The sequence below is a fragment of the Pteronotus mesoamericanus genome, unplaced genomic scaffold (assembly GCF_021234165.1).
Source record: "Pteronotus mesoamericanus isolate MK-2021 breed Mesoamerican mustached bat unplaced genomic scaffold, CSHL_Meso_final contig_41, whole genome shotgun sequence".
In the NCBI taxonomy this organism is placed as follows: domain Eukaryota; kingdom Metazoa; phylum Chordata; class Mammalia; order Chiroptera; family Mormoopidae; genus Pteronotus; species Pteronotus mesoamericanus.
Window position 1 is genome coordinate 1335051 of NW_026555152.1, and position 72089 is coordinate 1407139.

The 72089-nt window shown below is 41.0% G+C and overlaps 1 protein-coding gene and 1 pseudogene across 1 annotated transcript; both read left to right on the top strand.

The window, feature by feature from the left end:
• Positions 1-23580: 23580 nt before the first annotated feature.
• On the top strand, positions 23581-48030 carry HSPH1 (heat shock protein family H (Hsp110) member 1). The gene is made up of 18 exons (XM_054577107.1): positions 23581-23980; positions 26502-26559; positions 28394-28534; positions 29261-29383; positions 31098-31197; positions 32441-32574; positions 33000-33244; positions 33817-34045; positions 36534-36640; positions 36896-37029; positions 39041-39249; positions 40707-40838; positions 43294-43431; positions 44203-44328; positions 45673-45780; positions 45894-46013; positions 46232-46393; positions 47186-48030. Exons 1-18 carry the CDS (start codon positions 23874-23876, stop codon positions 47393-47395), a joined length of 2583 nt encoding a protein of 860 aa, XP_054433082.1. The 5' UTR covers positions 23581-23873; the 3' UTR covers positions 47396-48030.
• Positions 48031-66287: 18257 nt separating this feature from the next.
• Positions 66288-72089, top strand: part of LOC129073453 (hypoxia-inducible factor 1-alpha inhibitor-like) — a 7581-nt pseudogene continuing 1779 nt past the window's right edge.

Sequence of the window (72089 nt, forward strand, 5' to 3'; positions counted from 1 at the left end):
TAAACCCATAGTGAACGCCCTGTAGCTGGTATGCCCATTGCCAGGCCCTGGGGCAGATACCAAGCATAAAGGTGCAGTCCCATTAAGGAGGCAACAATGTTCATAAGTAATTTTACTGCTGACTGATAAATGCTATGCACAGGTAGATGGAAACACTTTGGAACCTACAGAGGAAAAGACAAAATCTGTCAGGGTTGCAGGAAACAGTCAGAAAGGGGAAAGTGACTTGTGTAGGGTCTTAAAGAAGAAATAGGAGGGTCCTCGTTCTGAAAAAAAAAAGGAAAGAAAGAGGCACAGCAGGCAGGAAGCAAATCAGCCCCAAGGAGTGGGGGAGACAAGGAAGTGGGATGAGGCAGCACTGGTGTCACCCAGCCCCTTCCAGCAGGGTGCCTCTCCTGGTGACTGGAAAGAGGCCTCCTGGACATCCTGTTCCTCTACCAGCAACGACAAAGGGACACATTCCAACTCCCCACTCCCTCAGTGGCCCTCACACAGCTTCAGAGAGCCTTCGCTCCGCACACAGAGGAGTGGCCTTGTGAATTGTGAGTGGCCTTAGGGATTACCTTCCAAATGTATTATCAGGCCAATGGACTGACAGGGGACTTGAAAGTCTAATGCAGGATGTTGAACACATAGGTCATTTTGATCATGAGACTCACGATTTAACCAGTTGCTAACCATGTCCCACACCCCGAGAATCAGTGCACAGCTAGTGATAGGAGATCAGTCAGTCACTGTCCCTGATGCTCTGACCTTTGGGGTTTAGGGAAACAAGAGAATCTTTACCCCTGTGGAAGAAGAGTGACAGGAAGAAAAGAGGCCTGGCAAAAACCTTCATCAGAGTAGATCCAGTGGAGCAGGCTCCCCTGCAGCAGGAGGAGCTCAGGAAGAAGCCTCTAATGCATAAATAAGGTGCTCTCTTCAATGCCCTGGAGGGATGCCAGAGCTATTCACAAATTATAGGCAAAACCCATTTTGTCACATCAGACTTTCAACCAAGATTTTGCCCAAAGAGGCTTAACCACCGGATTCTTACAGACTCACAGCCCTGAACCAAGATCCAGGAAATAAATACAACAGAGTTGTCATCTTGGCAGACCCCTCTGGATAGCCCAGAAATACAGAGCTATTGCCATTCAATTTTCTGTTCTTTGGAAGACACAGAGTCAAAAAGACTTCTGCACAAAAACAAAAACCTATCTCCTAGAAACTTCTGATCAGAAATAGAGTATCCCCTTGGCTATTTAGTTCTCACCTGGTGATGAGAGCACAACCCGTCACTGTTCTCAGTAAAGATTCCTCTGGAATCTAACAGGCATACTCACAGGAACAAGAGGGAGTGTCTGCACTGGACTTTTACTAAGAGCAGATGGCATGGCCATGACTGTTCTGCAGCCCACACGAAATGTGTTGGTGTTTTTGCTAATAAGTAGTTGTTCTTTTTACAACAGCTGCTTTCATATGTAGGATCCTGGTGCACAAGCTCAGCAAAATAAATAAACTTTTTCATTTATCCATCAACAAATATGTCCCAGAGTCACATGAGGAGTGAGGTCCTCATGTGACCTACTGAGGTTTGGAAGAGAAGTGTGTTTTTCTGGGTTGATCGGAGTCTAGTAAACAGAAGCAAGATATACCTAAAGAGCCAATGATCCCACGTAGAACACAGTGAGTCCCCTAAGAAGCACCTGAAGGAAGTGAGGCAGAAACTCAACACCCCATCCTTGGGGACTCGGGAAGGCCTCTCTCTCTCTCCCCCTCTCCCCCCGCCCCCCCCCACACACACACACGGCAGTTAAAAGGGGTCGGGGGAGGTCCAGGGACAGATAGGCAGTCAGCAGATGATAAGAGGAGGAGGGCACCAGCAGAGGAAACAGGGTGAGCAGTGAATGACCTAGAAGTCAGGGTAGCTGTAAGCTTAGAGGCTGATGATTTCCATTTGGCATGGTCCAGGCCACTTTAAGAACCTTGAAAGTCAGACTAAGAAGATGACCTTCTGAGTGTGGCAGTGAGAGCAGTGAAGAGATGGGATAACTGTGTCAGCCAGTGATGACAACATCCTCCACTGCAAGACCAAGTCTGCAGCCCTATCAGAGAACCCCATGCTAATGAATACCCCGTTCGTGGGTGCTGGTACTGCTTAAATGAATGAGCTATGCTGTGAGAAAATTAATTCAGTGGTAATGTTCTGGATAGATTGGAGAGGGGAAGGAAAAGCAGAAAGACTGTTTTCAAAACAAAACCATGAGAAAAGGAGAAATAAAACAAGCTGAAGAAATGCTACAGTTGGGCGTTCTGACAGTTACTTTCAAGCATTGTATATTATTTTGTATAACCCTCACAAAAAAGAGAGAAACTATTCTTATTCCCACTTCACATATTAGTAAACTGAGTCTCAGGCAAGTCAGATACCAACAGCCAGAGCTGCCCTTAACAGCAGTGTCTCCACAAAGTCACGCTCTTTAACGGTGGGTGGGAGCAGCAGGAGTGGAGGGAGGGGGTGCAGCAGGCTCCACAGAGACCCCATCAGTGATGCTGGTGAGGGAGCCAGCAGATAGGCCGCAGGGAAGAGGAGGGCTGCAGAGAGCCAGATGGGGCAGCTAACTAAATGGAGATCTGCCAGAGGAAGGAGTTCACAGACAAAAATGACAGATTATTATCATTACTACAATTATAAATGGTAGCGGTACATGCACAATATCAGCAGATGAGGAGCAACAGCTACCATTTAATAAACACTTGTTATATACCAAGCACTCTACTACATGCTGTGCACACATTATCTCTTGTTAAATAATACTTTAATTCTCAGAACTGCTTCACTCCTACTTTAGAGAGCTTAAAGAGCATGCCTGAGGACAGCACTTCTCATAGTGGGGCCCACCATCCTTTTAGGGATCCCCAAGACTTTCAGATGCTAAGGTTCTCAAGGTCAAAATCCTTTATGAAAATACTAAACATCATTTGCTTTATTTTCTGTGTTGGTACAAAAGTAGCAGTGGGTAAGAGTGCCTGCTGCCTTAGTTAATCAAGGCAGTGGCAGCAGACTGGACCTATGGTGGCACAAAAGGCCAAGTCCACTTAAGAATATCCTTGGTGAAGTATACAAATTACTCATTTATTAAATTACATCCTTGAGCACACATCTTTTTAAAATTGTGTGTGGCAAACTCATGTGTAGCATAAAAGACCTTATGTTGTATACGAAAGATATATATCAAGAAAAAGCATAAGTGCTTGAGTTGCAACCTGAACTAGCTGATTTGTTTTTTTTGTATTTTCTCATAGGACACCATTTTTAGTTGGTAGAAACACCAACTATGGTTATTCAGCATTAAGAACTGGGCAGATATTTTCTCAAAAATAAACCAAGTCATCCTGTCACTTCAAGATTATTAAGTGTTGCTAACAATAATATTCAAGCCTTTACAAGAAATTTGAATTTTGAAAAACTTGTGTTAGCTACTGTGAGCTTAATAGCTTCCCAACCCTTAAAGACTTTTCAATGATATCAGTGGTAATGTTCACAAATGTGATTTTTTGATCTCGTATAAGGGAATGAATCCACATTTGGAAGACACACATACTTTTGTGATCTATGTATGATGTTACAAAAGCATGAATGGGTTAAAAACAAGTTCAATTCAAAGTAAAAGAAAGACTAATATAACATGGTACGAAAGTTCACTGTGTGACTTCAGATTAGACGTTACAACTAACCCAACAGAAATTCCCAGTTGGCTCTTTCTCTTCAAGGAGGCAGGGAGGAGCCTCCCCAACAGTTGCACAGATGCAGATATCTGTGAGGCCCTGATTGGCAAGACGATCACCCTGGAGGCTGAGCCCAGTGACACCATGGAGAATGTGAAGCTAAAATCTAAGATAAAGAGGGTATCCCACCCAACCAGCAGCATCTGAGTTTTGTGGGCAAACAGCTGGAGGATGGCTGCACTCTCTCAGAGGACAACATTCTAAAAGAACCCACCCTGCACTTGGTGCCATCAAGCCCTCCCTCTACCAGCTCACCCAGAAGTACAACTGCAACAGGGTGATCTGCTGCTAATGCACACCAAAACAGCAACCCCCATACCATTAACTGTTGCAAGAAGTGCAGCCACACCAACAACTAAGAAGAGCGTTAATTAAGGCCCCTTCACCATGAGGCCCACAGGGCACCCTTCTGCCTTGAACCCCATGACCCTGGGGCCTCAATAAAATTTCCTTTTTGTTGAGCAGTAAGAAAGAAAGAGAGGAAGGAGGTAAAGAAGGGAAGGAAAGAAGGAAGGAAGGAAGGAAGGGAGGGAGGGAGGGAGGGAGGGAAAGGAAGAAAAGAAGGAAGAAAGAAAGACAAGAAAAAAAGAAACTTCCAATTGTGTCAAACTTTGGTGTGGTATCAACGAATGTCCAAAATTATATGAAAAGATTATTCCAACATCCCTCCACTTTCCAGTGGTATGCCTGTGTGGAGCTAGATTTTCTTCATTTACTCCACCTAAAACAATATATCCCAACAAATCAATGAAGAAGTACATGTAAGAATCAACCCATCTTCTATTATACCAGGTCAAAAATTTACTAAAATGTAAAATAATGATACTTTTCTCACTATTTTTTTCTTCTAAAAAATAAAGTTATTTTTCATAAAAATATAGTGCAGGGGTTGGCCGAAGTCGGTTTACAGTCGTTCATATGGAAAGTAATACAATAATTAATAAATAATAATACAAGAATGAACTGTTTTGTGTACTCATACCTGTAAAGCAACTTTTGCCCCATCCTGTATATTAACATGTGATAGGTTCATTATTGTTATTTTTAATTAATTAATAAATGAATATGTTTAAATATCTTGGCCTCATCTATAATACAGCAAATATTTGTAGATTTGATCCACATAAACAAAAGTTCTTAGGGGGGAAAGTTCTCTGGGCCCTGGCTGGGTGGCCAGGTTGGTTGGAGCATCGTCCTATTTCTGGTGTGATCCCCAGTCAGGGCACATACTAAAGGCAATCAGATAACCCCCCTACCCCCCTACTTCTCTTCCTCTCTCTCTAAAATCAATAAAAACATATCCTCAGGTAAGGATTTTTAAAAAAAAGTTCTTTGGAGTCCTCAAAGACTTGAAAATTGCCTTCTAAGACCTAGAACTTAAGTTGTGGTAGCCAGTGCTCAAACCTCAATCAGCCTGACTCCAAAGCCCTTGCTCTTACCCTGAGCTGCTCTGTTTCATTTTATATTTGTTGTTTTTGAGGTGCTAAATTTCTATGAACCTGTTTAAAATAATAAGTATCAGTGAGACAGGCGAAGTTATGCTGTAGTAACAAACAGCCTGAAATTTCAGTGGCTTTAAACTACAAAGGCTTTACCAGATGGGCCACATCTGTTACTGGCCCTGGCAAAACTCCAGACCAGCTGTTGTGCATTGTCAATTACCTCCAGGCCCACTGCCATCTCAAAGTCAGTTCTCCTCCACAGTTCTTGTTGCAGGGGAGAGGCACACTAAAGGGTCAAGCACCGGCAACAGTGACACTCTCACCTCTGCTGGGGTTTCATGGCAGGGTGGGAAAGTTGCAATCCTCTATAGCACAGAAGAGAGATCAAATATCCCCAACCATCTACTGAGTAGGTGTCCAACCTGTGGCCCCCAGGCTGCATGCGGCCAAGGATGGCTATGAATACAGTCCAACACAAAATCGCAAATTTACTTAAAACTTCCATTAAGTAAATTTTTGTTAGTGTTTGTGTACTTCATGTGTGGCCCAAGACAACGCTTCTTTTTCCAGTGTGGCCCAGAGATGCCAAAAGGTTGGACACGCCTGATATTCTGTTAACATCCCATCTTCTGCTCTGAAAAGATGCTTGACACTGGGAGGTATGGACAAGGTTGAGAACTTAGCCTCTGCCCTTCAAGGACTCACAGCTACAGGTAACGTCACCTTATTTTCATATGGCTCTAAACTATTTTCCAAGTTTCCATGTGAATAATTCTAGAACAAGGTAGTTAGAGAAGTCCAGACAATCAAGCAGCTTTGAGTGTTCTTGGGAGAAAGAAAACCCTAGCTTGGATAATCAAGGATGGTTTCAGGGAGAAGGTGGAATACGAATGGAGGTCATGGAATGAGGGAAGGACCCAAGCTGGTAGAAATGGAAAAATATGAAGACATAAAGTCAGTGAGGTAGGAAAGGCATTTGCAGAAAGATGATAGACCAATGTAGCTACAGTTCATTGTGTCATAAAATATATTCTAGCACACGAAGGTGACATTGGGGTGAGAAGACAGGAAAGCTGTCTGAAGAGGACAGTAGCCATCCCAAGAGTGGGGCACTGGCCCTGGTGAGGGCTTGGGTCCCTGGGAAGAGAGGGCAATTAACCAGGCCTGGGAAAGGAGGTCACAGGTGCTGAGGACTTCTCTCATTCATTGGCAAGAGAAATGTTAAGCTTATTTTAATTGAACAAGCTAAAACCAAAATATAACTTGTGCCTCTTTTTTCTAAGAATGTATTTCCTTTATATTTCCCTACCTTTGACAACAATAAAATGGCTGCGGTATAATATTTTACACAAATGAAAATACAATTTCCAGAAATAGCATTTTAAGAGTCAAGCAGATGTTAGTTATCTTGCTTGCATTCAGTTGTCATGTTCTTTGGCTTTCAAGAGTAGGTAAGTCCTGTTTTTATGTTTCCCTGCCTTATAGACTATCATCTACTTTTTGAGGTACATGAGATAAAAGAGACAAAAGAAGAAACCCCTAACCTTGAGATGTACTTTATGCTTGTGGTCAGGGGAGCTGCCATGACCCATGGAAGCACCCAGGGGTTGGCTGTGAAAAGGGAGAAATCAAAGTGGACAATGGTAGTAATGGGAGAGAGGAACACTGCAGGCATAGCATTTGAAGGACCTCTGGGTAAATAGAGTCAGTATATTCTTTCCGTGATCTCTACAAGGTTATGTCCCTCAGTTTGCTTAAATGTTTGAGATTAAAATACTGATTAGACTAATAACACTAGAACAGAGCAAGGAAGGTGGGGCAACACATCTAAGGCCTTCGATGGCAGGTGCACCAAGTCGCACTTCCCTTGAAAATCAGTGAGGACCCACGGTGTGATTGAGAAGCTGACACTCATCTAAGCAGCCCAAGAAGAAGATACTGGGGACAGAGTCCAGGATGCACCAGCTGGAGTGGACCAACAGCAGGGAATCGGCTTAAAGACTGTCACAGTAGTCCAGACAGAGTCATTACATAACTGAACTGGAGCCAGGGTTAGGAAAGAAAAAGTGAACGCCAGAGTTATGTTGAAGGCATGACAGACAAGTCAAGCAGATTTAGGATTAATCAAAAGTAGTTAAACATGATTCTGAAGTCTACAGTCTAAGTGGCTAAGAAGCATGGTTAGAGAAGTGAGGGAAACAGACAATCTTAAAAGATTTTGGTGTTCTAAATTAGACAAATTACATTTGAGGCGAGGGTGAGTCATCTAAATAGACAGACACAATGACTGGAACTTAGAGAAGGTTGTATGACTGAAAGACAGATTTGAAGTGATCCACAAAAGAAATTGGAAAAAGAGTTCATGGGAGTCATGAAGAGCAGAGAGAGGCACCAGGTTTGGGACCCCATATGGGGGCTGTTAGGTTTTCTACTCTTGATCCCAAAAACTTTTCCAACATCTCTTCTTTAGCTCTCTAACAACAGCATGACTTGGGGATTTACTCTTGGCTTCCTGACCTTGAGGCCTGGTTCCCTGCCCTTCCCCATGTCCATTCCCCACCCCCCAACCAGATTATTGGAGCTACCCAATGCCATTCTGTTCTTCTCTCCTGACATCAGCCAGAGTGATTTCTGTTGCTTGCAACTATGACACATGATGAATACAAACAGGCTGCCCATGATGTCAAGTCCTGCAGATCAATTAAGAGGGCATTTGATTTCATGATTTGGTTATTTGTGATTTTAGGCAGATAGCTAGTAGTAATGGGGATAAAATGTTATTAAGAGTGGAAAAGAGAAAATTCAAAGACAATGCTACTCTAACCACATGACTGGGATTGATATTGTGCTAACAGCAACAGGGACGTGGTTGTGGACTGCTGGAGAACACATTTCAGTCCAGTCCGTGAAAATCTTAGGCCCTTTCTTGCTCAGGGCTACATTTACATGTGAAGTGAGATAGGAGAGTCTTTGATTCTCATTTCTTTTTCCTCCAACAAGAGTAGGGTATTCCTCTACTCTTAGTATCTTAACTAGGAAGAGAACCCCATGGATTGGCCAAAGGTCTGATTGTCCAGAAAACTGTTGAGTCTTCTTCCCTCCCCTCCTCTCCTTTATATGGGATAAAACACAGGCTTATGAACTTGGCACCCTATGTTCCATTGATTCCCTCCTTTTCCTCACATGTCCCACATGGATGCAGGGTTCTCTCGGGCCATACCCCATTGTGTGAAAGTGCCATGTTCTTCTGCACTAGCATGCCTCCCCACCCCCCTGCTTTTTTATCTGGCAGTCAGGCTTCCTGTACGACTCAGGCTGAATATTGCTTATTTGGGCAAGTTGCCCTGAGTCCTCCACAGCTCAGATCCCATGATTCCTGTGTCTGTCCTTTAACTGTACTCTCTAAATGATTGGTTATGCACCATAGCTACTTATATCTATTTATAAATCATATGTGTGTCACTGTACCGATTATGTGTATCTAAAAACACACAGAAATAGGAAAATGTAAAGTATGAGATTAAAAACATAAAGACAAGTTCTAATGTTTTCTGGTCTCTATCCCCATCCCAGCCCAGGATGCACAGCCTTTGTACAGAATTCTATTGTTTTCATAGCATGTATTTACAATCTGTTATAATCCTGTTTCTATACCTAGTCTAATTTCTCTTTGTGTCCACACAGTGCCTGACACAAAGTAGGTCCATATAAATAAATGTTGAATTAACTTATATAACATTGTAAATAATTTTTTATAAGTAGGTAATTTCAAGTTCCCATAATTTCTTGATAATGACAAATTATAGTAATTGATGTATTAACTGACTTATCTGAACAAGGCAGTTTAAAAGTTAAGTAAATTGCTTTTTCATTTAAGCTGTCTTGACACTTGTCTCAGGTTTTCTCTGCTGTCAGCCTTGGATTTCTGCCTTAAGGCACAAATGAATGACAATCCAATTCTAGGTCTGGGGCTGATAAAAATTCCAGCTCTGGGCTGGTTTTTGAAACTAAGTATTTGGATATCACCATCTCAGCTAGGACTGGATCGTTTATTTGCTAATACAAAATTCTTCCCAAAGAAGCCAAAAGCCCAGTTATTTGAGCAAGTCTTGAATCAGAGATTAAAACAAAAAAAAAGGAATATACTTTAAATAGCCACAATTCCTATTTCTGAAATTCTATTCAGTTTGGGTATTCAGGGGTCAGTGCTTTTTCTGATGGGCATTGTCTGACTGTGAAATACTTCTTTTAAAAAAATATGGTCTTTAAAATGTATGATTACATTGTGGTCCTTTACACTGTTCACTCTAGTCACTTAAATTATACTGCTGACAGCCGAGCTACGTAGCCAACACATATTAATGTGTTACTAATTAAGAGTGGAGTGATATGAAGGGAGTCCTTGGCACCTGCGTAATGGGGCAGCGGCCTGTGAATGCATGTTGACTCTACATGATACTCTTTAGCTTCATTCCCAACATCCTTCCAATAAACCCCAAAGCAAACACTTGTTTTTAAAGGTCAATTTGAAACAGATATCTAGTCTTGACTGTGCACTAATTCTTTATTTTGTTGTGTTTACCTCTCCCTCAAGACAACATTGCATTTCCACTAAGGGCCATTTGGACACAAAAATACAGGTAAGCTGTTAGACTGATGCTCTAGTTTGGGAAATCCTATCCATGAGGAAACTGAGGATAGATGGAATGCTGTCAGAGGAGTTGTTTAGGGATTGAGTTGGTGTTTGAAGAGGCCACTCATTCATCCTTCCCTCTGGGGATTTATTCCTAAATGTCCCACGTCCAAGGAACCTAGCCTAAGTACTGCCTAAATAATCACCCCCATGGCTGGGGAGAGTTTCACTGGGTACATATGGCTCAGGCCACATTAAGGGTGAATATGACTGAATATGAATCCGTCTCTTTCAGTGTGGTTGTTATATCTCAGCTGTTCCCAGAAGGGTTTTGCCTTTTCCTACAGGGAGCAGGGTTGAGTCAGTCAGCAAGTTCTATACCCTGTCTTATGGAGAAGTTGTTATTCCTTTGGATTGCTAGTTCTTGATGTGCTTTGGAGCTTTGTTTCATCTTTCCCCACCATTATCTCTCATTGGCACCATCACAAGAATGTCCCTACTGGTGACCCCGTTTCTCCGTGCTCCCCATGGCGTAGACCTTTGCTACACACTGTGATAACCACAAGCCACATGAGGCTATTAAGCACTTGAAATGTGACTATTCCGAATTAAGAGGAGCTTTAAGAATAAAATATACACAGATTTCAAAGATTTAATATAAAAAATGTGTAATAATTTTTATATTGATTATGTGTTATACTATTAATACTTCAGCTGTATTAGGTTAAATTAAACACATTAAAATTATTTTCATCTGTTTCTTTTTACTTCTTAATGTGGCTGCTAGAAAAGTTTTTTTAGATTGCATATATGGCTCATAGTGGACAGTGCTTATGTGGACCCCACACAACACCTACAATGAATGTTTGAAAATCGTGAATACCATGTCACTCTGTACTCAAAATTCCCAAGTGGCTTTACACCCCATGCAGAGGCAAATAAAAGATCTTATTGTGGCCAGTGAGGCCTAAGATAATCACAGATGATCCCAACCATCTCTATAACCAACTCCCTATCACTACTGCCTTTGCCACTACATTCAGGGCTTCCTGGCCTCCTTGCTGCTTGCTGAATAGGCAACCAAGCTCCTACCCTAGGGCCTTTGCATGTGTCTTTCCCTCTGCTGAGAATCTGTCCCCCAGATATTTGTGTCATCTCTCAGTTCGTTCAGGTCTCTGATCATTTGTTACCATCCTATTTAAAGTAGGAGTCACATGTTCACACAATCCCCTGCATCACCTGGTCCCTCCTTACTCTGCTTTAGTTTTCTTCACTGTTATTACCACAAGCCTCTTTTTTCTTTTAGTTATCTCCCTCTATTAAAATATAAACTCCATATGGGCAAGGACTTTTGTGTGTTGTTTATGGCATGTCAGGAGACACTCAATGAATGTTTGTTGAATGAATGAATGCCAACATGGTGAATGTCTGTGGGTCCAAGAGGAAAAAGCCCAGGGGCCCCTCAGGTTGGCCACTAGCCTAAGTAAAAGGATCTCCTCTTCCACCAACGGGCTTCTCACTGGCATTTGAAGAAAAGCCTCATAGTAATGGGGGTGTCTTAGCCAACATTTTTCTCTGTAGATTCTCAAGGAGGTGACTGTGGCAAGGCAGGACCTGGGGATGCAGGTGCCATCCAGATACTGTCAACCCTAATCCAGCTCACAAAAATCTCTTTTTTGTGTATCCTTTTTCGTCCTCCCTCCCTCCTTCTCTTCCTTCCTTTATCTCTAGCATAACTAAAACAGAGCACAGTATTTTTAAATTCTTAGGTAAAATCAAAAGAGAGCTATGAAATGCAAATAGCATAAAATCCATCACTGCTGTCTTTGGGCTGTGGTCCCACAAGTACTAGTGACGTCACAGGTTGATTTAATTTTCAAGAGAAAGGCCTGGCTTTCTCCCACTTCAGCTTATATCTGTCTGTCGTATGTGTTCTGGATGTTACCTCACCTCTTGTTACCCAGTGTAACATTGAACATCCTCTTCAATTCGGCGAGAAACTAGACCCTCAACTTTTGTTACAAGCCCTTGCTTTTTGGAGATGTCTAGCTCACAGTTTACAGTCACTCTAAATGCAGATGACCCACAGTCCTTCCAGGCAGCCCATCCTCTGCCCCATGGTCTTCCAGATTCATCTCTACGAACTGTTCCCATCCCTGCTGGACTCATGGCAGCTCCTTTCAAAAGATCTAACAGCTTTGGCTCACCTAACTAACAGAGAAATATAGTATAGGAAGGCTGAAGGCCCCCAGACATAGGGGAGCCTCTTAGAACTGCCTCACCCCAAGAGCAGCGTACAGACCTTCTGTGCCCCTTCCCTCAGCGAGGATTAGGATTTGCTGTGTGTGAGATCAGACAGGACTGTCCCTGCCTATGCTCATGAGACCTTTCCAGACACTAATCTGTGCCTCTTAAAGGAACAAAAATCCTGTTCTGTTCTTTGAGATTTACTGATTAGGGATCTGTGGCTTAGGCTGTGCTTGAAGACAGGAAAGGAGCTAGTTAAAAGCACTTTATCTGTCTCCTCACGTTGCCTGCGCCCACACCCACTATCTCTCTCACTCCCAGCCTGCAGGCCAGTGCCCATGCCTGTCATGCCCTTCCCTTCCACAGACTCTCCCTTTTGATCAAGTGAGGACTTCAGTATTTAATGCCTGGCTGACCACTTACCAGTGTCCTTTAGGAAATTACCTAATCCAGCCAAGCCTCACTCTCATTTGTAAAGTGAAAATGAAATAGAAGGTACCTATCCCAGAGGGACCTTGAGAGGTTTTCTGGAACATGTGTCATGACCAGTGGCTCACCTCTTCCCAATGGTAAATGCTGTGTCCCTCAGCAGATGCAGGGCTTAACATCATTCTCTCTTCAACCCCCCAGCCCCTGTCAGGAAGGCCCATGACAGAAGGAAAGCAAACACAGAGCAGAGCCTAGATGAGAGGTGGACAGAGAAAGACAGCAAGACCTGATGGGCCCAAAGAGCCCCTAGGTGGGGCTAAGCTTGCACCAGAGACAATCCAGAGCCTCTAAGTTCTGTAAATCAATAAAGTCCAGGTTTTTGTTTTTATTGGTTGGTTGTTTTGTTGTTGTTGTTGTTGCCTGCAAATGCAAAAGCCCAGACTAAAATACTACTTTGCTGTGACCCAGTTCCTCACTTTGGCAGCTTTGTATAAGATTTTCATGAGTCTCTGGCTCCCCTGGGTGGCAAAGAAAATAAATTCAAGTTTCTAGGATTCCTGCTTTCTGTATAAGCATTCTCATCTACAATTTATTGACACTTTGACGACTGCACTGTCTGACACACTTGGCTTTATTTACTCTTAGCCCACAAATTCTTCGGCAGAGATCTCTTTTTCATAGTCCACCTGCTCTCCTGGCTATGGTGATGGTGTCTGCAGTAAGCCAGCCAAATCCCCACACTGGTCTTGTTTGGGGTGGCCTTTGGCTTTAGGTCAGTGGTATAGTGAATGGCCTGAACGAGGGGGTCAGCAGGCCACCCTCCTCTAGAAGCAATCAGGACATAAAGCACCATTTTAGAATTATTAGATTTTGCCAACCAACTGTGTGAACTAGCCCAGAGTCCATCATGCTTTTAAAATCCCTGGCCACTAGCCCCATGAACTGGCCTCATTTGTATTACTCTGAATGAGGCACAAAACTGAAAAAAAAAGTCAGGCCAAGAGGCATTTTAATAGTGACATTTGTAAGGACGCGTTTGAAAACACATAATTTGGCTGTATTGATTTTACCATGATCAGTTTCCTGGCAAGCCGTTGCTATTGCCAAGTCAACAAGGTCCCCAAAACCCTTACCAACCTTTTAGTTTTCAGAGACAATCTGGAAACACATCCTTAGTAAGTGCCACTCTGTTGTTCTTATGTTTTTACTAACTGTTGCTTATTCCTTACTGTGACCCTTATTCTTCAGAAACACTAAGCTCCTCACCCTCACAGGCACAGTTGGTCTCCTCTGGCAGGGAAGTGAAGTCCCCATCCTCCAGCCTCCACACCTCAGCTCAGGTGTCAATTACCTTGTCCCCAATCCCACAACCCTGGCCTAGGCTACACTATGTGTCCTTCTTCTGTTTCCAGTAATGTTTTATGCACAGCATTGTATCTTACGATGATTACACTGGGATCATTATGTATTTATCGATGTCCCCAATTAGATTGCAAAGCATGAGGTGTGGTCTTCAACTATTTCTTTTTCTTTTCTTTTTTTACTGTTGGGGATTTACTCTTTTGTTTTTAATAAATCATGTTTATTCCATTTCAGTTGTCTCAATTTTAACCCCTTTACCCCAACTCCACCCATCCCACCACCACCCCCAACTCCCACAGTCAATTCCCACCCTGTTGTCCATGTCCATAGGCCATTCATACACGTTCTTTGTCTAGTCCCTTCTCCTTCTTTCCACCATTGTCCTCTTTCCCCATCCCCTCTGGTCACTTTCACTCTGCTCCATGTTTCCGTGCCTGTGGTTTATTTTGTTCATTAGTTTATTTTGTTGAATAGAGTCCATTTATACGTGAGATCATATGGTATTTGTCTTTCACCAACTGGCTTATTTCACTTAGCTTAATATTCTCCAGTTCCATTCATGTTGTCGCAAAAGGTAGGAGTTTCATCTCTCTCTTTCTTTCTTAAATACAGATTGATTTTATTTATTTTTTAGATGTCAACATTAATTATAAAATATTTAAAAAATTTAAAACCATTATAAAGTCTCAGCAATTAAACCAACATGACATCAGCACAGAAATAATCAAGTAGATCAATGAAATATAATAAACATTCTAGAGACAAATGTATATATCTGTCTAACAATATAATATATGATTAAGTTGATATTTCAAATCAATGGGTAAGATAAGGCTTATTCAACAAATAAGGTGCATGGACCACTATTACTTGAAATAAAACAAATATAGAGCCCTATTTCACACATTATACAAGAAATATTCAGGTGAGTTAAAAATCAGTATGTAGAATCTAAGGAGTTTTAGAAGAAAATAGAACTAATATTTTTCATGACCTGAAGTAAACTATTCAAACCCAGAAGTTATAAATATTGACAATATGACTATATTAAACATTTAACTATATAGTAATATACATATAAAAAAGTTAAAGGACAAAGAATAGAATAGAAAAGTATTTGCAGCACATCTAAAACATGGTTAATAGGTTTTTGTTTTTTGTTTTTTCTTTTAGGGAAAAAAGTTCTACAAACCTTTAATCAATAAATGGATAAAGAATACCAAAAAGTCATTTAAAGCTTTCTTTTTAAATAATAGAAATAGGCAAGAAATATACTAAAACAGGTTTAGTTTCAACAAATAGTAAAGGAACAATTAAAATAACATCATTGTCACAATCAGATTAATGAGTATTGAAAATATGGGTAATATCAAGTATTGGCAACTCTGAAAGGAACTGGGTATTCATAGAAACTTTTTCTTCATCTTAAAGCAGTCCCTTTAGCATATTTTGCAGTGCTGGTTTGTTGGAGGTGTATTCTTTCAGCCTTCTTTTGTCTGGGAAACTCCTTATTTCGCGTTCTATTTTAATTGAGAGCCTTGCTGGATAGAGCAGTCTTGGTTGCAGGCCTTTGCTTTTCATGACTTGGAATATTTCTTGCCATTCCCTTCTGGCTTTCAGGGTTTCTGTTGAGAAGTCAGTTGCTACCTGTATTGGGGCTCCCTTATATGTTACTACCTCTTTCTCCCTTGCTTGCTTTAGGATTCTCTGTTTGTTTTTGCTATTTGCCATTTCAATGATGATGTGTCTTGGAGTGGGCCTCATTGGGGTCCTCTTGAATGGGACCCTCTGTATTTCCTGGACTTGTGTGACTTTTTCTCTCTTCCACTTAGGGAAGTTTTCCATCATTACTTTCTCAAACAGGTTCTCTATCCCTTCCTCATCCTCTTCTCCTTCTGGTATCCCTATTATACAGATATTATTATGTTTCAGGTTGTACTGAATTTCCCTCAATGCCTCTTCATTCTTTTTGAGTCTTTTTTCATTTTCTTGCTCTTTCTGGGAGTTTTTTTCCTACCTTGTCCTCCAGCTTGCTGATTCGGACCTCAGCTTCATCTAGCCTACTTTGGATTCCTTCTACTGTGTTCAATTCAGAAATTGTATTCTTCATTTCCTCTTGTCTCTTATTGATAGTTTCTATGTCCTTTTTCATGTTCATATAGTTTGCAGTAAGTTCTTCATAGTTTCCCTTTAGTTTTTGGTAATTCTCTCTGAGCTCACTGAGCTCATTGAGCTTCCTTAGAACTGTTGTTTGGAAATCAATACCTGACAGTTTACTTGCCTCTATATCATTTAGTTCTCTTTCTGGGTACTCCTCCTTTCCCTTCAAATGGCAGGGGGTATTTCTTTGTCTTCCCATTATTTGTGAGACTCTTCTCTTTTGCTTCTGCTTCTTAAATTGATCTGTCTTGATTTCCTGACTTTGTGGTGTGAACTTCTCTGGTTGGAGACCACTGTTTTTACTTTCTGGACCTGCCTCTGATGATGTCAGATGTTGACCATGTCTGAACTTAGGCAGTCTGTTCGAGACTTCCAGTAATCTACTCTTTGTGGCTGTCTCCTTCAGCTGTTAATCTATTCACTCTGCACTCAGCAGTTCACCTTAGACAGCTCAGGGTGGGGCAGAGTCCCTCCTGGGGGCAAGGTTATTGGGTCCTTTCACGCTGCTGTGTATGGGGGCGGAGTCCACACTGGGATCCCGCCAGCTACTCTCTCCATTCTCTCCCCATAGCCTCCATCCCCAGTCTCTCCTCAAGTGTTGCCAGACATTTCTGTGCCCCCTTTAGCCAGGGATCTACTGTCTGTGGCTGCCACTCTGCACTCAGCAGGCAGCTTAGACAGCACAGGGTGGGGCTATTGGGTCCTTTGACACTGGTGCCGCTCAGGGGAAGTGGTCTCCGCCTGAGCAAGATGGCTGCTGCCATGGGGGATGAGTCAGCGCCTAGATCTCACCGGCTACTTTCTGTGTTCTCTCCCCAAAGCCTCCTTCCCGTCTCTCCTCAGGCATCACTAGCCCACTCTCCCTCACCTTTCCGGAGACCAGGGTAAGTGGTTACAAATAAAAATTTATGCGTTGGCCCCTTTAACAATTCTTTGCATCTCCAGCTGCCTGTCTCTGGCAGAGAGCAACCCTGCCACTTTTCACAGCTGGTTGTTTTCTGTGTACATTTTGGGCTCTGGTGCTGTGGGCTAGAAATCCCCACTTTTGATTTAGACCCCGCTCTTATTGGGGGATCCAACTGGCTGTTTCAATATCCTTCTGGTGCTGCCGCCCGTGGGCACCCCGCCCCTCTTCTCAAGTCTGTAGCGCACTCCTTACCAGTTAGATTGTGCTAAAGCCGATTCTTCTGTCTCCGAGGTTACAAGGCTCCTCTCTCGCCATTGTTCAGTTGTTTGCTCCAGGTGATTTCTCCACAATTTAGTTGTAATTCCAGGTTGGTCCTGGGAGGAGGTCAGTGTGACTTCTACTCACTCCTCTGCCATCTTGATTCTCTTCAACTATTTCTTTAAACCAAGTGCTTTCTAGCACAGGGCATGGCCAAAAGTTTATTAAATGAATATATAAATTAGGACAGGAGGAGAGAAAATAGCATTTGTTGCCCAGATGTCTTACAGTACTGTGGTGAGGATTTCGTAAGACAGCATTAGTAAATAGCCTGGAGATGTACATAGCATAAAGTGGCCATGTCTGTTGGCTGAATGATGGTGGGTTCACATTCTGAAGGTGAAATTGCTGCAGCTTAGAGAATATAAGCAACTTCCCGGAGTCACACTGTTGCAGTGAGAGCTTAGATGTGAGAACAGCTCTCTCTGACCCCTAAGCTCTTGGCTTCACCTGTACCTCTCTGTGCACGTACATCTCCCTGTATCCCTCATCCCAGCACGTAGGCATACATTTTTTTTGTTAATAATAACCTTTGAATCACCTGTAATACTTTTACAGAATGGCCCTCCATGGGAGGAATTCCACAAATACTTGTGGGATGAATGGATGAATGCCTGGACTTGGGAAACTTCCACTGCTGAACAAAGGTGGCTGACGTGGTACTATATTATTTCTTTAGAAAATGTACTGATACGACTGTAGTGATACACTGAGCAGAAACAATGTTATAAAATCACCTTGTGTGAAGGTAGAGAAAATAAAGTCAAGTCAATCTTCCCAGGACAGTGACAATGTAAAATCTGTGGAATATTTTTAAGCCTCTCACAAGAGAAGGAAGGTATTTTAACCTCCCTGCTAAAATTGGATTCTCTGGTTTTGAATTATCTGTAAAGATATTAACACATATCAGTCTAATTTTTTGAAATCTGTTAACGCTTGATTAAGCAGTCATGCATTATGTGCAGCACACTGAAAGGTGAGGACAAGTAAACAAGGGTTGTGTTGTCTTACTGGGAGAGGATTACAAGGGAATGAAGGTGACTGGTGGTGTCTTTGGTAACTAGCTCAATCAAGGCCGTAATAACCACAACTGCCATTTACCACACTGCCTTTCTGTGGCAGGCACTTTGTTATCCTATTTAATTCATTGGCCTCCACACCACCACAGTGTGGTAGGATTTCTATTCACATTCCACAGGTAAGGTTCCAGAGAGGTTAGGTCATTGCCTGAGAAATTGCAATGCCAGGAGTCACACCCAGGTCCATCTGATGCAGGACACAGAGTCCAGCATATTGTCTGTAATTCTGACTAGTTCAGAACCTGCAGCCTGCTGGCTGGCCCTGAACCTTGCCAGGTCCATCACCATAGCCCCAGGGCAGACTGCTGTTCTCATCCACCATAGGTGAAGGCAGGGCTACTCTGAGCAAAGTGCACAATAGACTAGTTAGAAAAATATTTCAAGCTGAACATGAATAGGCCATTTTCATTATGAAGTCTGAAAGGGCGTATTTAAAAGCACAAAGATTTGGCCATATTGACTTTATTTTAGCATGATGGATGTACCAGAAACCCACTGCTATTGAAGAATGTCACCCGAGTCCTTGGAGCCCTCCTTGTAAACAGTCCAAACTCAATCCTGCAGTTCCCTTCTCCATCCCTGCCAAGCACCCCACATCCCCTTACAGACACACTTTACTCTGACCCAGAAAGAATTGTGATTCCATTAAAGGACAAAGATCACCATCAAGGACATGTCATAGGTCACAATAGTAAGAGTGAGGTTTCGTGTACTCTCAAGAAACATAAAAGGTCTTTCTTCAATGCTCCCAAGGGTAGTAAGCCTAGGCTATACTCCCTCCTCCATAGGAAGTGTCCTCATCATTTTGGAAGAACAGGCCAGACCAGTACAGGACCACAGGGAAAACAGTCTGTCATGGTTTGTTCTAGGTGGGATAGGCACTTTTTCACAGCCTTGCAGATGCTGTAAGATAGCTGGGCTCTCACTGGCTGATTTAGGCCACTCAGCCCTGGGAAGGCCAAAGAGAAGTCAGGTAGGGACAGAACATGTATATACTGCTTAAGCACCTTGGCACAGGGAGCAATGGATTTGCATTCTGGGACATTTAGGAGACACACTTGATAGTGAATGAGGCTGGAGACAGCCATAGAAAGACAGGGTCAGGAGCTCAAGACAGGCTTTCCTGACTTTTTCTCTTGGGCTGACCCTGTTCCCTCTCTTTAGAGATCAAGGACAAAAATTTATACTGTTGTGAAACCATAGCAAGGGTTGATAAATGGTGAAATCCTCAGAAGAGAGTCTTTGCAAGCCTAACATAGAGTACAATAATATATTTGTGGAATGTTCCCTTTTTTTAATGAAAGATACCCATTTACAAACTTCCTCAGGAAAAACAGACTTGACATTTTACAGTTTGAAGAGTTGGTTTCAAGGTTATTAGTCAGCAACATCAGCTTCTTCACAGTCACTGTGCTTTTTCCTCTCTGAGGTTGGAGGGCATGTCTTCTCCAATGCTAACATAACACACCTATATCTGTGGATGCACAAAGCAGTTGAAAGGCATGAGCAATGATTGTGGAGTGAGTCATCATTCAGAATCAGCAAGAAATACCCTGTTTGCTTTTTCTCCCTTATGTTGGAGAATTAAATAAAGCAACTTTAATTTGCATGACTCTTAGTTCTCATGTCTACTTCTCTTCCACATCACTCTAGTTGTCTGTTAATGGACAACTGACCTTTGTGATTATATCCATCCTTGCCAAGAGTTGACCTTGCAAGCAAGTAGCCAGTTCCCCTCAACTTTCTAGAAGGAGGAATTCATCCCACTTGGCACATCTAAGGTAAGGTCAGTGTCACTTGCCCACTCCCCTCTGAGAATCATTAACTCATTTGGGTTCCAAGAACTGAATGTGTCACCCAAGGATGGCATCCATAATGATGCTAACATCTCTGGAACTCAGACGTAGCCTGGTTTCGGAACCTGACATAATAAATAAACTAACACTTTGCTGGTTGTTCCCACCTCTCCCTCACCCCCCAATAAAGTGACAGCACCTCCTTTCAACAGGGCAAATTCAAATATGTAGTCTGTACTGAAATGACTCGTCTTTATGTATAAGGACTTCAATTTACCTCATTATATTTCTAAATAGAGATAACACAGGACACTAACTTTCTTCTCTCCTTGTCCTTTTTCTCATATGTGCTGATGAAACAAAGAAAAAATGACAAGAAGGATCTATTTCTGGCATATGAATTTTGTTTTCAGTGTGAAAAGTCAGATTATAATGTAGGGCAACAATGATCCTGATTATCCAAATGTTAAATATCTTTATTTCTTCTACTATAATAGAATTGTTAAGGTGACCATAAATGTAAGAATTACTTAATAATTTTCAGTAACTGCAAACATTCTTAGATCCTAAGTAAGGAAACTAAGGCAAAAAAAAGTGATTGGTTTTTGTCTGAAGGAAATAATTTGTAATCATAAAAACACTTCTCAACCACAGTCAAAATTAACTCCTTGGAATGGGCAGGGTGCATCTTCACAACAGCAAACAAGTCCTGTAGCTAAATGGGACATATATTGCCCCTCCCCACCAACTGGATGGAAGACAGGCTAGGGTTGTCTCTGATTCATTCATAGCTACATCACGTCAGCCTCTGTGGTTCAGAAATCAAAACATTATTCTATTTTATCTCAAAAACATGTCCTAAGATTATGTCCTTTTGGGACCAGTTAAGTTTAAATAAAATCTTACAGATACTACACCAGTGGTTCTCAATTAGAGGACTTTTTCTTTTCTGCTATTGGCACCTAGTGGGTAGAGGCCTGAGATGATGCTAAACATTTTACAATGCACAGGACAGTGCCCCACAAAAGAATTATCTGGCCTAACACATCAACAGTGCCAAGGCTGAGAAACCCTATATAAGAGGAAAGCTGATAAATGTCTTTTTTTCTCCAATAAGTTATGATATGCTTTTATCATCCAACCATTCACAAATTTATTGAGCATCTATAAGGCACCATAAAGAAATACAAGGTCACTGTCTTCCTGAGCCATACAATTCAAAGAGAGGAAATAAGTAAATAATTGTAGATTGTGGCATATATTGTAAAGGAAATAAATGGATAACAACAGAGTAATCAGGAGGCACACTACATAATATGGTCAAGGAAGACTTACCTTCCTGAGGAAATTAGGATGTTTTTGACAGCAAGTAACAGAGACCCCTAATTCAAGTTCGCTTGAACAGTAAGGAAACGTTTAAGTTCACGTAACTTAAATTTGGAGGTAGAGTTGGTCTCAGGACTGGATTAAACCCTAGGCTCTAACTTCTACGCACTTCTCTTCAGGTGTTCCATAACAATGAACCCTACACATTCACCTCTTCCAATAAATAAAGTTAAGGTGGACTGATTAAATAAAATGGGCCTACACAAATGTACAACTCAGCCTCCTAACATATAAGGAATGCTACTGACATACTAAATGTTTATTTATATCTAATCCTTCCAAATTCCCAGCAACATGGGTCTCCATTTTAGAAATGAGGGAACTGAGAACCACTAGTGATCACCTATTAATGACATGTTTAGTGCTTTACATACATTTTTTTACATGCGCTCTATGAAAAGGAACACAGGAAGGCTTAGTAATTTCTCAGGGTCACACAGCTGGCAAATTATTAAGTATATATAGTTAAGATTCAAGCCATGAAGTCTAACTCCAGGAGGGCTGGTACTCTTACAGGCTGTACTATTGAGTACATTACTATTGCCCCAGGATTTAAATCTGATCCAAATCTGTCAGGCTCCAAAGACCAAGAACAGTTCCTTTCTCTTTTCTGCACAAGTTTCCTCATATAAAATAAGGGAAGTAGACCGAAAATCTCAAAGTTCTATTTCTGTTCAAAAATGCTGATTCCATGAATTTTAATATAAGGTTTTGATATGCAAAAAAGTGGTAGGGGACGTTTTTTGTAAGACAAACTAAAATAATTTCACCTTTAGATAGCTACTATTATTGTCCCCATTTTAAAGGTGAGTTAAGCGCAGAACTTGATTTAAGTAGCTGGTCTAAGAGCCAGGCCATCCATAAAAAAATAAAATTACAATTTTATATCATAAACTGGGGCTTCTAGTCTTGTCTCTATTTTACCAAAGACTTGGCATACTCTCCAGGACTTAAATTTTTGTAACTTTAGTTAACAACTCCTAACTTAACTAGTTACATGCCTTTGAACTGTACTTGCATTTCTAAAAGCCTGAGGGAAGAGTAAGATGTAGATAAGAGGCAAACTTAAAGACACAGACGGTTATGAAAGACCTGATAACAGCAGCAGAGTTCTACCTTTTTTTTTTTTTAATGGTTGACTCAACTGAAAAGTTAACAGGAACGCCGCTTTTCAGGGTCAGACAAAAGGGGTTTCAGATAAAAACAAGTAAAACATTATTAAAAAAATCTATGGCTAGGAGTAGCAGGGCAGCGCAGCACAAGGTCTGTGCAAGTAAGACGTACCAAAAATAAGCTGCCAAACGTAACCGCAAACTTCCAAATCGCGCCACATCCAGAAATGCTTTAACAAAAGGAAAAACTCTGACATTTTATTCCACAAAATACCTGCCGGCTTATGAATACGAGAACATTCAACACAAACCCTGTGCATATTATTCGACATTTAAACGAATATTCCTTCTCCATAATCAACCAGTTGTGGGGGTAATGTAGACAACAACCAACAAGAATACAAAACAAACACACGCGACACAAATCTGCGGCCCTAGAAAGCACACAAATGCAATGGAGGGAAACCAGCTCTCGCGAGAGTTCCCCAAGACAAAGCCGTGTCCCAGCACGCACTGCTGCCCAGACTACAGGTTCCGGCATGCAAGTCGCACACCAACTCCCAGCAGGACTACATTTCCCGAAATGCTGTCCTAACAACTGGTCGACACTCTCAGCGTTGAGGGTCTCACTTTAGAGTCTAGGAGTCAGACAGCATTACCCACGAGTAAACCAAAAAGGTGATGATTTTTCGAATCACTATACATCGCCCTTTGGATTAGCAGCAAAGAGCTAGGGCTAGAGCCTGGGAGAGGCCGTGGGCGGGTGGCCTGGCCAGCTCAGCCAATAGTGCGGGAGCGGCTCTCCTGCCGCCATGGCAACGGCAGTCAACCCTGCAGGGACTGGGTCCCCATTGGGTGGAGTCTTTCGAGAAGACTCGAGAAGAAGGAAGCGGAAGTGGCACGTGGAGGGGCCGGTGGAGGCGCCGGTGAGTAAATGCCGCAGATTCTGGAAAGTTCTGATCAGTGCGATACATAAGGCTGAGGAGCTGAGCCCTCCCCTTTTGGGTTGGTAGTTGGGCGCCAAGCGTGGAGCCAGGGCTTGCCGATCCTGGAAGTCACTGGAAAGGCCAGCGGAGATCGGGTGCCGTCTGCCGCAGGGTGAGCCTTCTGCGAACCGCCACAGTCCCTGGGAAGCCGGGGTGCTCGGACCGGCCAGACCCCTTGAGAGCCGCGCACAGCGGCCGGAAGACGCGGATTAAGACCAGGAGCGGAGGCGAACCGCGAGCCAGTCATGTCGGTGGTGGGGCTGGACGTGGGTTCCCAGAGCTGCTATATCGCGGTGGCACGGGCCGGGGGCATTGAGACCATCGCCAACGAATTCAGTGACCGGTGCACACCGTAAGTGGAGCCTGCAGGGGGCTGGGGGGAGGTCCTGGGCGAGAGGTAGAAGCTCGGCGAGAGCTGCGGAGCAGGGGATTCCAGGCCAGTGGGCTGGCTCGTAGGCGCCCGGTGGCTGGAGGGAGGCTCGGGGGGTCACTGCTCCTCAAGGGACTCGGAACCTGGCACCCCGCCTGGCAGGACGCCTACTCATGAGCTGGTTAGAGGGTGAGTCGGGGCCACGGAGGTCTGCGAGTTGAGCCGCCCTGGGTCGTCGCTGGGCGCCAGACTCCGGCCAAGCCTGAGACGAGGCTCCCTTTCTCGAGAAGCTGCAGCCAGCCCCTTCCGCAGCCGCCCGCGTCCCCAGCCCGGCTGCTCTGAGCCGCCCCCTCCCTCCGAGAGCCCTGCTGCCTTTTTCTTCCGTATTGTGAGTCTTGAAATGAACTGGAAGCTTCCAGAGCCTGTTTGCTGCTGTTGGTCCAGCGAGCAGGGTGACTTGTTAGCGACCGGGGAGTCCGTAAATGAGTCTGTCTTCCCACCCTTTCTCCTGGTTTCCTAACGTCGCTAGCCTAAGTACCTGGAATCTTTGTAGAAGGTGGAAACGTTCTTTTTGGCTCGTTTTAGGAAAGCCGCTCAAGAGGAATCCTAATTCTTACTCTAATTTCTGCATTAATTTCGCACAGTTTAAATGAAGGAGAGAAAGTAAAAATTGCCTACTTTTGTGTAAGAGCGCTAGAACTTAATTAGATGGATGTGATCACTGAATTAAATTTTATATTCGACAGCAGCGTGGGGTGGGCAAAGGATGACATTTTAAAAAGCAACCTTTTCAGTCTTATTTTCTGAAGGTAATATGCAAACATGCGTGCATGTGCATTGGTGAAAACAATTGCTTGCTTCTCAGAGAAATTAACGGTAGGTTAATTTATTTTTAATGCCTTAATCCGAAGATAAAAGGCGTAGAATGAAACATTGAGCTGTTAAGGTAAAATGACTGGGCTTGTGTCACTGAGGGCAGACGGACACTTATGAAAGTGAATGGAAGATAAGAAAAAAGCAAACACTTGACAGTACTTGTAGCATTGGGAAAATTGTTATTCCCTGAGTATACCATGATTCTACCCATTTGCCAATGTACAGCCTGCTTTTTAGCTGTGCAGAGGGTAATTGGAGTATAGTAAGAAAGAATGCATTTCGTTCTTCCATGCTTGGGTGCAGTTGACATCTTTGTTCTCTTTGATACCTATAAAAGAAGGAAAAAGCTGTTCAACTGAGGATAGGAAGAGTTGTGTATGTGGCTGTAGTGACCATTCTGAACTGTGAAACTAAAGACAACAAGTATGGCTCTCAAAAACGTAAACTGAGGGCAATATGGGAGTTCCCCTTGATGTTTTTGATAAAATAGATGTTTCACTCAATTGCGTTAGCTACTATTAATTTCTCTTTAATTAATTTGATTCTCCTTGGAATGAGTAAATTTGTTCTACAAGTGTATAGTTATTTGAACTCAGAATGGTATTGTTTTTGGAAGTTACCTTTAAGGTCTAAAAGGTCTTGCTTTTGCTTGAACACTTCTGGCTTTTGGGATGCTAGTTGGTGCCTGCTCAGAAAATTTAGGTATAGGTTGTCTGTATTAGTGCAAGTTTAAACTTAATTTAACCCGGTACTTAATGCCCTCAGTATGTACCCATTTTGTTCATCTTATTTACCGTCACTCCTGCCTGTCCTGGAATCTGAAACCTAATTTACTTGTGTCCTCCTGACCCTTCCTGTTTGTCTCTGCTCTGTGCTGCATTCCAGTTGCTGGAAGACTCGTCTCACAGTCACCAGTCACTTTTCATCTCTTGAAAGCTGACTTAATGTAACTGACCATTCACTGCTTTCCTTTGGTATTTACACTATTATTCTGCTGTAGTACTTCTCTGCATCATTTTTACTTGGCTTTCTGAAGTAGTCTTCCATGTAGGACCCTCTTTTGTGCTTTTAAAACCCAGAAGCATAACTTAGGCCCACTTTGTTGGTTTATAGAAAAACTTTTGATCCTAAAGAGGCAGATGGTATTATCAGGGTACCAATACAAGTAACAGTGATATCTAGATTTGTACAGACTTGGTGGCTGAGAAGTAGAGTTACACCATATTTTTTGTTAATCATGTATCTAGGGCCAAGTTAAAAATACCCTTTTACTATTCAGAGCATTTTCAGAGTTAAATGAGCACCTCCTAATAACTGGGGACCTGGAGAATTTTTACGGGTACTTGATGTGTTAGGAAATGTCCCCTGAGACTTTTATAGGGGGTGAGGTGGGGGAAGGGATAGAACTGCTTTGTAGATTGGATTCTCAGAAGCAATTAAATAGACAGACTTCAACCCCCTCTGAGTGTTTGGCCTAAGTTTAGAGTCCAAAGTTGTGTTAACACTTGTGCTGCTCCCTGCCCCAAACCATGGGTAGGAAATTTATGTTTGCTTTTCCTCTTTTGTCACTTAAAAATGTCCACATTTATTCTTTTTAACTTTTTTTGAAATGTGTTTTGTTTTATAGGTCAGTAATATCATTTGGGTCAAAAAACAGAACAATTGGAGTTGCTGCCAAAAATCAGGTATGTTCTACAGGGGACGTTTTAAAGGTAAAATCTCAAGGACGTGTAAGAGTATGGAATACTTAAGCCTGTCTGTTGCTGAGTTTTAAAAATATATGACAGAGTATCTTTATGAACCCTTAGATGGTTATTTTTTCCTTATGTTCCCTTCTTGTTTTATTGAATAAGATCTACTTTTACTGTCTACTCTGCCAACCTTAATCTTTAATAATTTCACTACCTTCTAATTTATGTAATTTATGTGAAGGTTCTCTGACACTCATTTAAGAATTAGATTCCTTCTAGAAGTTCTGTGTTTAAAAGTGTTTTCAGGTTACTTAATAATTAAGGTAGGACTGGAAGAACTTTTTGTCTAGACTTGTGCTGTCTCATGTGGTAGCCATTAGCTACATACACATGGCTGCTGAGCACTTGAAATGTGTCTCGTCTGAATTGAACTGTGAAGTAAAAATACACATGAGATTTTGAACACTTAAACTGAATTAAAGTATCTCATTAATATTTTATACTGAGTGCATCTTGAAATAATAGTATTTTAGATACATTAGTCTAAATAAGCTATTGAAGTTCATTTCACCTGTTGCTACTTAAATGCGACCAGAAAATTCACATATGTAAATTTTTATTTAGACTCACAGCATAACTCTTGGATTTGGGGAGAAAAAAGTAAAGTAAAAAAATACGGAATCTCTTTTGGGAGTCTATAAAAAAGAGACTGAAAAAATTCTTTTAAGTACAGAAAATACAGTATTGCTAAAAAAGAAACAAAATTCTAAACCCTAGAATATTGTATTATAGCTAGTTGGAAGACATGAAATGCAAGACAAAAGAGGTAGAAAACAAAGGAGAGAAGAGAAATAGGTATGCATACTCAGAAGGATAGAGACACTGCTATTACATTTTTGTGATTATGTGATGAGAATCAGTTGAGGCTCAGATCTAACCTGTAGATTGGTAGACATTCTTCACCTCAATTATAGAATCACTAGGAATTTTAGATTACAAATATGCTTAAATTTTATATTGTACGAAAACATGTACTACCATGCTATATTCTTCCCCTTAAAAGAAATAGGTCAGAGAAAAAAGTAATTGAACTGTTCTGGTATTTTTGAGCTAGTAACTTCAGAAGTCTCAGTTTTTAATCTTTTATTTTAATTTCTGTATTTTAAATACAATTCTCTTTGTTGACATCTTTGAATGAAATAATGCTGTAAAATGGGATTTTTTAATGGAAGGCCAATCAAAAATGTGTATATGCAATTGAAAGCATTAGGTCATTTAGAAAGTTTAGAATTTTTCTTGCCTTCTCTGCTTTTTGGTATAAATTATTAGCATTGTATGCTAATGCTAGGAAAAGTAGCAGTCCATGTATTTTTTAGCCCAAAATGTTTATTCAAGCCACTTAACAATTTATGAGACTATAATAATGAACTCTTTCTTTAAGAAATGTAATTTGACTGTAGTGCATCTAGGTGTCCTTATTCATTCAGTGGGTAGAAAACAAGTGGGAAAAAGGAATGAAATAAAGGCTTGTGCTTGCTGGTACTTGCTTCAAAGCTTTAGTGACAGTTTCACTCTGTACAGGGTTATCTTGCTGATTTTGAAATCTGTTTTAAAGTCTGTGGTGATAGTACTGCCTCTCGTTTCTTCTCACTGCCTACCCATAGGGAAAGGAGAAGAAATAAAGTCCATTCATTGATGGGTTAATTCAGGAAAGTTACTTATATCCCCATGGTTTGAGTTCTGCAAATGACTTTCTGTAAAATTGCTATAAATACTAATAGGTGTTGAAATTTAGAAAATAATTTAAAATCTTTAATTTCTTGTACAGCAAATCACCCATGCAAACAATACAGTGTCAAACTTCAAGAGGTTTCACGGTCGAGCATTCAATGACCCCTTCATTCAAAAAGAGAAGGAAAACTTAAGTTATGATTTGGTTCCAATGAAAAATGGTGGAGTTGGAATAAAGGTAATATAATTGAGCAACCTTATATTCATAATAGGAAGCTAACTAATCTATAGAGAAAAGTACTTAATTCTTAATGAAAATTTAACTGTCATGTCTTAATTGAACGATACAGTCTTCCCCTTTTTTTTCCCCACCTAAATTCTTTTAAATTGTAGGTATAGCTTTAAATTGTCCTTGAAAATTATTCAAACAGTGTATACTGCTGTAACTTGATTTGTGTTTCTTATAACTTCTTGGCAATTGTAAAATTTAGGTTTACTTAGTGGTGTTTAAAAAAAACCTACATTGTGTTGTCATGTCAAACAAAAGTCTCTCTAGTGTGGCCCAGTTGTGTTGTTTGGAGAGCCGTTTTGTAATACAACCAGAATCTTTTTTTAAACTCGCAGAGGCATTCCTGTCTTATGATTACACAAAATAATATTTATCCCAATGATTCAGCTCTTTAGAGTGGAGATTTACTACCTTCTATAATGTTTTGACTAGTACTTAGGGTTGGGAAACTACCCTGTTCTCTGCCCCCACCCCCGCCACCGCTTTCATCTATAGGAAAACTTTATTCTTTTTTTCTGCTTCCCCTTCCTTTCCTATTCTTCCTTCCTTTTGTCTTCCTTTCCTAAATGGCTATAACAGTAGAGACTCCTGGAAGAGAATATGTAATAATTGGGAGTTAATGTTAGCAGGTATCTTTAGGTACCATTGATTAAGACGTTATTTTCTTCAACATAGGTAATGTACATGGATGAAGAACATCTGTTTAGTGTGGAACAAATAACAGCGATGCTGTTGACTAAGTTAAAGGAAACTGCTGAAAACAACCTCAAGAAACCAGTAACAGATTGTGTTATTTCAGTAAGTAGAATTTAGCAAAGCAATGTGTTTTAATTTGTCTACTTTGTGTTACTCTCAAGTATCCAATGTGTGAAAGCTATTCTATTACGAGGGGTCAAAACTCTATGGGCCTGTGTTAACATAGGAGTATCTCAGAGGAGGTTCAAGTGGTATTTTTAGCTGGAAGTTGCACAGGTTCTTGAGATGCAAATCAAAATCTTTGGGGCTTTTTGAAAATACAGACTAATCAGTCGAATGGGGGATATTCTAATAGTTACTATACCGTTAAACAATTTGTGTACATAGATGGGAGCTTTTCTGAATTTCACCCCTCAAGTTGAGAAGCAGTGCATTAGAAGTTTTAAAATACAACCTACCAGTATTAACAAAACGTAGATTTTCAGCAATAGCCAGTCTACTACATTCAGTGGACAACTGTTAGGTTATCAAGTAGTATTTGAAATGGACAAAAGCCACATTTTATTTGGACACCAAAAAAAGGTAGTTTTAAATTCTGTTTTCTTGAATGTCTATGGTAACTTCTTGATCTCCTCTGCCCCAGAATGTCTACACCATAGTCTTTGGTTACAGCAGGAGTAGGGTGGCCTGCCCAGACTAGTCAGTTTTTATGTCAGTGTGTCCTAGGATATGAAAGAACAGAGACAAGGCTAAAGTTTCTCTTGCCCTTGTAAGATAGAATGTGATTTACCAAAGGGATATCTGCCTGTCGCTTACAGAAATTATTTTAATCTCTGGTAAAATTAAAAAATTAAGTTATAAATCAGGGGTCGTTTTTTTTTCTTTAAATTGGTTAAAAAGCCTAATGAAAGCAGAGTTCTAATTTTAAATGTGAACAGAAATTCACATTGATTCTTGCCTCTGTCTCTTTCTGAAGCATCTGCAATTCCTTGAGGGGGAGTATGTGAAAGCCACTGTACTGAGTTTTCCCCTAGGTGCTTTCTAGTTAAGTGCTACTATGAATGTATTGTTAGGTGCTCTTCTCCAGGAGTAACCTAGTTAAGATGCGTCCTAAATGCAATTAAAAGAATTTAGCTAGAAGCACCAGTTACTCAGCACCATGAGAAACTCCATTCCCTTGAGCTGTTTTACTCTTCTTCCTCTTAGGAAAATCAACAGACTTTGCCAAAAAAAAAAAAAAAGTTCTTGTAATCTTAACAGGTCTACTGAATTAGAAGGTGCGTCATCATCTAGTAATGCTTGAACTCAACAAATAGCAAAACTAAAGGGCAGTGGCATATGCTAGAATTAGTGGTGTATTATTTATGTTTTTGTAGTCTTTAATTATGATTATATTTAACCTTAAATGTCAACTTAGCGTTATAACTTCCAAATATCAATAGAAATTTTAGACATTTGGAAATGGTATTTTATCCACTTAAATTTAAAGCCTTCTGTTAGATTTACATACTTCAGTATGTTTTATGAAAACTGAGTAATTTTTATTTTGAGTTAAAAGTTGGTTATAATAAAGACTACTTTGATACTCTTAAGTTTAGGGCAATCTTTTCAAAAGTAAGTTTACTGTTCTTAATTTTAAGAAACTTGCTAGAAACTAAGCCCAAAGTTCTGTTTCTGTTTTATGACTTAGCTAGGCACCTGGAATGTTAGATTCCATTTATCTGGAATGTTAGGAATTTATTACAAGTGATTGTAAGGAATTGGTACGGATTTTGTGTTCTATGTATGTTAAAATTCTTTCCATCCTTGTCTGTAGGTTCCTTCTTTCTTCACAGATGCTGAGAGACGATCTGTATTAGATGCTGCGCAAATTGTTGGCCTAAACTGCTTAAGGCTCATGAATGACATGACAGCTGGTAAGCAAAATCTTGAATGGAGTGACTATACTCCCAAAACTAGAGCTAAGACACATTAGGAACAATAACTGAACACTTTTTCACATTGATGTAGAACTACTGTCTGTCTAAAAAAACATGTGTTAAGTTTGAAAGCAAAAATTCCAGCTTTTCAGATGCTTATGTTTAATGAGAAATGGCACTTTGTCAGATTGACGAATATGTTTTCATTAGGAAATTGTTTTATATATATATATAGTATGGGACAAAAGTTGGTTTACAGTTGTGAGTACATGCAATAGGACTTGTTCCTGTGTTGTTGTATTTTTCCTACAAACAGCTGTAAACCTACTTTTGCCCCTTCCTGTATATATTTTAATTTTTTGAATTAGGTGTGTTGGATTTAGTTTTTTGGTTTTTTTACATTGTTTTTATAGTTAGGATAAGTTTTCCCAAAAATCTTATACGATTCTGGGTTTCACAACTACCTTGAATATAATTATTGATGTAGTTTAAAAAATTCTCTCCTCCTGTAATTCCCAATTATATGTAGTTAGGCGTTGATCATTCATCTCAGACAAATACTAAACTGTATTATTTTCTAGACATTGGGTTACATGTGGATATAATGTTGAGCAAAGCAGTCACTGTTACCTCCTAGAGCTTCTGCGAGTTTATTATGATTTCAGTGGAACAAAAATTCAGTTACAGTTTAGTGTCAGCAAAACATATAAGGCTTTTTAGCATATTTCTATTGGATTCTAAGTCTTAAAGAGGCAATAAAGCCATGTTCTTAGGTATACATGCTTAGAAACACAGTGGTTTTGAAGTTCAGAAAAAGCTAACCAACTCTCTAAGGGAGATCAGTTATTTATCTTGAATCTAAAAATAATTGGTAGGAACTGCAATTCCTGTAGTTGTATATTAAATTCTTAATTTTTTTGGATGAGCAGTCTTCTGGCAGGTCGTGGTTAAAATGTGAGTATTGCATAGTGAGTCTGATAACTGTGGTTACATGTCATTGTATGTCTTCTCTGTCATGTGTCTCCATATATTGAAAAGTGATAGAGCATTGTTCTAAACTCAGAAAAGGGGAAAAAAGTAATTGATGCCAAGGAAACGAGTATGAAGTGGGGTGTAAAAATGGTGTGTTCAGCTTTGTTTGAAGTATAGTTAGGTTTTCTGCATGTGTAATTATGTTGTAACAATGAAATTCCTAAGAAAATGTGAATCAAAGAATTGAAACTCACTTACTTTTTTGTAGTTGCTTTGAATTACGGAATTTATAAGCAGGATCTCCCAGGCCTGGATGAGAAACCTCGGATAGTGGTTTTTGTTGATATGGGTCACTCAGCTTTTCAGGTGTCTGCCTGTGCCTTTAACAAGGGAAAATTGAAGGTAAAGTCATAAATTTAAATTAAATGTGTTTTAATATGTTTTATCTGTCATTATTTTAAGCTACTGAGTATCTTGACTGTGGTCTTCTTGGTAACAAAGAGTGTTGGGTAAATGGTATGAACAAAGAATTTTTCTTAAGGTTGATCTTTATAAAATCATGTCTTAGCATATTCTATATTCTTGCTTAGGCAAGAAAAACTTTTTCAGATCATCTTTATGTAATCATTAAAAGTCAAAACTATCTTAGAGATTTAGTAATTTGTTTTGGTTTGTAGTTACATTTCTCCTAACTTGGATTTCATGTTGCAATTTAGATAGAAGTCCTGAGCCTGTTAGTCTTTAGTTGTTTGAGTAGCAATGTTTAAGATTGAAGTAAAAAATATGATTGAAAATAACCAAATTATTTGTTGTTTTAACTAAATTAGGTACTGGGAACAGCTTTTGATCCTTTCTTAGGAGGAAAAAATTTTGATGAAAAGTTAGTAGACCATTTCTGTGCAGAATTTAAAACTAAGTATAAGTTGGATGCAAAATCCAAAATTAGAGCTCTTCTTCGTCTGTATCAAGAATGTGAGAAGTTGAAAAAGCTAATGAGCTCAAACAGCACAGACCTGCCACTGAGCATCGAGTGCTTCATGAATGACCAGGACGTGTCAGGAAAGATGAACAGGTACATCCTGAATTCTGCGAGTAAATAGGAAGAACTGCTGGCTGGGTGCTGTGCTTCTAGGCCCACAGTTGTGTGCAACCTGCTGGAAAGACCACGAACACCCTAGGTTAGACTTAGGGGCACTTTTGGTAAGAGGGTATATATTTAGAAAAAGTTTTGCTAAGCACTCTTCTGATGAAGTCTTTTGGCCCTTTTCTACTTTTCTGGGGCAGTAATTGAATAGTGCTTTACCAAATGTTGTATTTCACAGAAATATTTTGAAGTCAGTGGCAATTTTTTAAAAAGTAACAAGAGTTGGATCACATAAAATATATGAGTAAAATGTCAATCATCTTAATGTAAAAATGATTCTTCCAGTGATAACTGATTTTCTCCACCACCCCTTTCATCTGTTTTATAAGTTTACATTTTAAAAAGTTACAAATTACAGTTAAATTGGCCCATGTAGAATCCAGGGTGTCTGATAAAAAAATGAAATTCATTGGGTTGCTAAAGATTTATTGTTTAAAAACAAGATGTTGACCTTTAGGTGACTTTTCTAAAGATTTATAGTGTTCCTCTTACTTACCAAGGGCACAATTTGAAGAACTCTGTGCTGAACTTCTGCAAAGGATAGAATTTCCCCTTCATTCACTGATGGAACAGACGCAGCTTAAAGTAGAAGATGTAAGTGCTGTTGAGATTGTTGGAGGCGCTACCCGAATTCCAGCTGTGAAAGAAAAAATTGCCAAATTCTTTGGAAAAGATGTTAGCACAACACTCAATGCAGATGAAGCAGTTGCCAGAGGCTGCGCACTCCAGGTATGCTCCTAAGCCTGCCTTCTCCTGCATGCGTGGCTTCCTAAGCCTCCCCTTCTTATGCACCCATGCCAGAAATCTCTTCTACCTCATTACATGGTGCTGGCATTGGGTGGTAAGCAGGGTCCTATACCTGATTAGATACTACAGGGGAGTTACTCCCCCCCCAAAGCTCCTAATTTTTAGCTTTTCCTTTTTTTTCAATATATATTTTATTGATTATGCTATTACAGTTGTCCCATTTTTTTCCTCCCCTTTATTCCCCTCTACCCTGCACTGCCCCTCCCCCTAGCATTCTCCCCTCCTTAGTTCCTGTCCATGGGTCATACATATAAGTTCTTTGGTTTCCCCATTTCCTATACTATTCCTAACTTCCCCCTTCCTATTTTGTACCTACTATTTATGCTTTTTATTCCCTGTATCTTTTCCCATATTCGTCCCCTCACCTCTGATCTCCATTTCTATGATTCTGTTCCTGTTCTAGTTGTTTGCTTCATTTGTTTTTGGATTTCTTTTTTAGGTTCAGCTGTTGATAGTTGTGAGTTTGTTGTCATTTTATTGTTCATAGTTTTTTATCTTTTTCTTAGATAAGTCACTTTAACATTTCATATAATACGGGCTTAGTGATGATGAACTCCTTGAACTTGACCTTATCTGGGAAGCACTTTATCTGCCCTTCCATTCTAACTGATACCCTTGTTGGATAGAGTAATCTTGGATGTAGGTCTTTCTCTTTTCATGCCTTTGACTCCTTCTTGCCTAGAAGGTTTCTTTTGAGAAATCAGCTGACAGTCTACGGAAATTGCTTCGTAGGTAACTGTCTCCTTTTCTCTTGCTGCTTTTAAGATTCTTTCCTTATCTGTAATCTTGGGTAATTTAATTATGATTTGCCTTCGTGTGTACTTCCTTGGGTCCAACTTCTTAGGGACTCTCTGAACTGCCTGGATCTCCTGGAAGTCTGTTTCCTTGGCCAGACTGGAGAGGTTCTCCTTCATTATTTGTTCACATAAGTTTTCAGTTTCTTGCTCTTTTTCTTCTTCGTCTTCGTCGTCTTCTTGGTCTTCGTCTTCGTCGTCGTCTTCATCTTCTTCGTCGTCGTCGTCGTCTTCCTCTTCCTCTTCCTCGTCTTCCTCTTCCTCGTCTTCCTCTTCCTCATCTTCCTCTTCCTTGTCTTCCTCTTCTTTTTCGTCGTCGTCTTCCTCTTCTTCCTCTTCCTCTTCCTCCTCTTCCTCTTCCTCTTCTTCTTCTTCCTCTTCTTCCTCTTCCTCGATGATTCGGATGTTGGAATGTTTCAAGTTGTCCCAGAGGTTCCTGGGCCTCTCATTTTTTTGAATTCTTGTTTTTTCATTCTGTTTCTGTTGGAATGTTTATCTCTTCTGCTCCAAATCATTGATTGGAGTCTCAGTTTCCTTCCCTTTCCTGTTGGTTCCCTGTATATTTTTCTTTATTTCACTTTGCATAGCCTTCACTTTTTCCTCCATTTTGCAACCACACTTTACCATTCTGTGAGCATCCAGATTACCAGTGTTTAGAACTGTGCATCTGATAGGTTGACTATCTGTTCATCGCTTAGTTCTATCTTTGGAGTTTTGATCTGTTCTTTCATTTGGGTCATATTTCTTTGTCAAGGGGAGTTACTTTTAAATAAGTCCATAAGGATGTGGGGAGCCAAGGACCTTCAACTCTGGAAGATCCAGGAAAGTCAGGATTAAAGGAACTGCAGAGCCAGTGTTTCTCAGACTGGGGATGAGGAATAGGCATGATACTGGGGTGTGACAGAAATCAGCTGTAACATGAATTAGCTTTGGGGATGACAGTTGTTACAGGGCACATCAGTGGAACTTTGAAAAGCAGTCTAGTGTAATACAGAATTGATGTGGGGGAGAGTTTGCAGAGTTAAGGGTATATTTGTTAACTGATTTAGGAAAGAGTTCCTCCCCCTCTGAATTGATTTTAACCTGTTTATCAAGTAAGAAGGCAGCTCAGAAGTCTGACATTAGGCAAAGCAAATACACCAAATTTAGAAGTTACTCATAAAAAGGAAAATAATTTCTGTTTATATTTAGGACAGTGTAGTCAAATTAAGTAGTTTTAACTAAAATTTCAAGTTAACATGCTTGAGTTTGATCTGGTTAACATAGTTTTTTAGTACAAAGCAAGAGCTTCTGTAGACAAAGGTATTTAGATGGACTACCCTTTAAAACTTAAAAAAGGAAGAATATGTAGATACTTCTTATTACTGATTATTTATTATATCATCCTGACCCATCCTGGTGTTTTTGTTTTTCCTTTTCTTTGATAATGGAGTATGCCTCTTTATCCCTTAATTCTCAGAAACCTGGGAAGTTTTTGTGGTTAATGTATACTGTAAGCATTTTGAATTTGAATTTAAACCTACCCATTCCATTTGAATTGAGTTTTATGTTAAAAGGTGAGTAGAATTACGTATGTGCTCATGATAATTTTTCCTTTTTATCTTTCTTTTTTGAAGTGTGCTATCCTGTCTCCAGCATTTAAAGTGAGAGAGTTTTCCGTCACGGATGCAGTTTCTTTCCCAATATCTCTGGTGTGGAGCCATGATTCAGAAGACACTGAAGGGTATGTATCAAAGAATAATTTTCAGATAATGTGTTTTACTATAAAGAAGAAAAAGTCACAAATGACTTTGATGGTAGTGTGTCTGATTAATCTAACTGGGATTTTTCAAAAACCAAACCTATCAAAGTATTTCTCTCATTTTGGTGTTCTAAATGGTGGGATAGACTTGATAAAGGTTTTGGAATGTGCCTGTTCTGTTGGTATATCACAATAAGCTTAAGTACTTGTCACATCTCACTGCCATTCCTTCCCTAGTGTTCACGAAGTGTTCAGCCGGAATCATGCTGCTCCCTTCTCCAAAGTTCTCACCTTCTTGAGAAGCGGGCCTTTTGAACTGGAAGCTTTCTATTCAGATCCTCAAGGAGTTCCATATCCAGAAGCAAAAATAGGTAAAGCAATTAAGTGTATTTACTCTTAAAGACTTAGTGTACAAACTTGAAACTTTGAACAGTGTTGAGTGGAACATAATTCTGAGTGAAGACATTTTTGATTTAAGATAATGGTGATGGAGAAATCTTTGATTGATGAATCAGCTGACCTACAGGGATGAAATAGAATTGCTAGTTAGTTCTGCTGTTACTTCTAAGGATCTATATCTAGGAATACTTTGGTGTTTTTCATATTCTTATGTAATCCATATTTAAGGAATTACCACCTACTTTTAACATTAACCTTTCCTCTAGGTGAAACATTACTTACAGCTTAACATCTGACTTAAAAACCATTGAGCTGCTTCTCAAGTGTATCTTCGTATTTTAAAAAAAGCGTCATTTTTGGTACACTTTTCTTGGGGAGGCTTGACACTGCCCATCTATTTTGACCCACAGTTACCTGTGGTATAGCCTCAGGAGTCTGCCTCAGCAGCCATGTCTCTTTCCCAGGCTGTGAGTAGGACTTGCCAGTATTGCCAGATCTTTTGCGGGACTCCCCCTTGCCCACAGCCTTGCATGAAATTGTGGAAGGGGTCTGACCTGGCCCTGGTGAGTTATGTTTCTTTTTATTTTATTTTCTTAGATGTTATTTATTTACTTTTAGAGAGAAGGGAAAGGAGGGAGAAAGAAAGGGAGAGAAACATCAATGTGTGGTTGCCTCTCATGTGCTCCCTCCTACTGGGGACCTGGCCCACAACCCAGGCATATGCCTTGACTGGGAATTGAACTGGCTACCCTTTGTTTCGCAGGCTGGCACTTAATCCACTGAGCCACACCAGCCAGGGCCAATTATGTGTTTTTCTTACTAAAAATTTTAAAAGTTCTGACATAGGAGCTTTTCTTTCCTTTTTTTAAGTTTTTACAAATTGATTGGGAAGAAATTAAGAAATGGGTCTTAATGGCAGTTACTCCCCCAACTAGTGAAATGACTGTTACTGAGGGTTTATTCCACCATCTCTCACTGTCCTGGGAGTTAAACCCTGGAATAACTACTGTTGGTGGAGATGGTCACTGACACTTAGTTCTTGGTTCCATCATTTTTCATGTTCACTGTAAATACCAGCTCAATCCACAGAGGGATGGGAAGGTCATGGAACGCACAGCTGATCACAGACTGGGTCAGAGTCAGCATCCAGCTCCTCTTCAGTTATGTTCTGGGGCTACTCTATCATGAATAATTTCAGGCTTTGATACAGGTTTTAGCTCACCTTGCCTATTTAAAACCTAGGAAACTTCTGATTATTCAGTCAGAAAAAATCATATTCCTTGAAGGACCTATAGGATTAAAAAACAGCACAGCCTGATAATCATCAGCCTTTCACTTGCTAATAGATTTTCACCCTAGTCTAGTTTGCATTCACCCACCTGGAGAAGTAGGATGAGAGGAGGCATTGACTACTGGTCATCAGTGTCTTAGACATAGTGGTGGTGTCATAAGTGTTAAGTAAAAACAGTTGCAAACATGCCCTCGGCCTTTGGACATTTCATGGCATATTAAGGCTAATCTCAAGTATCACTGTACTGGAGACTTAAAATATCTTAAAAGACTTAACATATTTTGCCACGTAGAATGCACACTTTTCTGCCCAGCTTTTTGAGGGCTATGCATGAAGAGTACTAATTCTGTATCTATATAAATGTTTTTAATTTTTTTTTATGCTTACATATTAAAAGTGTAACTCTAGAAAGCAATAGTGATATCCTTATGCAAAATACCCTGGAGTACAAGAATTGGTTTTGTTTCTAAATATAAATAAATAATTGAATTAAAACAAAATATTTTTTCTTGAAAGTTAGGGCCAAAAATATGGGTTCACATTACACACAGCAAAATACAGTAAGTATAATTAAGTTGGTAGAGAACATGAGATTTTGGAATAACTGTACTTTCAAGCCTTAGTTCTTAGCCTTTTTCATGTTTACAGAAATGTAAATTCAGTTCTAAAATTGTCAATTTATTTTTGTTCAGGCCGCTTCATAGTTCAGAATGTTTCTGCTCAGAAAGATGGAGAAAAATCGAGAGTGAAAGTGAAAGTGCAAGTCAACACCCATGGCATTTTCACCATCTCTACAGCGTCTATGGTGGAGAAAGTACCTGCTGAGGACAGTGAGCTGCCTTCTGTCGAAGCTGACATGGAGTGTCAGAGCCAGAGAGCTCCAGAAAACCCAGACCCAGAGGTAAGTCTGGGTATGACCCTTTAAGTTTGACTACATAGTTGACTTAATTCTAAGCTATAAAAGAAGGGTAGGGAAGTGTTAAAATAGGTTTTGCTTAATTTTGATTAGAATTTTGGATAATGATAATTAGCAGTTGCTCTATGATGTTAATATACAACCTAGAGTATGGTGAATTGTGATTAATCTGTATAATTAATTTGAGCTGGCTTATGACAATTTAATTGAATTATTTTTCTTAAAGACATAAACCACATATTGATAAGTAAAATGTTGATTAAGAAGAAAAGACTATTATAAAAACTGTTTGTTGAAATATGTAACATATTAAAGCTGATTTTGTTTTTTTGAATGTCAAAAACTGGCTTTGGTATTTCAGAACTTACTTGCTTTCATTTTTATGGTTTGCTGTATTGTAGGAGGTAGAGAGGTATCTTTCTAGAGCAGAGAAAGTTGTCACTGCTCCTGTTCTTAATTTAGATTTCCTTTAGCATGAGTGCTAGTGTTATATGATGAACAGAGGGAACTTTTAAGAAACTACTTCTGTGTAATAAATAGCTTAAATGAAGAGACAGGCAGTATAGTGTTTGAGTTAAGATGTGAGACTAGTAATCAGACTTCTGTTTCTAGAACATGGAAGGAACATTAATATCTGAGCCTTAGTGTTCTCATCTAGGCAAACTTCAGTATAATGAGTAAAATGACCAGGGCCATGTGTTTTCTCATTTGGCTACAGACACCATTGTTCTAATGCCTGTTGTATCAGTCTGTTAGAACCTTCTAGACATTACCAGGAGTGCCTGGCTTCTGAACACATCAGTGTCTGCCTTAGAAACTGGAAGCTCTGACAAAACCATGAGAGGCTTCAGAGTGGGCAGGAAGGATTGAGGCTTCTATCATGTAGCATATAATCTTTATGTTGAGGTCTTTTGGGTGTAACTAGTTGGATCACAACCAGTGGGGAGAGTGAGTGTGCGTGTCTGTGAGCTGTCATGATGAGCCCTTGAATAACTGATGGTTGGCTCTTTCATGGAACTGTTCAGTTCACTGAAATGGAGATAGGTCCACATGCATGATGGCTCTTGGTAATATTAGGTTTCAGAAGCTTGTTTCTGGGACAGGTCTGGAGTAAACCTATTTCCTGTGCTTTCGAGAGTCAATATGTAACGAGGCAAGGTGGAAGTTTTTTAAAGGAAAGTTATTGTCGTTCACATCAATCAAAACACCTACTATTTGTATTATTTAACTATACTAACTGTTCTCGTTCAAGTAATTTTTTTATAGATTTAGATTTCTAATGAGTTTTTAGATATTTTGTGTTCATTTTGCTGTTATCTAGTGTTTTACCCCCACCTGTTAAGATTTCGGTAATTGAGCATACTGTCTGGTTCCCTGTAACCTTTACATTTATCCAAGTACACCTGCTTTCTACATCCTTTGTGCCTGGGCTTTCATTTCAGAAAAATGTCCAGCAAGACAGCAGTGAAGCTGGAACACAGCCCCAGGTACAAACTGATGGTCAACAGACCTCAGAGTCTCCCCCTTCACCTGAACTTACCTCAGAAGAGAACAAAACCCCAGATGCTGACAAAGTGAGTGATGCTTCTAGTTCATTCCATTGAACAATGTTGGAACATGTGATCATTAATGGTATCATTAAATCTGCAGTTTCAAGAGGAAGCACCAAGTTGTCTTAGTCTATTTAGAGTTTTTTGCGGGGGGGGGGGGGAGTGCGGTTTCCTGTTGGTTTTCTGTGTATTTTTCAACTAAAAACAGTTGAAGGTACTCAAGCTCAACTAAGGAAATTGAATATCCTGCTTAAGACCTGAAGGCTTCTCTTGGTTGACTGCCACAGCAAGCGACAGGAGACAAATAGCCTTGGTTGCCTTCTCTAGTGTCAGAGGTACCTGCCGATGGGAGGAGCAGAAACAGATAGAGCCCAGGGCTGTGTTAGTTGCCACTTCAATTAGTCTGATAATAAATATATGAGCTATAGAAATCTGGTAAACTTTCTTCTCTTCTCACATCACCTATTAAATTTAAATAAATAGAATGATCTGGAAATAAGCACATTGCATTTCAAAGTAATTTTTCTTTTGCCCTACTTCCACAGTATGTACTGGAACCTAAATTAAATAGTTATGTTGTGTCCCTTTAAAAATACTGGTTTCTAATCGGACCTTTAAAATTTATAGTCGGATGGATGTTAGGAAGTTTTTGTTTTGTCTCTCCATATCACTCTGCTTTGCAGAAATTCATTCCTTGTGCAAGTTGCATGTAAATTATTAACTTTCCATTAGTGGTTTGGTTTTCTCATTGTGAGGGTAGAATTCTTTACCTGAGATGTTTTACACTTGGTGGAAATTTCCAGTTTTTATGTCCCTGTGCCCTGGTTGCTCCTGTAGGGGTCCTGGTGTGAGCCATAGGTCCAGGTCCTGGTTTCTCAAAGCTTTCCTGCTAGATTAATGGTGCCAGTGGAGCAGCACTGCTTCCTTCGTATTAACAGCTCCTTGGTTTCAGCATCACTCCCCTCACATACTTGAGCATTAACTGACAGCACCAATGATGTCAGTACCTGTGTAGAACATGGCAGCGGCAGCACCTCATGCTCTTAGCTGTAGGGGGAGCACCAACGTCAGGCCTTTTGGAATATTCTCACACACGCACCCCCCGCCCCCACAGAGGGGGCCTTGTCCATGCCATGTCAAGTGCTGTGTGGTGATACATTGATTTTGTCAGTAGTTGGCGTAATGTTGTACAGGTAGTCTTATCGTGACTTAACTGCCAGACATGGACTATCATCCATTTGTTTCCCAAATATCTGTTGCTCTCCGGTGTTTTGCTAAGTGTAGATGTGATCTACTCCATTTGTTTTTCTTGTGCTTCATGACCCCAGAGTGAGCACATTGTATTGGAGTGTTCTGTGCACTAGAGGAGGAAGACGGGGGGTGCAGGCAGACTGACTGGGTCATTGCTAGTGTGACACAGCTTAAAGCAGCTGAGAGACATGGGATTTCTGAGGACCACTGAAGTAGAAGTCTGGGAAACAAGAGTTCTCATCCCATCTCTGTCTTTGTAATTTTAGGCAAACCATTGAACCTTCTTAAGTCCTAGCTTTATTTTCTATAAAGTGCCTGGAATTGTAACATTCTTTATAGATTCCCCAAAATTAATCATTGGCAGTGTTTGCTGTGACCTGTGGGCTGATCTCTTCCTATTTTACCAAACCAGCTAACCAGGGTACATGTGATAGACCCCCTGGTTATCTGCAATTCTGTTTCCTACATTGTGTTCTTCATCACCTGTGTGAGTGGGAACCTGCAGAAATGGAAATAAAAGAAAAGGCTTGGAAAATTAAAGGCCACAGGAGATGCTTGCTTCTTTAGCCCTGTATTAGAAATTTTAAAAAGTGTACTGTAAATTGTTAGCATTCACTGCATCATTCTGTTTGCTATTTTAAGGTTTGTATGAGAAGTGATATGACTCAGGGCAGATAGTAGGAATAAATACATACATAGACACACGTGTGTGTGTAACCTCTAAGTAGGACATGAAAGGCACTTGTCAGTACAGTGCTAAATGTAATTAAGGCAGGTCTGATGCTGGTACAGAAGGACTTAGGTACATATTACAGGGATAGGCTGACCCTGACATTTCTAGTGTTGGTCAGTCTGTCTGCAGTTACTGTCACATTCTCTACTATAAAGATGTAGCAATTTAATAATATTTTTGACTCTTCAGAGTCACATTGTTTAAAGGGATGAGAACATAAAGATCAATGGAGAAAAGCTTTAGCAGAAGAGATTAAGTTCATTGTGAAAACAGAGAAATGTCCCATTGAATTCTCAAATGAGAGAGTAGCATGCTTATGTGTCATTACAGCCCTGATTTAAAATGGGTGAGTGGGAATCAGAAGACTTTACACTCTCTTCCAACTTGATAGTTTCAGAGATTTTATTTTTGCTTATGTCATCAGCAAGTATGATGAATTTTATTTGTTACGTTTTTCAAGTATTATCTAAGAATTTTTTTTACCCTCTTTCTAAGGCAAATGAAAAGAAAGTTGACCAGCCTCCAGAAGCTAAAAAACCCAAAATCAAGGTGGTGAATGTGGAGCTGCCTGTTGAGGCTAACTTGGTCTGGCAACTGGGGAGAGACCTACTTAACATGTACATTGAAACAGAGGTAGGTACTTCCATACATATTTTGGAATGTGTTTAGTTGTTTGGCCCTGTTGCCCATATTTCTGATATATAAATGGCTATAATCCTTTTCAGTATCCCAAGTTTTATACAGTTTTAGAGATAGGACGAAGCCAGAATCAGTGGCTTTTCAGTTTAATTTTTTAACAAGTTTTGTTTATGTTTTTGCATATTTATGAAAAAAAGATTGCTACTGTTCTGCTTGGTATAAACGTGATTTCCCAAGTCCTTGTGAAGAAATTGGATGCCTGTATTTTCTACCACAGAGTATGGTACAGTTGAATTTCCAGGCTACACTGAATACTTCTGTTAAAACATTGTGCTTTTCCATAGTCTGGAGAGTGTGAAATGATTGAGATTCAGTTTTTCTATACTCAGATGGGAACATTGTGTTTAGAACTTTAACAATAAATATAACTAAATGGATAAAAGTAATTTATCCTTGATTTTCAAATGGGCAAAGTGGTCTGATCATTATCCATTGGCCAGTATTAAATCTCAATATGAGACAACCATATAACTACATGAAGGAAAACAAAATAAAAGACATGAATTTTTTTTTCCTTTTTCCTATTCTCAAATGAGAAAGCTGTATAATTTTTTACATAATGTTAGAAAGTGAAGAACTTTGTAGGGTTTGTTGTAAGAGTTTTATCAGTATGAATTAGAACTGTTAACACTGATACTCATATTTTTGGTACAATTTATTACAGATAACAAGAGTTTGAAATTAACCTTTTCTGTTCCCTGACAGGGTAAGATGATAATGCAGGATAAATTGGAGAAGGAAAGAAATGATGCTAAAAATGCAGTGGAGGAATATGTGTATGAGTTCCGGGACAAGCTGTGTGGACCATATGAAAAATTCATCTGTGAGCAGGTATGTTAGAGCCCAGTTTCTATTCAGATATAAAGTGTTTAACATCAAACTCAACATTTGAATCTCTACTAGATTATGTAATGAGCTTTTTGGAAACAAAACAACTTGAAATAGAAATTGTATAAGCAAAGTCCTAGAGAGAGGCTCACAATGACGTGCAGTTTTGTTCTGTTCTAGCTTATACCAGTAACTCTTCAGTTTTTACCATCCAGAAGAAAGAACCAGTCAGATTCAGAGTCTATGACAGCCCCAGTTATGGGGGCTACAAAGATAAATAAAAGAAAATCCTTGCTTTCCAAGACCTCAAAAACCTTTTTTAGGACTTGGTTGCTCTTAACTGTTTATTCCTCCAAACTGGTTCATCCAGTCATTCCAGAGTTTATCAGTCCCCATTTCTATTAACCCTCGTCTAAGTTCCGAAAGTGAGTAGAATGCTAAGTAAATCCCAGAAGCACAACTGTAAAAGATGGGACTTAAAAAAAATTGACTACATAGAGATCTAGGATAGTTGAAGAGTTAATTCTGAAGTTAAAAGAATTTCAGCATAGTCTGTTTTAGTCCTAAGATCCTTGTGATACGTTTCAGTTCTCAGCTCTGCCTTAACACTTCTTAGATTGGTTATTACGGCAATTCTGAGGTAGAGGTAACCTAAACCAGGCTAGACCTCCTAAGGCTAGAGGAGCAGTATATAGTTAATATGAATTGCGTAGAAGTGAGTTTTTCATGTGTTCAGTGCCTGAGTCATCAGCTTTCTCATTTCCCTTTCAGTACTCACTAGTTGTGGAAGTGAATAGAATCTAATTGTTTTGAAGAGTATAAAGATAATTCCTCTTGCAAACCCACATTTCAATGTGAAAATTGTCCATAATTGGACTTCTAAGATGCAATAATTGTAAGTAAGAGATCTTTCAAAAATTGCCAAATGTCCCAGTATGAAAGATGGAGAAGCCAAAGAATAAGCTGTCCATCCCCGTGTGAAATACTGTGTGGGGCTGATAGTAGAGTGCATTCATTGGTCCTTGATGCTTTTTAGCGAAGACAATCCAGGTGATCCAAGTGCCTTCCTAGAAATAAGAGCAGATAGTTGGTATTTAATATTAAGAAAAACTTTTTTAAAAAAAATTTTACTGATTTTAAGGAGAGAGGAAAGGTGGTGGTCGGGGGAGAGAAGCAATTTGATTAACTTATTTATGCATTCATTGGTTGTTTCTTATATGTGCCTGACTGGGTCCTGCAATTTTGGTGTAGCCAGATGGCGCTTTATCCAGCTGAGCTACCCAGCCAGAGCAGTGTTTAATTTTTTATTGACTTTCTGTCATGTTGATTCTCATATTTCACATATAGGATCATCAAAATTTTTTGAGACTACTCACAGAGACTGAGGACTGGTTGTATGAGGAAGGAGAGGACCAAGCAAAGCAAGCCTATGTGGACAAATTGGAAGAATTAATGGTAGGCCCTTCTTTCACCTTTGAAACCAGTACCTGTGCTTTAGACTACAGACTTTTAAAAATATGATTATGACAAATATTAATTGGTTTTTTTTTTGGTTTTTTTTTTTTTAGAAAATTGGCACTCCAATTAAAGTTCGATTTCAAGAAGCTGAGGAACGGCCAAAAATGTTTGAAGAGCTTGGACAGAGGCTGCAGCACTACGCTAAGATAGCAGCTGACTTCAGAAATAATGTAAGTCTTTGTATACCTGGAGGAGAGGTTACAGTAGGTTTTTAATCAGCTGATATTTAAGCTGAGGAACCTTTGTTGGGAACAGAGTTCTTAAACAAGAAATATGTTTTTGGTATTTGAGGCCAGAGGTAGATTTGAACTTCATAGAAAATTTTGACAAGTTAGTTGTCACTGTTAAATACTTAATTCTGCAGAATGACCATGGTTTTTCCATTCAGGATGAGAAATACAACCATATTGATGAGTCTGAAATGAAAAAGGTCGAGAAGTCTGTGAATGAAGTGATGGAGTGGATGAATAATGTCATGAATGTCCAGGCTACAAAGAGTCTTGACCAGGATCCAGTTGTACGTTCTCAGGAAATTAAAGCAAAAATAAAGGTGAGTGTTGTGTGTTCATTGTTGTGTTTTCTTAGGGACTCGAGTTGTAATTACTTCAACCCTGAACATAACCATTTTTCATATAAATCTTTTCAGCTCATGCTAACTGAAACCAGATTTCTTGATTTCTTGTAACACAAAATTTAGAAGACTTTTAAGAGTTTGTTAAATTTCCATTTTATTTATTCATTCATCTCAGCAAATATATTTATTGAGCCCCTACCAAGTGCCAGTCATTACACCAGGTGCTAAACTTCCAGTCCCTGCCCTGTGGGAGTCACCTGTTAGAGTGAGGAAAGCTTGAGAATAAACACATGTAGCATTATATCAGACAACTTATAAAGTGCTTAGGTACAAACAGAGTCAGAAGGTTTTGGGAGATTCTGGACAGTGGAGAAAATCTAGGTTAGTGTTTTGTCAGGGAAGGCCTTGCCCAGTGCGTGAGACTCGAAGGAAGTTAGGGAAAAACCTGAGAAACTACTTTCTGTCTGGAAGAATATTCACAGTGAAGGGTAAGGAAATGGGAGCTTTTGAAATAAGTGGGCTGCAATGAATTCTAGCTCTTTGGTTTTTCTGATCCTCAGGCTAGACATCATAGGCACATACTCAATTCTCTTCCATCAGGCGTCAGACAGTGGTATTGAGCAAGTATAATTAGTAAATGTGATTCTTTGAGATATGTGTAATTGAACTTGTAGAAAAGTATTGGTTTATATATGTAGAAAAATAATAGAAAATGGACCTGAATGGTTCTGAGTCAGTCTGATGACTAGCTTTGTTTTTCTTTCTTAGGAGTTGAATAACACCTGTGAACCTGTCGTAACACAACCCAAACCAAAAATTGAATCACCGAAACTGGAAAGAACTCCAAATGGCCCAAATACTGATAAAAAAGAAGACAATTTAGATCAACGCAAAAGTAATTTCAGTGCTGAACCTTCACATCAGAATGGTGAATGTTACCCTAACGAGAAGAGTTCCCTTAACATGGACTTGGACTAGATAACATTAAATTGGCTTTGTCCTTCAATTAATAAAATTTTTGCTGTAGTATGTGACTCTACGTAACATACTGAGACTATTTATATTTTCTTTTTTAAGGATGTTTAGAACTTTTGTGTAGTATATGGAAAAAGCTTACGTCTGTAGCCTTTATGATCCTAAAAGGGAAAATTGCCTTGGTAACTTTCAGATTCCTGTGGAATTGTGAATTCATACTAAGCTTCTGTGCAGTATTACCATTTGCATCAGTGAAGATGAAATTGACTTGTCTTTTGAAGAAGCTAAAACAAACTGTACTGATTGTTCAAGAGGGCTGTGGGTAAAATTTGTTCCTGCCAAGGTAGTTTTCTTGCATCGTGCTTTCCATTTCAGCATGTGTGTGGATGTTTATAAACAAGACAGTTGGATTTCACAAGGGCTTTCTAAAATCCTGTCCAATAGAAGATGACTTTTTGCTTTGATATTAAAATTTATTGAGTAATGCAAATGCTAGTGAAATGTGTTAGCAGCATGCAGAACAAAATCTTTCAGATATCTCTCATTACACAGTGCACTGTCATGTGAAGATGTCAAGCAGAAGAAATGTGGATTCTTTGTGTTACTGGTCAATTGTGAAGCCTTTTATGAGCTTTAAAATAAAGTTCATCTTATGGTGTCATTTCTAAATGGTTTTGTCACTGACTTTCAAATGGGATGGGGGAGAGTGATATAAACTATTATTGCAGAAATGAAGTCACTGTGAAAATCAGTATTTTTTTCCTGCTCCTATATATGAGGGGAGGACCACCCAAAAATGGAATCTATAAAAACTGTTCTTAACCTGTTTAAGTCACCCTCAAAGTACTCTCCATTTGATGCAATGCACCTGTTGAAACATTTTTTTCACAGCTCAGAACAGTTTTGAATACGTCAATTTTGATGCCTTTTAGTGCTTCTGCCATTTTTTGTTTCACCTGTTCTAGGTTAGTAAAATGTTTCCCTTTGAACACTTTTTTCATCCAGGAAAACAAAAGAAAGTCACTTGGAGCAAGATCAGGTGAATGGGGAGGATGGAACACGGGGGTCATGCTGTTTTTGGTCCAAAAGCGCTGAACACACTGTGTGGTGTGAGCAGGTGTGCTCGTAAATCACCCATCACGAAATGGGGAGATGCATTGAAAGAGTCTTCAAAAAAAAAATCACTGAAACCAAAAACAGCCTCTCACAACAGTGCCAGCTGGTACGCTGGTACAGATGGGATTCTAGAACATACATGTAGCAGAGGAAGCTGGCAGTACAAGGGACTTGCCCTCCAGGAGATAATTGTGGTTTTTTGGGGGGGTCCCCCCGGTTGTGTGCTATTTTCTAAATGAAAATGACTCCTGATAGAAAGCACATAGGGATTACATTTAAAATTTTAAAAATACAAATGAATAATCCAGAAAAAAGCATCAGCTCCCACTGCATAGTCCTTAAAGTCTCCTAATGACAGGGTGTGTGTCAGTGTGGGCGTCATATTACAATGTTGTATAGACTGCTTTTTAAAACTATTTCAGGCAAGTAAGTGAATGAATACAGGGGTGAGCAAAGGTAGGTTTACACTTTCTATGGAAAAAGACATGCAGGTTATGATTACTCTTAATAGTTTTATTTACCTATTTTTGCCTACCCTGTGTAATCAGGTGTTAAAACTTAACTGCTGTGCTGAGTTACATCAAATTGACACAGTATTTTTAGTTTTTTATTTTTATGGTTCCAATACACTTGTCTCCATTTTCCCACAACCACTTTCCCCTGCCCCACCCACCCCCACCTCCCTCCCTCAATCCTTCCCCACTTTGGCTTTGTCCATGTGTCCTTTATACATGTTCCTTGGTTTGATCCTTCCCCCTTTCCCCATTACCCCACTCCCTCTTTCCCTCTTGTTACTGTCAGTTCGTTTTTTCTTTCAATGTGGCTGGTTATATTTTTCTTGCTTGTTTTGTTGATTTGGTTCCACTTGTAGGTGAGATCATAGGGTATTTGTCTTTCACTGTCTTATTTCACTTAGCATAATGCCCTCCAGTTCCATCCATGCTGTCGTGAAGGGTAGTAGCTCTTTCTGCTGCACAGTGTTCCATTGTATAAATGTACCATGGTTTTTTGATCTACTCATTTACTGATGGACACTTAGGTCGCTTCCAGCACTTGGCTATTATAAATCGTCCTATGAACATTGGGGTGCATAGGTTCTTCTGAATTGGTATTTGGGGATTCTTAGGGTATAATCCCAGCAGTGGAATTGCTGGGTCGAAAGGCAATTCCATTTTTAGCTTTTTGAGGAAATTCCAAACTGCTTTCCACAGTGGCTGCACCAGTCTGCATTCCCACTAACAGTGTATTAGGGTTCCCTTTTCTCCACAACCTTGCCAGTACTTGTTTGTTGATTTATGATGTTTATCAGAGCCATTCTGACGGGTGTGAAGTGGTATGGTATCTCACTGTGGTTTTAATTTGCATCTCTCTGATGGCCAGTGATGCTGAGCATCCTTTCATATGTCTCTGGGCCCTGTGTATGTCCTTCTTGGAGAAGTGTCTGCCCATTTTTTGATTGGATCGTTTGTCTTCCTGGAGTGGAGTCATGTGAATTCTTTATATATTTTAGAGATCAAACCCTTGTCCAAGGTTTCATTGGCAAATATATTTTGCCATATAGTTGATTCCCTTTTCATTTTGCTGATGTTTTCTTTAGCTGTGCAGAAGTTTCTTATTTTGATGAATGTGACACCAGCACAGAAACAAGTAGATCAATGAAATAAAATGAGCATTCTAGAAACAAATGTATATATCTGTATAACAATGTAATATATGATTAAATTGCTATTTCAAATCAATGGGGAAAATAAGGCTTATTCAACATATAAGGTGCATGGGCCACTATTACTTGAATATAGAACCCTATTTCACTCATACAAAAAATATTCAGGTGAGTGAAAAATCAATATGTAAAATCTAAGGAGTTTTAGGAGAAAATACAAACTAATATTTTTCTTACCCTGAAGTGAAATACTCAAACTCAGAAGCTGTAAAATAAAATATTGACAATATGACTATATTAAACATTTAAGACTATATAGTAATATACATACGAAAAAAGTCAAAGGACAAGTAATAGAAGAGTATTTGCCACACATCTGAAAATGGATTAAGAGTTATTTTAGGAAAAAAAAATCTACAAACATTTAATCTAAAAATGGATAAAGAATACTAAAAAGTTTTTTAAAACTTTTTTAAAAATAATAAAAATAGATAAGAAATATACAAAAACAGGTTTAATTTCAACCAGTAATAAAGTAACATTTAAATACATCATTGTCACCATCAGATTAATAAGTATTAAAAATATTAGTAATATTAAGTATTGGTGACTGAAAAGAACTGAGTATTCATAGACTCTTCATCTTTAAGCAGTCCCTTTAGCATATCTTACAATGCTGGTTTGGTGGAGTTGTATTCTTTTAGTCTTCCTTTTGTCTGGGAAACTCCTTATTTTGCCTTCCATTTTAATTGAGAGCCTTGCTGGGTAGAGCAGTCTTGGTTGCAGGTCTTTGCTTTTCATGACTTGGAATTATTTCTTGCCATTCCCTTCTGGCTTGTAGTGTTTCTGTTGAGAAGTCAGTTGCTAGCTGTATCGGGGCTCCCCTGTATGTTACTACATGTTTCTCCTTTGCTGCCTTTAAGATTCTCTCAAGACAAAGTATTTTTAACCAATCCCAGTATTGGTAGATTTAGGTGTTTCCCAAATTTTTGCTATTCTAAGTAATGCTGCAATAAACTTTATCTGGTTATTTTCTAGGAGGAAATTTAAGTAATGTTGGGGTTCAATTGCGGAAAAGACAGTAGGGGGGATAACAAACAACCACACTACCCACTGATATACAACAGTCTGGGCTCAAGTAGGGACCAACTTTCCCTCACCAAGGGGTGACTAATCTTTTAACTGTTGCCAGTCTCTTTTACTGCCTACTATTTAGCTACTATGTATCAGGTATTTCACGTGATTTAATATCTAGAACAACCCATGATCATGGGAAGTATAAGAGTTGGGAATAAACGAGTATTTAAATATTAATGCCCTCACTCCAAGCAGCCATTCTGCACTCAGTGATGTCTTCATTTGTGTGTCTGACATTCTAAATTTGTTCATGTTTTGTGTTTCATGAACTGAGTATTTTATTCTCATTTGAATGTTCATTTTATATAAAATGTTAAGGATCTTAACAATTTGTCAATATTCAAACATTTGTCCCACTTTGTAATTTAACTATTTTACCACTTAGAAGCCTTGAATTGTGTAATTTGTCTCTTACAGTTTTTCTTATGCAATCTAGTGCACACCAATATATACTCAATGGATGTCCCTGTATCTTTTGAGAAGTGAAGATAGTTTAGGCTCCTGTGTACAGTTGGGAAGCTCACCAAAAAAAAAAAAAGATTTTTAAAAAATATGAATGAGAAAGTAATTTTTTCTACCCCAAAATAGTACCTGATGATAATGGGGGTGGTATCAGTCTGGTCTAAACCAGTTTATTTTTATTAAAAGTTAGACATTTTTGATAGCGTTACTTTTTTTTTTTTTTGCAGTATTTCAAAAAGTGTTTCAACTGACTACAGTTTACAGACCTCAGAATTGCATTTTTGGATGTAGGACTAAAAACAACGACTTTTATAATAATATTGTCTTTCACAATTGTGACACATATATAGACCAATTTGGATAAATGCTCTAACAAAGGATGGAATTTTTTATTTAACTTTCACATAAACTGTCACCTTATGGCCCTGGCTGGTGTGGCTCAGAGGATTGGGCACTGGCCTGCGAACTGGCAGGGCGCCAGTTCAATTCCCAGTCAGGGCACGTGCCTGGGTTTTGGGCCAGGTTTCTAGTTGGGGTCATGTGAAGGCAGACAATTGATGTATCTTTCACACATTGATGTTTCTCTCTCTCTCTCTCTTTCTCCCTCCCTTTCTCTCTCTAAAAGTAAATAAATAAAATTTTTAAAAACAATTGTCACTGCATGACAATACTTCTAAACATCTAGTGACTTTAGTTAACAATGAACAAGATTGAACCTTGAATCTAGTTCATAATCGTTGGTTATGTCTGAGCAATGACTAACCTTGGGTTAAAATCCCTAATGCTTCCTTGATTTTTTTTTTTTTTTTTGTTCTTGATGCTATTGAGCATTACCTTCTGAAAAGTCAAAGAATAAGCTTCAGTTGCTGTTGTTAATGACCCATTTTTATCAGCAGCATCAAGATAATTTCCCGACATTACTACTTGTCAGTGTATATCCAGGCTTCTGTCCTGCCTGTGATATTTATTGTGGAGGAGTATCTCATGATGTAATCAGCACAAAACAATGTCATGCTTTTGTGGGGAGACTGAATCAGTATTTAGAGAGCACTTTAATTTCTCAGTGTTGAGTTTGGTGGGTTGAGCTCTCCTAGTGGGCTGGGACCCAAGCAGTGCTGCTGCTGTGGCAAAGGTGTCATGGTTCTCTCTTGGGGACATAGTTTTGCTAGCCTCAGGTGCTTCCTAGAGGAGAGCCAGTTAAAATTAGTTGGACACTGTGTTTGCATGTGGCTGGTAAATGTAAGCGTGTATGATGTAATTTGAAAGCTCTAGTCTAGGATAACTAGCTTTTCCAGTCACTAGTGGTTTTAGTTTCTCAGAAGTGCTGTAGTGTATGTAGTGTGGTCCCCTTAATTCTTACTCTGCTTCAGAACAGGTGGCAGATTTGGGGGGAGGAAAAGATTGGTTTCACATCTTAGGGTCCAGAATGTGCTGCCCCTACCCCCACCCCAAGTATTCGGGGTTTTAGGCAGATCAACTTGTCTGAGCCTCCACCTCATCAAAGTCTAGACAACATGACCTTGGCTGCCCGCTGTGGATTCCACTGGGACGAGGTTTCTCAACCTCAGCACTATTGACAGGCTGGGTGGGAGTGTGGGGGCTGCCTCTGACTCTTCAGCCTCTGCTCCCTAGATGCTCTCATTGTGACCACCAAAAAGGATCACTGCACCTTGAGAAACCCTGCTCTAGGGAAAATGACTTTGAACCTCAAAATTAAACAGGAAGGAAGAGAAATAAATGTCTTAATGCTTTTTGGTGACCCTGCACTGTGCTCAGTGCTGTCGCTCAGGTTTTGCAGTAATCCTTAGGATATTATTTCCTGTTTTACAAGTGGAAAAATGGGGCGAAAAATCTGACCAAGTTCAAAGGGCAAATCAGAACGTGAATCTGACAGACTCCAAAGCCTCTCTTCTCTCTTTTAGCAGAGTGGTAAAAGTTACCGTGCACTGACCAAGATGTAAAAAAATCCTCATCATCATTAAAAATTTTGTGAGAGGACTCAAAATCTGTTCTCTGAAATTATTCATAAAACTCTAGTACTCCGGTGATGAGTGTGGGCAAATAAGTCACACACACAGGCCCATGAAGGACTGTTTGCTCTCATGTCCCCCCAACACTCCCTGAATTATATGCATCGTCTTTGCAATTTCAGCCTCACTGTTCACATGGGAGTACAGAGGCTCAGTTGCATTATTATATTTATAGTTCAAGTGCCTGCTGTTTCCTACTTGGGACCTTCCTGAAGATCTCAGCTGCCACTGAGAATTGACTATATGCCACCCAAAGTTTGTTAACCCATAGTGAACTTCAAATCCCATTCCTCACAGAAATTAAAGTTACATGACACAAAGATCTCTGGAAAGAGCAGAGTGGGAGAGAGAAGTCCACAGGAAGCCATTCCAGGTTTCATTTTGCTTCATGGTGGCTGGTGGTCTTCACAGGCCAGTGGGACCAACTCTGGACTAGAGTGCACACAGAGCACGTGCCTGGTAAGGTGCGTCAGTTCCTACACAAGCTAATAACACCACTTTGTTTCAAGAGGAGAGATCGGGGTGGCATGGTGATTTTGTCAACCAAGCACAGCAGCCACTCAGACTAAGGCTATTCTTCGGCTGTTGCCAAGGGAGTCCTGAGCTTGTTGAAGAGTGAAAAAGGGTCCCTGCTGATGGTGATGAGCCCCTTCTCAGAAGAAAAGAGGTGGTGGAGCAGGGCTGTGACATCCAGTGGGGAAGGAGTGACATCCAGTGGGGAAGGAGTGACATCCAGTGGGGAAGGAGTGACACCCAGGGGTCACTGGGCACCCCATAACTTGTTTTTCTTGCCACAGCAGCACCCCCAACCTTCTACCCTCAAATGTACAAGTGTGTGCACACACCACACAGCTCATCTCATGTCACATGTACTACATGTACACACACACACACTTCCCCACACACACCATCCAATGGGGTCATTCCCAGCCCACTATCAGGCTCCATGATGGGTAAGAAAAATACCTCCTACATCTTCCTTGCAATGTTGCTTTGCTGTTGTTTAGGAAAACTAAACCAGTAATTCAAAATTTTTAAGTCTTTCCTCTGATGATAGTAAAGATGCACACTAATGGCATCTTTCTTTAGGAGAGTCTCCATGACAACAGGGAGAAGTGAAAGGGGAGCTGTGTTTCAGGATGGGTGGTAGGGGAAGATGCCTTAAGTGAAACCAGCCTAATTATTTCTGACTAGCACCTAAACCACAAAATGTCTGGAGACTGAGAAGGGAGGGCAGGCCCTGGTTTCACTTGAGCTCAGAAAGGGCAGGGATGGCGTGAGGGATGGCAGACAGGGGATGACCTTAGGAAGGCACTCGGGAGTAGTCTGGATTCCGATAAGGACAGACTAACCTCCAAGGTCTAGAAGAATGATCTTGCCTCATCCTGAATCTCAGAGGGACCTGGCCAAGCTTCTAGAAGCTGTAGCCAGCCTCCCCTGAGCACTTGGAATGGTGAAAAGACCCTGGTCTCTCCTTAATGTATCCCCACCTTTTACCAAAGGATCCCAAAGAGGCAAACAAATCATGCAATGAGGGCTAGCCCAGCAGGGCTCCTTTGAGTCACCCTACACAGGAAGAGAGGAGACAGTCCTGGCCCTCTAACACCACTGATTAGAGACCAGGATCTTGACTAGACTTCCTTACTCATGTCTGGGTCACTCACTCCAGGCTTGGCAGCCCCCTGGTGGTAAGAATTGGGTAGGCAGGGGAAGGCCCTGCTCATGCTCAGAGCCTGTAGTAACCCCAGCTCAGCTCACCAGAGCTTTTGGAGGGACTATCCACATCTCAGCTAACAATGAAATGCTACCTTGGCTCCTTTTGCCATTGTTCCTTGTTACTTGTCTCCCTTGGAGATCTCACCTGGGAGAGGGGGTTATTGGCAAGACAGATTCAGACTCTTCTGGGACCCCTGCTCCAAATCTCATCCAGTCTCACCCTTCTTGCCACCTTCCCACCCACACTCTCCTCACTGACAGCCAGCAAGGCCTCATGCTGTCCTTTAGGTATGAAGGGAAAAAGGGCAGGTACAGGATCCCAGAGATGTCAGTCTCAGACTTGGCTCTGCCATCTTCTTGCTAATACATTTGAATATGTTACCTCTTTGTTATGGACTGAATGTCGGCACCCAAATTTATGTGTTGAAGTCCTAATCCCAATATGATGGTATTTGGAGGTAGGGTCTTTGTGGGTGATTAAGTTCAGATGGAGCCATAAGAGTGAAGCCCCATGATAGAATTAGCTGCGGCTCTCTGCCATGTGAGGACACAGCCAGAAGGCCACTGCCGGCTGAATTGACAGCATCTTGATCTCAGAACTGTGAGGAATAAATGTCTGTTGCTTAAGCACCCAAGCCTGTGGTATTTTGTTACAGCAGCTGAGCTGACAAGCGCAATCCCTGTGCCTTGGTTTCCTGGTATGTTCGTCAGAGGGAGCCAGCCAGCTCCTAGGCTTCCTAGTGGTGAGACCTGGAGCTGGGAGAAATCCTGAGTACCAGTTTCCTCACCTGTAAATTGAGAGGCATAGTGTCTATCTCATAGGATCTTTGGGATGGGGAGCTGAAAGCAGAAATGTGGGAGCTCTTTAAAAACTTTAAAGCAGAAGTTGACTGTTAAATAACAGACTTCTATAGAGGAAGGTGAGTGGAGCCTACCCTAATCAGATTTGTCATAGGTAAAACAGCATTTCCCCACAGTAGGTTTCTTAGAACACTCATCCTGCCACTTGCACCTTGAGAAAGGGGTTCTCTGGTCAACCAAGTTTGGGAAATTGATCTTTTCCTGGGGCTTACCAGAAACTCAGGAAGAGTAGGGTAAGCAGGCCCATTTAACTGCCTTGAATCCAGCATTTTCCATACTTATTTCTTCAGAGAACTGAAAGTAATGGTTGGACCCGTCCCTGTGCCTGTCCTGACGGAGAGAAGAGCAGGTAAGAAGAACAGGATTCTGGTTGTGGACGTGGGAGTGGGGAGGGGCAGAAAGAAGAGCCGGGTCAGAAAAGAGTCGGGCCCTTCCTTGCTTTCCCTGATTCAGTTCTTTCAATAAGGCAGGACTGATTGGAGGTGGCACCTCCAGAGGTACCTGAAATCTGCTTGGCATGACTTATAAGATGGGTTTTGTTTTGAATGCCACTAGCTTCATATAATGGCATTAGTTCCTCAAGGGATTAGTTCATAGAGGAAACATTGTCCTCAGCAAAGCAGCATGAATGTAGAGCTCTCAGTTTAAAATTGTGCCAAGTAGGCAGGCTAGGACCCCAGGGATTAAACTCTAAATGTTATGGTTCAAAAATCAGGGATTAAAAATGAATACCTCATTAAAATAGAGATAAATCCACTGTTTATGGTTTATATAAAGCATGGTGGACAAGTTAGGCTGATGGTTTAGTAGGCTCAGAGATCCAGAGACGGAGAGACTCCCTTGATCTTTTGGGAAAACAAGCTGTTCCCGCCTCCCATGGCTGAGGAAATTAAGGCTCAGAGCATGAAGATGGGCTCTGGACCATCAACCAGTTAGTGGCAGAGCTGGGACCAGTTCTTTTCTGTGCCTCTGGAGCCTGGATTCAGTGGGAAAGAGAAAACTCAGAATCAAATCCCGGTGAAGAAGGAGGGAAGGAAGGACAATGGAAGGAAGGAAGGAAGGAAAGGGAATAAGGAAGGGAGGGAGGGAGGAGGAAGGAAAGAAGGAAGGAAGGGAGGGAGTGAGGCTTAATCTGATAGTCTCAGGCCATGGGAACAAGTTATCTGATCTTAGGGGACATGCAGAGGTTTGTCTGAGTACCTCGAACCCTCTGCATCTCTTGGTTGATGGCAGGGCCTGGACACCTTGTGGCTCCAGAGCAGCTGCCATTTTTAAAGGGATCAGGCCCCCGCCCTCCATTGGTTGGGCCAAGATAAGCACTGACTCAGGGTACAGCAGCAAGCCCCCTTGCTAGTGGCACTTAGAACCCCAGAGAACTAGAAGTCAGTCTCTCTGTGGAGCTCAAGCTACAAATTAAACTCGGAAATGGTTGTGGCCATGTTTCCTGCAACATGGACAGAACTGGTCCACAGGCCACAGGTAGAAGAACAGTCCTGATAGTTTAAAGTTCCTGGTCACAGTTTTTCCCACAGTTCCATGAGCAGATGTATCTCTCATTTTGCCTAATCCTGTTAACTTGGGTTTCCTCACTGATGTGGGGCTTTTCCAAGAGTGCCAGCTGGAGATGCTAAGGTCTGGACTCACGGCTGGGTGGGTCAGAAAAATCTCAGGGGAAAATCAGGCAACCTAACCAGAAAGCAGAGCAACTTCTCCCTCCTGAGCTGTTGGAGGCACTGCTGTGTGGAATGTCTATCATGGGGGAGTCAGGGATCAGGGGTTCAGGCTCCTAAAAAGTGCCCGGTGAGGATCCACCATCCTTGGCACAGGGCATTCAGTCAGGAGCACTGAGGCCACAGGGGCCTTGAGTGTGAGATTGAAGGACTCTGATACGTGAAAGGGGCAAGATCACCCTTAATATTTGGGAGATCCTGGGCAAGAGAACAAATGAAAACCCAGTCTTCCAAAGTGAACTATCAAGTTAACAAAGTGTTAAATACAGCAGTTAACATGGTGGGTGTTCTACCATCCTACTCTGGTCACCCTACAGGGCCTTGGTAGGCCAGTTTGGGTGCAGAATTTTTGGAGTCCTCATAGTTCCCAGGTGAATAAGATTCCCTACGTTCAGCTGCCCCCTTCCTTTTCCACTCCTAGTTTCTTCTTGCACCACAGGGAGCCTTCCTGTGCATACGCATGTGCACCTCCCACCAGGATGTCCAATATCTATCCAAACTTCAGCAAATCCCTCCCCCTTAACTACCTCACTGTGGTGGGACTGCTTGGATGGAGGGATCAGGAGAATGATGCATAGGCTCTGGACACAGCCTCTGCAGGTCCTACAGTGTGGACTAGAAAGGGATGGACACTGCACTCTAATCCTGCAGACCCTTTGCCCTGTGGGGTGGGTCATGGCCTAGACAGTGTCCCTCTGGCCCAGGACTACAAAGGGTACTGGTCATGGGCTGACCGAAGGGTGGGTGAGCGAACCCTAGAAGGTGCTGAACTCAGGGGTCAGGGGACTGTCCAGCTGTGCAGTTGTGGGCTCTGTACCTCAAGATTTTTATTTGGTTTGGATGAGAAGCAGATACAGCTCAAGGACTGAGGCCAAATAAAGGTGTGAATTTTGAATTCTCTGGCTGTGTGATTTGGGGCAGAATACTTAATCCCTCTGAGGATGTTCTCACCTATGAACCAAGGATGTACCCTTCTTGGGTTACTTCAGGAGTTAAGTGATGATGCTCTTGAAGGTTGGCATAGTCAGTGCTCTGTGACCGGCAGCGGCGACATGAGGCTGTACCTGGGAATGTTGGTATCTGATAGCTTTAAATGGTTCTGGATTTTCTTGTGCCCTTGACTTAACTGTTAACCATCAGCAGGTCACTTAACAGCCCAAGCCTCAGTTTGGTTGTTGGTGAAATGAGGTAATAAAAGCATCTCTACATAGGAGTCTTATGAGGACCCCTATGCTCATAAGCAAGGTTTGCCCTGCACAAAGTAAACTTTCAAAACTCAGTGATTTTTTTTCTTTTTTTCTTTTTTTTTACCAAGAGCTCCTTTTCTTGCCGATGTCCTCAGCCCACCTGTGGTTGGGGCTGTGGGTGATGTTCTGGGTGGTAAGAGCTACTCCCCGGCTGTGGCTGCAGCCCATAGGCTTTCTGCTCTCCTCACTCAATGAAGGATTGGCTTCCGAGGAAGAAAATCCTCAAGTACAATTTGTTTGCTTAAATTCAAGCTCTAATTGATTTGGGAAGAAGCCTGTGTCGGCTGAAATCATTCTGTGCTCCGTTCTTCTCTGGCCTGTCAGGCAAAGCCACCTCAGTCAGAGCCCTTGATCATCAGGGAAGAAGGACTGGCTGACAAAAGGAAACAGCAGCCTGGGGGCTTCAGAACTCAAGACAAGGAAGCTGCTATAGGATCCCTGCTTCTTTCTACAGCTCCCCTTCCCCCTTTTTCCTGTGCAAGGAAATTTAAATTGAACAAATCTGAGCCAATAATAGACAAATCCAACCTCTCCTGCAGAGCTGACAGGCAGGCCCCCTCATGGCACTGGAGGGTCTGGTACATGCTGGGGTGCAGCCTGAATGCTGTTTGGGGAGGCCAGGGCTGTTCCCATGGCAGCCTGGGGAAAGAACCAGAGAAGGAGTAAGCCACACTTGGTGGCTCCATCCTGCTTCCTATTTAGATGTAAGCCCCCAAACAGAGCATGGTCCTCCCTCCTACTGCAGCATGGTTTCCATGGCAAAAACATACACGTTGACCCTTTCCACTCGACTTTCTATCACCAACTCTTTCCTTCTTTCTGTTCATTTCTAAACACCTTGGAAAGCCATCTACTGCCATCCCTCAAACCCCCTCCTTTCACAGTCTAGTCCTTGACACTGTCACCGTCGCCCCCTCCCAACTCTGTGACAGCTACCAGAGCCACTCACAGTTCCCAGAACCTCTCCTGTCTCTTTGGCTTAGGAGCTATGCCTCGTCTTCTGCTTTCTTTCTCTTTAATTTTTAATTGTGGTAAGATGCACATAACATAAAATGTCCCATCTTAACTACTTTTAAGTGTCAGTTCTGTGGCATTAAGTACATTCACATTGCTGTAAAGCCAGCACCGCCATCCATCTCCTGGACTTGGTGATTGGACCCAAGAAGGCCAGTGCAGGACCTAAGGGAAAAAACCCTCACGGAGCGGAGGGGCATTTCTTCTTTGCCCACTTCTCTGCAGAACCAGCGTGGCCCAGTGCAGGGTGACTAGGCACAGAGGGCCTTCCTGGTCCCAGTCTTTCCCAGTCTTGGGGCCCCAGGGCCTGACTCTACCAATGCCCTCAGGAGGTCATAGTGCTTGCACAGACCTCCTGCGGGAGGCGGTCCTGCCTCCAGTGGCCTTGAGGACAGCAACATCAGCCACAGAGCTCAAAGTGAAGGACCTGAGAGGGTGGTCATTCACTACATGAGATGACCAGATAAAACTGGGTCTTCTTGGAGTGTCCTGAGTCATGAAGATAGCACATTAACTGGTGAGATTTGAATTGTGACCTCACTATATTCACAGGTTTGGGGGCTTAGGGACAAGTGACTCATGAAGATGACACAGTGGCTTCGGACACCTCAGCTAGGAAAAGCTGTTTTGTGTCAGGAGGACCCTTGCTTGGACTTGGCCTTTTTTTTTTTTTATATTAACCTTCAGGTTGCCAAATGCATACCACTGATTTACATCATCTTCCATCTCAGCTTCAAGGATGCAGTCTTCTGGAGGGTGAGGAGTAGAGGTCTTTTCAGGCTGGAAGAAGAAGAAGCAGATATGGGAATGAGAACTCATAGTCACACAGGTGACAGGGAACAAGGATAATCATCAGTTACATAAATTTTCCAGGTTAGAACAAGGCCCTGGTGGCTGAATCTATTAGATAGAAGACTATTTCCCCCTCGAATTTCTACCTACCAACTCATGTGGGCTGTTTTCCAGGTGGATGGTTTTCTGCATGCAGTCAGCTTATTTTTGTTGTGGTTGTGTCTGACGCTGGCATCCTGGTAGAATTGTTACTGATACCAGAATCCAGTCAATGTGTTCCATTTCTCAAAACAGGTATTCAGAGAAACACATTTTTCCAGCTGGAACAAAACTTCAAGATCACACCCTTCATTTTATAGATTAACAGAGGTGACTGCAGGAGGTCATGTAACTGACTAAGGAGAACTTGAGAGTAAAACTCAGGCGACCCTGACTTATAACCAGTGCTGCAAATACCTTATTCTATAATTTCACAGTTTGGATTCCCCTCATGTGGCCTAGGGACACTATACAGGAGTTAATTTCTTTCTTTTCTTCTGCACATTTTTCTTGGAAGGAACTTACATATTATTTCCTGGGGTACCTGTAGTCAAATTGCACAGAAAAATAAACATAGAAATATATGATGATTTCCTTACACAACAGCAAGCTCATTCATGAAGTCTAATGTCTCATCCTCATTCACCCTTGGAGAGCAAACAACATGAAAGTTAAGTTTTGATTTTGTTGGACTGAGCATTCTCCTTCCCTTTTCGCTATCTCCTTCCCCTCCTTGCTCCGTCTTTGTCCTCTCCTCACCATCTGGCCCTCCCTCACTCCCTGTTCCTATATCTGTACTTGCAGTCCGCTGCTCTCTCAGTCCAGTCCTTGTGGAGCAGCTTCCAGTCCAGGTTTTTGACAGGTCAGCACATTCCTGCTCTGTCCCCCTCTCTTTCTGCCTCCCTTCCCTGTGTTTTTGTTTTCCAAATTGTAGGCCTATCAAAATTAATGAACTCATTTATTTTCTCTACATCAAATGCACACAGAAATTATTACATTTCTAAATCGGCCAATAGCGCTGTGTGGTCGCATCTGAGTCTCCCGAGAGCTGCCGGAGCCCCTCTTTATAACCTTGGGAATGCTTTTGAGAGCTTGACCATGAAAAGATGAGAGGTCTCCTGACAAGACAGAGGTGTCCTTGATCTACACTTGCCCTGCCCCTTTAATTGCTACTTCAAGCATGTCTGGGGCTGTACGCAGAAGCCAGTGGCGAGGTTCTGCCATGTGATCAGTATTCTAGGGGCTGCCAAGGAAAAACCTCAGAGACATTATTTTGCTGGCAGAGCAGGTGTCCTGCTATGAGTTGTAACATAACCAGTGAGCAATAGCTCATGGAATGACCTTCTGTTCCATTTATTAAAATGCAAGCATTTCTTGGAAATCCATATATTTCACTGAGCTCTAAATTAAGAGTCCATCTACCAGGGCCCTCTCAAAGCCTCTTGCTCCAATTTTGACTTTCATTGACTTCAACACTAAATCCATCATTTCTTCCTTTACCTCATTAGGAAGCCCAGCTTTTAAATGTACTTCTGGGGTAAGCCGTTAGACAGACAGGAACAGAGCAAGGATGATGGGCCAGGTACAGCAGGTCACCAGGGCAGAAGGCCCTGGATACCTAGCATCGGGCAAAACTGGGGAAATAAGGACCTCGCGCCGAGGGTAACCTTTCCTCTCCTAGCACATTACTGGTCTTGCAGATTAGATCCCCTGACCTTTCATATCACTGGTCATGGGGTTCAGACCCTTTCCTGACCTTTCCTCCACTGGCATGGTGCTAGTCATGTGGTAGACCCCTTAGAGGAGAAACAAGAATCATGAAAATGGCCCTTAAGCATTAAGCCCCCAGGACAACGAGGTTCGGACATGAATAAAAGACATCTAGGACTCAGTTTTGTTTCAGGTCCAGGCCCCATAAATCAGAAAAACCAGACAAGTAACCTTAACTGACCTCAGGATTAGCAGCATTGACTAGTGACTCCTTGCCCTGGCACCTACCAGTCAGTAGAGATCAGGACCCTGAAAGGACACACCTGGAAAGCTGATGAATATTTTATTAAGATCCTCCCGTGGGACCTCCCCTAAAATCCCTGCCTTAAAAATCCCTTAAGATAGAAGACCCTGAGCTTTCTTTCTCCAGGAAACAGGTGTGGGCCTTTCCCCACCGCCTTTCTTCCCTCACAGGCATGTTACTTTTATCTTCCCCTCTCCTAAGCTCCAAGGACCCTTCTTTTGCCTCTGTAACTTATTTCCTAAACCCATTTCTTCCACAGCTCACTTCTACCTCTGTGACTTTCTAAATAAACTTTCTCTTACAGTTTGAGTCTTGGCTGTGAATTTTTTCCTAGCCAGAACTCAAGTACTGCAGATGCTGAACCACTGGTCTAACACCTGGTGCTGTTCTTGCCACTGCCAACACTTCCTTATGGTGTGTGTGTGCTGAGGTTGAAGTTTCAGTGTCTGTCTCTCTTGGATGTGGCAGTTGGGTTGAGCATGGGACTGAGTCTCCTTGTGTTCCAAGGTCATGGACAACAAACAACATTTTTGTTGGCCAAAAGAGGACAAAGTTAAGTGATACTGGGAGATGAGCTCCCACATCCCACAGCAAGCCCTCCTGTCCATGGTCAGTAGTGTGATTGTGGGACACACTGTCATTCTGGGTCATGCCTTGACACTTTCAGGCTGTGGTCTGTATTTTGTGGTGACCTGCCTGAAAGTGACAAAGTCAACACAGGTGCCTTGGATGTGCCTGAACCAATCTTGGCACTTGCCTTTTCTTCCCCTACGTTGTCCTGCTCCTCCTCTCCTGTGTGCATAGCAGGAACATCCATCCAGCACTGGGTGAGCAGGAATGCTCTGGGGACCTGTCAGAATGTCATAGGGCACTCTAGAGTGGCACCAGGAGGCAGGAGTGAAAATATCCCAGAGGCTACTCTGCCCAGAGGTCCCTGGAAAAAGAGACAAATTAATAAGTAGTAAGCATAGGATGAAAGATAACCTGTCTTCTAATTAGAGCAGAACTTTGCTAAGTCTTAATCCTTGCCAGGTCAAGAATTCTGCAGATCTTTGAGAAACAATTCCAGGACAACTGCCCTGGAGAAGCAAGCCTGGAATTACTCCTACAAAATGCATCCCTTGGTGAATAAGCTACTCAGTAACTACTCAGAACATGCATTAGAGATTTAAAACAGTTCCAGCATCTGTTTCAAGGAACATGAGTTAGAGAGCGGATACCCTGCTGAAATAGGTACAGAGTCTCCCTGAGCAGCAAGCCAGACAGCCCACTCAGCTAGATCTTTCCCACCACACAGCAGGCCCAGTCCTGAATTGTTCCCACCAAGACAGGACTTTGGGATAACAGGTTTCCTTACCAAACTCGTTGCCTTCCATCTTAGCTGAATTCTCTAAGTTTAAATGCTCTTGATTTTGCTAATGTTTGTGAAAGTAAGCTGACTTTATGGTGTGGACTGAACTAAGTATTCAGCCCTCCCTCCTGCCAATGAATTCGTTTGTTGAATCCCTAACCCCTAATGCGACTATATTTGGAGACAGGGTACTTAAGGAGGTAATTAAAGTTCAAGGGTAAGGCCTGATCTGATAGAATGGGTGTCTTGATAAGAAGAGACACCAGAGAGCCTTCTCCAGTCATGTGAGGACAGGGCAGGAGAGCTGCAGTCTGCAGTCCAGGAAGAGCCCTGGCCAGAACCTTACCACGCTGGTGTCCTGGTCTCAGACTTCCTGTCTCCAGAACTACTCACACGTGGCAAATAAGTCCTGATGTTTAAGCTGCTGAGTCTCTGGTATTTTATTATGGCAGCTGTCACAAGCTAACACACTTGACCTCAGAGAGTTCACAGTTCACTGGAGGCTGCATTTGAGGCTCCGATCTGAAGCTGAGATGCTGGCCAGATTGGTATTCCATATCTATGTACTCCCTGTTTGCGCTCCACAGGCGCACGGTGTGGTTAAGGGAGCATGATAGCAGAACCTTGTCTTCTTCTATCAGCTCCAAACTAATGAGACAAAAGGGAGGAGAGATGCTCTAAGGCTACTCCAGCATGGAAAGTTTATTGGATCCACATGTTAATACTCGATTAATTAAAACTAATCTTCTGAATTATTCGTGGTACCAATCTCTCCCTGCTTTCTACCATGCCACACCCCCTCCACATCCCATCGTGCAGCCCCTGCAAGTCAAACAAGATATACTGGAAGCTATCTGACAGACAATGGGTCTGGGGGAAAGACCAAGAGATTGAAAAGAACTTTCTGGCCATAATTTATGTCCCAGCCTTAGCAATGACTCCTTTCAATTCTAGTGAAAATATCTTAAACTTAACTCAGCTTTTAAACTTACACTAAAATACCTGACCCATTCAAGGAAAATAATTATGTATTTACAAGAAAAATGAATTTACAGGAGCCTTGTGCAGGCCACATGCTTTGCCTTGTGCCTGCCTTGTGCAGGCCACATGCTTATCTTGCTTCAGCCACAGCAGAATTGTAACACTTCTTTCTTTTCTGGCTAAGTCAGAGGGCCTCTGAGAGGATCCACTTGATCAAAACTGTGGAAGATGTTTAAACTCTAAAACGGATGGTACCCCCCATGTCACTGTGCAGATGTGGGCCTGCCAGAATGTCAAATCTAAATCAAAGGAAAGAACGCACATGAGCATGAGGGAGACTCAACCCCATGATTCTGGAGGCCTTGTCACAGTCCCTGCAGGGTGAGGTCAGGTCTGGTGAGTGTTCAGCAAGGAGAGAGGTACTGGTGTGGCATATCGTTGGTCTTGAGACATTAATTTGATAAATGCTCTTGGAGTCCCTGCTATGTGCAATACCCCGCGCCAGGTCCAAAGACATGTAAAATGGGACCCATGCAAGGTGCTTTCCTTACGGTTTCCTTCGGTGCTTAGGGTTTGGCAACCATGCAGGAATGGGCAAGTATCGAAATGATTTAAAATAGCCTGGTAAAAGCTACAGTCCCAGCATTTGACCTAAAGTCCAATGTAAGGCAGCTCACTCTTACTTCTAAATTATAATTTCTCTTGCTTCAGCATTTACACTTCTCCTGGGGTGGAGCGGGAGATGGTCACTGAAGGTAAGTATATGAATATTTACCTCTAAAGTGGCTTTACAGAAATGTATTTAATAGAATATTATGTAGACATTTAAATATGCTCAATATTAAATATGCTAAATAAACCTAAATGTGCTTATTTAGAAAGTTATCTAGGAGATATAAAGAAAAATCCAAGTCCTTAAAATTATGTACAGAGTGCATGTCTGTGAGTCCCTGTCCATGCATATATACATACATGTACATAGAAACGTTCTGGGTGGAAATTGAAATTCATAAACACTGTTACTAGGAGGAAGAAGTGGCAAATTAGGTTGTAGAGAGGGATCACAGAAACAATTACTAATTTTTATTTTTCATTCTTACATGCTGCTTGATTTTTTCCCCTAAAAATGAGCACTTTCACAATGGTATAAAAGGGTTTTAAAGTTATTAACATATCTTGGTTATTACCACAGAATTATATATTCAGAAAAGTTAATGAGTGATTTCAAAAAATGAATTAAACATACCTATAATGTCATCTACAGAAAGAACGCTTGTTAAAACCCTGGTGAATATCTTCCCAGGCTTTCAACTGTCCATATACATCTTTATTTTAACAAAGAGAGACTCATGCTATAATGTTGCTTTGTGATCTGAGTTTTTCACTTAACTTTTTCATGAAAAGTTTCCCCTATGAAATCATTTTCACATACAGCGTCATTATTTAATGACTCAATGATATTCCAATACTATATACCATTACATATTTAATCAACTCCTTTTATGTTGACATCTAGGCTGTCTTTAATTTATAAGACATAGTATATCTCTTATAAACAATGGGTCAATTCACAACATTATAACTGAATCTTTGTATAGTTTTTATTATTTCTTTCAGCCAAATCCTTAGAAGCAGACTTGCTGGTTTGAAGCTCTAGGTATATATTGTCAGCTTGCCCTTCATATAGCATGCACCAATTCACCTGCTATCCAAGAGTGTGTTTCTGTTCATTCTCCTGTGTCCTTGACAACACTGAATACTTTCATGAAAATATTTGTTGTTAAATCCATTCTTAAAGGATTCAAGAGACCCTCCCCCTTCTCACTGGCCCAATTATTTTTACCCACCAGAATATTAAACTAAAACTGGGGCTGTGCCCAACACAGTGTTTAACATGGTGAAGAGCTGCTGTCTACTCTTGGGAGGATGTGGCTCTGGTCCCCACAGGTCATAGTCCTTGATGTCATAGACACGCACAAAGCCTTCCTGGTCATCCACGTAGGCTAGGGTGTCTCTTGCTGCCATCACCATGCCGCTGACTTGGTCTTTGTCCCTAGACTGAAAGACATGCCCATCTCACACACACACACACACACACACACACACACACACACACACACACAAGACCCATCTGTGTTTCTCTCTTTTTCTCACACACTCAAGGCCCATCTCACACATACACACAGGGCCCATTCACAGGTAAAGCTCACCTGTCAGACAATGGCAAGTGAAAGTTGTAACCTGTTTATAGTAAGAACTAAACTCTGTAAGTATTAATTTCCAGTAAATAGAAACGCTGTGCAGATAAAGATAAGGACTTGGAGCTGAGCAGAGTCCTCATGTTACTCAGGCAGGCTGGTGTCAAAGAAAATCAAATGAACCCAAAGCACAAAAGTTGTTTCCATTGACTGTCCAAGTTACAGACGTGAGGTTTGCAACAGGACTAGTCTCACCAAATAGCCTCCAGAAGGTGACGGAACTTGGGGAAGGGCACTGAGATGTTGGCACTTGGAAGGGGTGGCTGAGCTCCTGGGGCTAAGTCAGCCTGGACTTGGAGTAGAGAGAATGAAGAGTCAGGGGGAAAGAGCAGAGTGAGCTGATGGGAGCTGTGCATGCTGAGGGACCCCCTGCGCCAAACCAGAGCCTGGAATGTCCTCTCTGAGAAGGAGCAGCATGGCCTGTGGGCCCACCCTCACCTCAGGGCCCACTGGCCATGAGGGAAGCAGCAGCTGACTCCAACTTAGCAGCCCAAGTCTTCAGAAATATGAGGCAGATAACACTTCTGTCTGGGCCCAGTGACAGAAGAGAGATTTTGTTGTGTTCCCCATGGAACTCACAGCTTTCTCTGGCCCCTTGTGTAGCTGCCCCGGTGTCACAGCACTGTCCTGGGGCTGGGCGTGGTATATGCTGCAGGGCAGGTGGCCTCTGGTTAGGAACCAACCAGCCTGGCTGGGGGCATAAAGTCAGATGTGAAGGCTACTGGCCTCAGCATTGCCTCAGCACCCCAGGACTTTTGGAGAAAGACAGAGTTTAGGAAATTAATGTGGGCTTGAGGGAGGGGCTGAGAGACCTGGGAAAACAAAGCAGGCAGGGCATGAGCTTAGCCTGGGACTCTCTGGGCACTTCCCAAGATGTCCTACTCCTTAGGAATTCCTGTATTGAAATAAAGCTCATTAACTTTTATGTCACCTTTAACATTTATTAAGATGTAAAGTCATGAGACATCACATGGTATTAGATTATTAGTACCATGTCAGATGAGGAAATGGAGACCGAGAGCATTTCAAAGCTTGGCTCAAGGCCGTAAAGATGCTCATTCTTTCATTCCCTTGTTTTTTATTGGCATCGGTAAAATCTCTAGTAGGATCGAAACATCATGCTAAGTGCTGTGGAAAGAAAGGGAAACAGAGAGCCAAACCAAACCAAAAAGAACTACCCCCAAGGAATGGAAAAAGTGCTGTCGGTACAAGCAGGAGGGGCCTTGTTGTGTGAGGAAAAAGCAGGGGTCAGAGAAGGCTTTCCAAGGGGAAGGAGCAGCAATGGATATGGAATCTCAAAAGGAGGGATGGACACTGGTCAGTGAAGGCCATACTAGGCAGCACTGGTGTTGAATGTCGCTCTTCATAACATAGCTAAATGTTGAAAGAACCTCTGAACCCAGCTCCATGCCCCGCCCCCCCCCCAGTCTCTGCTTTTCCTGACAGATCTTCAGGATCATCCATGCAGGAGCCACATTTGTCCTTTTTAGCATTTATCTCTAATCCTCTAATAGTACTTGGTGTGTAAAGTTCCAATATTTGCTGTTCAATAAAAATCCTACAAACCTACCTAGATGAAAACCTCCAAAAGCCACAGGGAAAGTTGTTACTTGGATATTGGAAGTGCTGGCAGAGGTGTCTCCTTATTTACCCTTCCTGAGTCTGCGGGCCCCAGGGGTACATTGCCCAGATTGGAGGTGAAGCCAATGGTGTCATGTCAATACGCAGCAATATAAACAAGGGGATTTGTGCTAGAGTTAAACACAAGAGGTGCTGCTTCTTGGTCTTACCATCATGGGGACATTCATGACTCAGGCAGTTAATCGTTCAACAATATTTATTTTGGCCTGACTCTGCACCTGGCTTAGTGTTGTGCACTGAAGAAGCCACAGTGGGCACGGCTAACCCTCAAGTGGACGATGATCACAGCCAGGATGATTTGCTAAAGCACAGTTTCTGTGTGCTGAGCACTGAGCTAAACACTTTCTCAACATTACCATATTTAATCATCACCACAATCCCAGGTAGACATTATGCTCCTGATTTCATAGAGACTGTGACCCTGATACTGGGGTTTAGAAATAATTGTATTGCAAAGTCCCACAGCTAAAACAGATGGAGGCACTGAGACTCAGACTTAGATGTGTTTGCATCCAAAGCCCACACTCTTAACATTGGGCTTTGTGGTTTTCTTTGGGGAACTCAGGATTCTCAGAGGCAGGAGGAAGATTCATCCACTTGTTAGTTCCAGATCCTCCCTGATGCTTAGGATGCTCCACTAGTTACTTGGGCTGTTTTCTTACTTTTGGGTTATTAAGTTCTGGGGAATTGGTATATGGAACAGAGTGAGGGGAACTGAAAGAGGGGGAATCACACACAGTAAAGGTAAATTCCCTTCACTAAGAATAAAATACTTTAACCAAAGAGGTGAAAGAAATAAAATGAAAACTACAAAACACTCCTGAAAGATAAAAATTAATGGAAACACATCTTGTGTTCAAAGATTAGAATACTTAATCTTTTAAAAATGTTAATACTACCAAAGCGAGTTACAGATTCAATGTAATCTCTGTCAAAGCTTACTATCACCTTTTTTGCAGAAATAAAAATTCATATGGAATCTCAAGGGTCCCTGGATAGTCAAAACAATTTGAAAATGAAGAACAAGATGAGAGACTCACACTTTCTGATTTCAAAACTTGCTACAGTGCTACAGTAATCAAGACAGTGTGGGATTGACATACAGACAGACATACAGACCAAGGGAATAGAATAGAGTGCCCCGAAATAAACCCTCACATACATGGTCAAGTGGTTTTTGACAAGGGTGCTAGGAGCTTTCAATAGGGAAAAGACCATCTCTTCAATGAATGGAGCTGGGAAAACTGGACATCCACATGGAAAAGAATAAAGTTGGACCCTTTACTGACACCATGTATAAAAATCAACTCAAAACAGATCAAGGATGTAAATATAAGACCTAAAACAGTACTATTCTTAGAAGAAAACATAAGACAAAACTTCACAACTTTGGATTTGGCAATGATTTCTTGTCTATGACACCAAAGACATAGGTAACAAAAAGTAAACAAATTGGACTTTATACAAATTTTTTAAATTTGTGCATCAAAAGATACTCTTCACAGAGTAAAAAGGTAACCCACAGAGTAAGAACAAATAGTTACAAATCACATATCTGATCAGGGATTAATATCCAAAATATATAGAAAACTTCTAAAACTCTACACAAAAAACAAACAACCTTATTCAGAAATGAGCAAAGGACTCGAATATACCCTGGCTGGTGTGCCTCAGCTGGCTGGAGCGTCATACAATACACCAAAATGTTGAGGCTTTGATTCCTGGTGAGGGCACATACCTAGGTTGTGGGTTTGACTTCCCAGTCAGGACATGAATGGGAGGCAACCAATCAGTGTTCCTCTCTCACATCAATCTCTCTCTCTCTCATCAATAAACAATTTAAAAAATTTTTTAAAAGACTTGAATAGGCATTTCTCCAAGAAGATATACAAATGGCCATTAAGTACAAGAAAAGATGCTCAACATCACTAATCATCAAGGAAATGCAAATCAAACCACAATGAGATACCACTTCAAACCATTAGAATGTTTATTATAAAACTAACAAACAGAACATAACAAGTATTGTCAGAGGTGTAGAGAAATTAGAACCCTGTTCACTGCTGGTGGGAATGTAAAATGATGCAGCCACTGTGGAAAACGGTATGGAAGTTCCTCAAAAATTGAAAAATGGAATTAACATATGATTCAGCAATTTCACTTCTGAATGTATACCCAGACAAAGAATTAAAGCTGGGTCCCAGAGAGATGTGTGTACACCCATGTCATAGCAGCATTATTCACAATAGCTAAAATTTGGAAGTAACCCACTGTCCACCAGCTGATGAATGGATGGCCAAACAGTGATTTATACATACAATGGAATATTATTCAGCCTTAAAAGGAAGAAAATTCTGATGTATGTTACAACAGGGATGAAAGTTAAGGATGTCATGAGAAGTGAAACAAGCCAGTCACAAAAAGACAAATACTGTGTGATTCTGCTTCTGTGAGATACTTAGAGTCAAACTCATAGAGACAGAAGAAAATGTAAGTGGTTGCCAGGAGCAGGGGGAAGGGGAAAACGGGGAGTTATAGTTTAGTAGGTATAGAGTTTCAGTTGTACAAGATGAAAAGAGTTATGGGCATAGATGGTGGTGAGGGCTGCACGAGGATGTGAGTACATTTAATACCACTGACGTGTA

Excerpts from the sequence above, each read along its gene's own strand:
- HSPH1 (XM_054577107.1), top strand. The coding sequence starts at position 23,874 with ATGTCGGTGGTGGGGCTGGACGTGGGTTCCCAGAGCTGCTATATCGCG. Across the intron at positions 28,535-29,260 it reads ATGGTGGAGTTGGAATAAAG|GTAATGTACATGGATGAAGA; the intron begins GTAATATAATTG and ends TCTTCAACATAG. Across the intron at positions 43,432-44,202 it reads ACATGTACATTGAAACAGAG|GGTAAGATGATAATGCAGGA; the intron begins GTAGGTACTTCC and ends GTTCCCTGACAG.